Source organism: Coptis chinensis, chromosome 3 (assembly GCF_015680905.1).
Source record: "Coptis chinensis isolate HL-2020 chromosome 3, ASM1568090v1, whole genome shotgun sequence".
Taxonomy (NCBI): Eukaryota; Viridiplantae; Streptophyta; class Magnoliopsida; order Ranunculales; family Ranunculaceae; genus Coptis; species Coptis chinensis.
Window position 1 is genome coordinate 82,833,775 of NC_141458.1, and position 72,089 is coordinate 82,905,863.

The following is a 72,089-nucleotide window of genomic DNA, read 5'->3' on the forward strand; positions in this document are numbered from 1 at the left end:
CTTTTTTGTCTTTGGGAAGGTTCTCTTTTGGTCGGGATAAAAAGGCGGGGTTTTCGGGATGTTTAGTTTGTTCGTATGGAATGAATTTTGAAGAAGGAACTAAAGGCTGTTACGGTACATCAAGCCGGATGGGAAATGGTGTGGCCCTTAGTTAGTGGGTATGGGCTGGTCTCTTGAGTTGCACATGGTCCGGTCTTCAGCACCTCCTTTAGTCATGCAATTTTAGATTTTAGATATTGGCCCATAGCTCACAAGCTTGTACTATTACTAAGGCCCAACTAAGGGTGGCCCATCCTTCTACTGCTGCAACACATGTATTCAGTGAACAATTTACGCTTTTACCACACTTTCATACATTATTTCGATTTCCTGCAAAATCACCAAAAATGCACTAATTTAATCAAACAAATAAAATAAATGGACTAACTAATATAAAATTGGGCGTAAATATGTAACATTTACGTACTTATCAAATACCCCCAAACTTATATTTTGCTAGTCCTCGAGCAAAACTAAAACTAAACTAATAACAAAAATTTAAAAAAAAAATCCTAACTCATTTTCGTAGGAATCACGATTACACTTAGCATGTGCAACAAGCCTTTTAAACCCCTAGGTTTACCCTAGTGGACGAGTCTAGTCTCGTGAGAGTTTTCAGAGAAGTTACTCACAAACTTCATCTACACTATAACGACTATGAAATAACAGTAATGTTTCCTTAATTTAATCTCAGGTATTCATGCATCTCACTAGTAAGGAATAAAGAATACTCATTTTAAAACCTAAGTTAATACATGCATAATAATCATTTTTTTGCTAAAGGTAATTGATTAATAAAGAATAAGGATTACAAAAGTGTCATATACATATTAAGAACTGCTTACAGAAGGCTACATCATAGATGTATCATTCCTAAAAACATCGATTGCTCTAGTGGACAAAGTGGAAATAAGTGGTGTAGTGATTCTCTAGATTCTTCATGAAGAGTGGTCTACTATCCCACCATTTCCTTTCACCTTGAACCAAGTTAGCCCCATGTTTAGAACAGCTATCGGCTCCAAGGTTGGTCTCTCTCCAAGTATCGTGACATTGATCCATTTGGCTGTTCCTTCATAGATTTCCACCTTTCCGGACTCTCCAATTTAATTTATTCTCCTGAAAAGCTTGGACTACCGATTTGAATCACTCTCCACCCATATATACTTCCATCCCATTTCCAAATGCCTTTGTGTACAAATTTTCCACAATAGCCATTGTTTCCGCCATGTAATTAGTGTTGACCCCCAGTCCTCCTGCCGCTGCACCTAAGAATTCACCCTTATAGTTTCTCATAACTATTCCCCAACCTGATCTCCCAGGATTCCCTCTCGAGCACCCATCAGTATTTACCTTTATTATTCCAGGTGGAGGACGAGTCCAGAAGCATTCAATGATTTTTGGTGCTCTTCTCAGCTTGTGATGAAGATTGAAGACTCTAAGAATCTTTAAATCATGAACCGAGTTCTCCATATGCCCTGTAGATCTGTGGTGAGCTCGAATGATTGCTCGTCTAGCTAAAAAACAAATATGAGATAAGCTTGAGTCTTTATTGTCGTAAAGCACTCTGTTCCGGTTCTTCCAAAGACTCACCATCATAGTGATAGAGCAAGCTTTCCACATATCAAGAATGAGGGAGCTATAATGCTTACCTTGCTGCTGCACATCTCGAAATGATTCCGGGTTCTTGGAAGTGCTGAAAATGTCTCGAGCATAGTTCCAAACTGTTTTGGCCAGCTTGCATTGAAAGAGTATATGCTCTAGAGTTTCTTGCTGAGTGCGGCAAATGCAACATCTAGAGGCCAGCTGTGTTTTCCTCCTTTGGAGCTGATCGTCTGTTCTTGTTGCACCATGCGCCAACTTCCATGCAATACCTTGAGTTTTTGGTAGAACCTTTGAGCTCCATATGAATTTACACCATGCTGGTTTGGCTGATTTCTTTCGGATGGCATCATGCGCTTCCGAAACTGTGAATTTCCCATTAGTATTGCCTAACCATACCCTTGTATCCTCTCTTGCACTGTTAGGCTGCTGTAGAGTGCCCAGTTCTATGCCCATTTGCTGCAGCAGTTGAGTCATGTTTGCCGGAAAGTTCCAAGTATCTCCCCGAATACACTCACTGAGCTTTGACTGAAATTTGGCAATCTCTTTGCTCTCTTCCTGAAAGAAATCGCAGAGCAGTTTATTCAACAACCAATTCTCTCTCCACAGATTGATAGAGTTTCCATTGCCCACCATCCAGCCATGCAAATCCTTCATCTCACTAAGTGCCCATTTGATACCTTTCCAAACAGTGGAGGTTTTGTAGTTTGACCATCCCCCTGTTCGATTGGTATATTTACCTTTCATGTATGACGCCCAATCACTATCCTCTGTTAGAAGACTCCACGCTTGTTTCATAAGCATTGAGAGATTGATATCGTAATAATCCTTAACCCCAGTCCCCTTCCTCTCAGAGGGCTTGCAAGCTTTCTCCCATGATACCGTGATAGCTTTCCGTTCTGTTGGGTTTCCGCTCCAAATGAAATTTTGGATAATAGCTTCACATTCCTTTATCACTGATCTCGGCCACTTGTAGATAGCCATATTATGCACTGGGATGCTGTTTAGAACGTGTCGTGCAAGAACTACCCGTCCTTGGAAAGATAGTAACTTCCCGGCCCATCCCGAAGCTTTGCTTCTGATCTTATCCACCAAAGGAGCAAGTGCTACTTTCGTTAATCTCCCCTTGACTAGAGGTACCCCAAGGTACTTTTCAGGCAAGGTACCTTCCTTGATTTTCAGAGTCTCCTGTATAATCTGCTTCCGTCTGGTTGTCATTGGGCTGAGAAAATTTTTGCATTTGTCTTTGTTAATGATTTGTCCCGACGAGTCTTGATATCTGTTAAGAATCTTGACAATCTGTCTGATGCATCTCATGTTAGCATTACTGAACAAGAAAATATCATCTGCAAACATTAGGTGTGATGGACTGCAGTATTTACCATTAACCACCATTTGCCGAATCTTCTTCTCGTGGACAAGCTTGCTGATGTTTCTGCTTAGACAGTCCTCTGCTAATGCGAAACATCGGAATGTAGTGAACATATATGCAATGAATAAAACTATGAAATGCAGTGACAGGTCCGTTTATGAAACTTCGGAATAGCGTCCCTAAGTAGGTCCTCACAAATATGTCAAGACAAAAATACTCTGATTTTTCCGCTCAGGTTTCGCTCACTCCAGCGTGCGGTGAGCACACTTTTCCTCTCAATCTCAATGACATCCAAAGGAGCCGAGGTCGATCAAACACATCTGCCACTTACTATCACACCAACCTATTCCTAATTGAGCTAAAGGTCTTTATTAGGTGTTATGTATGGCTTAGGTGATAGTTTAAAAATAACTGGAATGGATAAACAAAATAGACAAGTCTGAGAAAATAAGGTCTTCAAATTCTGTAACTAGAGAAAGTCTTATTCTTACTTTGCTTCTACACTTTGTTTCCATCCTTAGCCCTTTTGTTTTGGCTTTTTGACTCCTTTGATTCTATTTTTGGAGTTCTAACTTTTTTTTTTTTTTTTTTTTATTTCTATTCATTTTTCTTTTCTTTGGATGGAAACTTTCTTTTCTTTATTCTTCTTTTGAAGCAACTAACAAATTCTTGATTTTCCACAGGTCTTTCTCATTTCTTTTCTTCATTTCATCCTATTTCTCAAACTTATCAAATGGGTAGACTATTTTTATTTATTTGTTTTTTTTTTATAGGGTAAAGAATTTGTGGTTTATGAAAAAGCTAATGAAAGGCTCGATTAGAGCTTACTAAGCGGAAAAAATATTCTTTAGGTTTCAATTTAAGCTATATCGATCCAAAGATGGCCTAAATTCTCTTTTAGGATATGGTATGGTGATCAAGCAAGTGGGCGTGTGTTTTCTCTACTTTCGGATTAACTTCTCCCTTGTGTCATCACTCAGATATCAACTCATATGAGGCTTTTAGGCTAGATTCTCACTGGATATATAAAATTAAGCACTCTAACCTAGGTCTCAGAAAAGTACTGCCAAGTACAAATATAACGTTCATGCAAGACATTTATGAAAAGATGCAGAGACTATTACCTATATCTTAACCTAAGTTTCTTAATAACTACTCTTAATTCTAATGCTAACTGAGATTTCTAGACTATAATCATCATAGAAAAGGAAACAATACCACTACCCCTAAGTGCATAGTATACCTAAGTTTTATTTTTCGCTAAACAAAACATTTTGTTCCCACCCCCAAACTTAGTTTAGACATTGTCCTCAATGTTGACAAATATGCTTAATTCCAAAAATTAATAACATGGACAAGTAAAAGAATAAGGAAAGAAGTTACCAATAGCTCCATGAACGAAAGATAAAACTCGAGTCACCTGTAGAAATTAGTACCTCACTGTAGATATAATATCGATAAAATAGAAAAGGAACCAATTTACTATGACGACTAACCTGTGGCACATATCTCATTCCATAGAGTTACACGTCTCCAAAAACACGGAGAAAAGGTGCTAAAGTGGAATGCATGAGATTTGCGAAAGGTACACATGACTCAAAAATAAAAACATGGGTTGCCTCCCACAAGCGCTACAGTTAACGTCTCTAGCAGACGAATGTTTCACACAACTGGTGGGCTTAGTGTCGCAACCATCCACAAATAAAAACATGCATATAGAATAAGCAAATGCGAACAATAAAATGGAAAATAAATTCCCAACTATTATGGTCATATTCATTGCTCCATCCTATTCACCGAACTCTTTTTGGTTGTCTTCGCTTAGTTCAGTGGGGTTCGACCCGGACCGGTCCCTCGAAAAACTGGAAAAGTTCGTGGTCCACCAGGTCGGAGGTCGGTAGCGGGTGCGCTCCACCTGGGGCGCGAGTGCGCTCAGAGTTTTTGGATTTACAGTGTTTTGGGCTCGAGTCGCACTTCAACTTGAAGCGAAGTCGCTTCAACTTGGATTCTCGACAATAAGTTTAGGGCTGAAGTCGCTCACCCATGGGCGTGGTGCGCCCAGAGTTGATGATTTGTGAAAATGGTTAAGACAAACGGGAAACGTGGGAGTGAAAGGTGAGCGGTGGAAGTTAGGTGTAGTGTAGGTTGTGAGTGTAGAATGAATGAAGTTTTTAGAGGTTTTAAGTTGCTAAAACGAATCGGAAAGTTGCCAAAAATCTTTTACGGCAATTTCCGGAAATCTAAAAACATGGGTTGCCTCCCACAAGCGCTACAGTTAACGTCTCTAGCAGACGAATGCTTCACATAACTGATCAGTGCTATGTGGGCTTATCAACAAGCCGGATACGCAATCAGTCATGATAAATAGGATCAAGCAGACTTACCTCTTCCACATCCTGCCCGGCCAAACCATCAAGGTATGGTTTCAAACGTTGACCATTTACCTTAAACACACGACCATCCGTAGGATCTTCTATCTCAACAGCACCATGAGGAAAAACAGTTTTAACAATGAAAGGACCAGTCCACCTAGAACGTAACTTACCAAGAAAAAGACGCAAACGAGAATTATATAGCAAGACTTTTTTCTTAGGTTCAAAAGACTTTTGAAGAATAGATTTATCATGAAAAATCTTAGTCCGCTCTTTGTAAATCTTGGCATTCTCATATGCCTCATTCCTTAACTCAGCTAACTCATTCAATGAAGTTTACGTTGTGAACCAAATTTTTTACGATATCGAAGTTAAACGTTTTAATGGCCCAAAAAGCATGATGTTCCAATTCTATAGGCAAATGACATGCCTTTCCAAACACAAGCCTATAAGGGGACATACCAATAGGAGTCTTATAAGCAGTTCTATAAGCCCAAAGAGAATCATTAAGACGTTGAGACCAATCCTTATGGTCGGTCGCATGCAGTCTTTTCTAAAATCCGGCTTTTAATCTCCCTATTAGATACTTCTACTTGGCCACTAGTTTGAGGATGATATGGGGTAGCAAGCTTATGAGTAATAGAGTACTTTTTCATTAAAGATCCAAATGCTCGGTGTGTAAAATGAGTACCATTATCACTTATAATTGCACAAGGCGCACTGCCAAAATGAGAAAATATATTATATTTTAAAAAGTTAACTACGACTTTTATGATCATTCGTTTTACATGGCACCGCCAACCCACTTAGAAACATAGTCTACGGCAACAAGGATATAAAGATAACCAAAGGAAGGAGGAAAAGGACCCATGAAGTCTATACCCCATACATCAAAAAGCTCCACAACTAAAATAGGGGAAAGAGGCATCATGTTCCTATGGGAAATATTACTCAGACACCGCATCTATCACAATTCAAACAAAACTCATGTGCATCCCTAAATAGAGTAGGCCAATAAAAACCACACACCGCAAAACCTTCGCAGCCATCTTTTTAGGACCAAAGTGACCACCACATGCATGGTCATGGCAAAAGAGAGAATACTATGAGACTCACTCTCGTGAGACACATCTCTAACAATCTGGTCGGGCATGACTTAAACAAGTATGGATCATCCCAGAAAAAATTCCTAACCTCAGCAAGAAACTTATATTTATCCTGTTGTCTCCAATGAGCGGGAAACTATTTCGTTACAAGATAATTAACAATATCCGCATACCAAGGCGATTGTGATATAACAAAAAGTTGCTCATCAGGAAAAGATTCATTTACAGGCAAAATATCAGTAGAAGATTCTACTATAAGTCTAGACAAGTGGTCAGCGACCACGTTCTCCGTACCCTTCTTATCCCTAATCTCTATCAACCTCTTTGCAACAAGAGTACCCAAATAATCAAACAAACTTTTAAGCGTCCTTCTTAGTAAGGAGATATTTCAAAGCCGAATGATCAGTAAACACGACAACCTTAGACCCTATGAGGTAAGACCTAAATTTGTCTAAAGCAAACACAACAGCTAACAACTCTTTCTCAGTTGTAGTGTAGTTCATCTCAGGCATCATTAAAGGGTCCGACTAGCATAATAAATAACATGGGGCAACTTGTCAAACCGTTGACCTAAAACAGCCCCAACCGCATAGTCGGATGCATCACACATTAACTCAAAAGGCTCACTCCAATCGAGGTCAGATGATAGGAGCGGTAGTCAATAAATGCTTAAGCTTCTCAAAAGCTTTCAAACAATCATCATCAAAGACAAAAGCGGCGCCCTTACCAAGTAAATTGCATAAGGGGACGAGAAATCTTGCTAAAGTCTTTAATGAAATGCCTATAAAACCAAAGATGACCTAAGAATGACCTAATATCTTTCACAGTCTTAGGTGATGGAAGACCAGAAATGACATCAACCTTGGCCTTATCGACCTCAATTCCTTTACTAGAAACAATATGACCAAGAACAATACCCTGTTGGACCATAAAATGACACTTCTCCCAATTCAACACAAGATTCTTCTCCTTGCACCTAATTAACACTAATTCTAAAAGGTGCAAACCTTAATCAAAAGAATCCCCAAACACTGAGAAGTCATCCATAAACATCTCAAGAAACCTTTCTACCATATCAGAAAAAATACTAAGCATGCATCGCTGGAAGGTACCAGGTGCATTACATAATCCAAAAGGCATACGACGATAGGCAAAAGTTCCAAAAGGACAAGTAAAAGTAGTCTTTTCTTGATCCTCAGGGATAATACATATTTGGTAATACCCGGAATAACCATCAAGAAAACAATAGTATTTATGACCGGCTAACCTCTCGAGCATCTGGTCAATAAACGGAAGAGGAAAGTGATCTTTCCTAGTAGCCAAGTTCAACTTACGATAGTCAATGCAAAAACGCCATCCGGTAGTCATACGGGTGGGCACTAACTCGCCCTTTGAATTCTCAACAACTGTAAGCCCAGACTTTTTAGGGACAACCTGAACAGGACTCACCCATTTACTATCGGAAATGGGATAAATGATACCCGCATCTAACAACTTGAGAACCTCGGCTCTCACTACCTCTTTCATGTTAGGATTAAGCCGTCTCTGAAACTCACGGGTTGGTTTAGCATCCTTCTCAAGATGAATATGATGCATACAATCAGTTGGGCTTATACCATTAATATCAGCAATATTCCACCCTAAAGCTGCTCTATGCTCTTTAAGAACCCTAATCAATTTACCTTCTTGTTCATTATCTAGATTAGAAGCAATAATAACCGACAAAGAATCATCAGGTCCCATAAAAACATACTTAAGAGTATCAGGTAATGGTTTCAACTCTAGCTTAGGAGGACTCTCTATAGAAGAGACTGGGGTAGACTCAGATGGAGTCAGATGCTCTATTGTGGCTCTCCACTTATCGGTTTCTAAAATTGGGGTTGCATCCAAAGAACGATTAACTTCACAAATTACATCATCTACATCACAACCACTACCATAATTAGTTAAACAAGACTCAAGAGGGTCATCAGAATAACTCTCCAAGAAAGTCTCGTGAACTATACTATCAATAAGATTAACATCCCAAAAATCATCGTGTTCGGAGGTTCTTGACCCACATTAAATATATTAAGTTCTGTAGTCATATTACCAAAAGAAAGTTTTAACACTCCATTACTTACAGCTTAATGATAGCATTAGAAGTGGCTAAAAAGGGACGACCTAAAATGACCGGAATATGGTGTTTAGGATCTTGAACAGGTTGTGTATCCAGAACAACAAAGTCAACAGGGAAATAAAATTTATCAACCTGAATCAAAACATCCTCAACAACACCACGTGGAATCCTAATAGACCTATCCGCCAATTAAAGAGTAATTGATGTAGGTTTCAACTTACCAAGACCAAGCAGTAAATAAACCTGAATAAGGCAACAAATTAACGCTTAGCTCCTAAATCAAGTAATGCTTTCTCAATCATATGATCACCAATAACACAAGAAATAGTAGGGCATCCCGGATCTCTAAACTTAGGTGGAGTTTGGTTTTGGATAATAGAACTCACTTGCTTTCGGTTAGGAAAGCTTTCTTGTGCACATTCAACTTACGTTTTTGTGTACACAAATCTTTAAGAAACTTGGCATAGGAAGGAACTTGTTTTATAGCATCAAGTAACGGAATATTTATTTGAACCTGTTTAAACATTTCCATTATTTCATTAAGATTAGAACCTTTCTTAGCTGGAATCAAACGTTGGGGAAAAGGAGCTTTAGGTATATAAGATGGCATAGGGTTAGTCTCCACAGCAGTAAGAGGTTCTACACCCTTCCTAGAACTATTATGACTATTAGATTCACTCACCTCACCTTCCTCCTTCTCACACTCTATAGGATCAGATCTGACCTCAGCGTCCTTAGACAACTCAACCCTATTATCAACACGTTTTCCACTCCTAAGAACAGTGATAGCCTTGGCTTGCTCCTGGTGAGCCTGGTTTAAGTTAGAACTTATTTCCAACTGACTCCTCGGATTAGCTACTGGTTTACTAGGAAACCTGCCCTTGTCCCTCTCATTCAAAGTATTAGCAATTTGACCTATGGTGATTTCAATCATCCTAATGGCTTGAGCATTATCCCGAGTAGCCGTTTGACCTGGCTTGCATAAACCGTTGCGTTGCGTTGTGTTTGGAATTTCATGGTGTTTTATGTTAATTGAGCAATGGCCTCTTCTATATGTGAAAGTTTAGGTGGTTGAGGTGCATACCGTGGGTAATTGGGTTTGAGTTAACCACGGGCCTCCCCGATGTATACCTTTAGACCAAGACAAATTGGGATGGTTACGCCGCCATCCGGGTTATACGTGTTAGAAAAGGATTATTGCCCCGGCTTTTGGTATGAATTAAAAGCATTGACTTGTGCATTTACACCGGGGCAATTATCTATAACGTGATCAAGACTCTCACACAAATGCACACCCGGGACTTCAACATTGGCTCGGAGCTAGAGACTTTGTCTCTTTTTCTAGCCTCGAGCTTCAACTCTCCTAATTAAAGCGGCCATCCTAGCGTTAGGTTCGCCGAATTCCTTGTCAACACTTTAACAAACCCTTCGTAGTAGTAGTACTACTAGCCACCTTCTTAGGCTCACGACTAGTTTCCCATTCTTTGGACCTTCTCGGAGACTTCTTCTAAAAAGGTCCACGCTTCTTCTGATCTTATCACAGAAAATCCCGGTACTCATGGTCTCAATCATAGCATTAGAATTAAAATCGAGACCCTCATAGAGAATCTGCACTAGCCTACCGTTCTCTAGGCGTGGTTAGGACAATCGCAAGAGCATGTCCTTAAACCTCTCCATACACTTCCATAATGACTCTCCATCGGTTTGGCAAAAAAAGATGACAAGTCTTTTCTAAAACCAATCGCCTATGATTAGGGAAAAAGTTTTTAAAAACATAATGCATAACTTTTCCCATCCCGTTATGGAATTCGATGGGAGAGTGTGAAACCAACTCTTGGCTTTTTCTTTAAAAGAAAATGGGAACAATTTTAATTTTATAGCTTCGTCACTAAATTGTTGAAGCTTAATAGTCCCACAAATATCCTCAAATTCCCTCACATGAAGATATGGGTCTTCCTCTTCCGTTCCCCTAAACTTAGGAAGGAGCCCCAGCAGATTGGGCTTCAACTCAAAGTGATTAGCATTGGTTGCAGGGGGAACGATGCAAGATGGTCGGGTTGTCCTAGTAGGATATATATATTCCTTAATAGATCTAGGTACTTGGGCAACCACGTTATTGTTATTACCCTCCATGTCAGCAAAAATTGGTGTATTGCCAACAAAAGTTTCGGGTACCTCTAATTCGGGATGCCTACTTCTCCTAAGGAGAGTGCATTCAATCTCAGGATCAAACGGTGCAACAGGTGTGTTATCAGACCGAGTTACTACCATAAACTACTTCTAAAACCTAAGACTCTAATAAAAGATGTAGACAATTCACACAAACAATACCAAACAAAAATTACAACCCAGATTGAATTTTAAAACTTGTTTAATATATATTTGCTCCTAAACCCAAATCACACGATTCCCAGTTCTTGTGCAAAAAGCACCGTCACTCGATCCACGCCAGCGTAAAAGGTTTTCCTAGTGAGCGGGCTAAAACCTGTCCTAATGCAAGATGCCTAAGGCTGGTCAATGTGATTTAACCTTCCTAAATGCAAGAAACAATAAAACAAGCACAACCCACGAAACAAACAAAATTCAACCCCACAAAGGAAAAAGACGTACCTCCGGTGAGCCTTTCGAGGGCTACTTATGACGGGTGACGACGACAAGCACTTCACAACGCCCACAACAAAGTCACGACTATCCCTTTAAAGAAGAAATCTATGCTTAATTATCTGCAAAAATAACTAAAATTAGACACGTAAACTATGAAATAATATAACTACGACTAAACTTAAACTACTTAATCACGATAAATAAAACTTTAAAACTCAATTGTACTACTACTACAATCCAATCCCCGTAAAAAAAAACTTGATAGGAAATTAACCAAACCTAAATAAACAAAGCTAATTAATTCTTATTTTACTTATACTAATACTACATGTTTATTTACGAGGTCTATCGTAATAGGTGTGCAAGAATCGAGGTCGATCCCACATTGGGATTGCTTTTTAGGACAATTGAATACTAAAATATTACTTATCCTAATTCGACAATGTTGTTTTATAGAAATTTGAAATTAATTACTACTAAATCTATTTTATTTAACTACGATCTAAGAAATGAATAAACTAAATGTTAGGGGTCTGCTAAGTGGAGAGAATTCTAGGACTATCGAATCCACCTTAAAACTTTATAGACACTATCAACTTAACCTTTGGTATTCCGGTTATATATTTCTGAGAAGCAATCGATGATAATCAATTGCTTTCTCGATGATATTATCGTTACAATTCTTGTTGTATTTTCTTCGCAAAATTATCTTCTTACTCAGCTAAAGATCAAACCCAAAGCATTATTTGTCTTCTTACAGCACAAACAATCAAACGATTTAATACTAACAATTATTCCAAGCTTGATTAATAATCTCTTATTCAAACTACCGAAAATGCATCACAGAAACAATGAAAGAAATAATAGTAATATTAATCACGAGTTCAAAGAAGAATTAAATCATTAAAAACAATTCAGGAATACCAAATATCAAATATCAAACATCCATATCGATCTAAGGTTTCATCTACGCCCTAGAAATAATTTAGTTACACATGGGAAATAATGCAACGTGAAAGCGATATATCAAAGAAAAAATAAAGCCATTAACAAAACCGATCATCATTGTGAAGTCCGGGTTCGGTGTTCGGCTTTTTCTGATTTTTCCTTTATGTTCCGGATTCTCCAAAATTCCGCCCAGGTCTTTGTCTCCCCCACTTTCAGCCAAGAGACGACGCTTATTCTCTCGCTTCCCTTGCATTCCGGCCACCACCAAGAGCCTCTCTTCATCACTGTGTTCTCAGTTTTTTTCACCAACCGACAACCTCCCTTTGTTTCCCTCGTTTCGCCACGCTTCCAAAGAAAGAGACGCCCTCTTCATTCACTGCTGTCGCCCCCACTTTATACGCGAGAATCCCGCTTTAAAAGGAAACTCCTTTTTTTTTCGGTATGGGATCGGCAGTTCCCTTTTTTGTCTTTGGGAAGGTTCTCTTTTGGTCGGGATAAAAAGGCGGGGTTTTCGGGATGTTTAGTTTGTTCGTATGGAATGAATTTTGAAGAAGGAACTAAAGGCTGTTACGGTACATCAAGCCGGATGGGAAATGGTGTGGCCCTTAGTTAGTGGGTATGGGCTGGTCTCTTGAGTTGCACATGGTCCGGTCTTCAGCACCTCCTTTAGTCATGCGATTTTAGATTTTAGATATTGGCCCATAGCTCACAAGCTTGTACTATTACTAAGGCCCGACTAAGGGTGGCCCATCCTTCTACTGCTGCAACACATGTATTCAGTGAACAATTTACGCTTTTACCACACTTTCATACATTATTTCGATTCCCTGCAAAATCACCGAAAATGCACTAAGTTAATCAAACAAATAAAATAAATGGACTAACTAATATAAAATTGGGCATAAATATGTAACATTTACGTACTTATCAGGACCAATATTACTACTACCTCATTACCAGAGACAATAATTCTCCAACTGTCTTTTTCGAGGGGAAGTAGAGTGATGAGGGTTGGGCTGATCACCACCTTCGAGTGTTAGGTGATGCGTGAGACGTTCATCCTCCAGATGCTGATGGTAAGCCAATAGGGATTCCTATTCCCATAAAACACACTCATGCTCCGACCAGTAAGTCTATTTTCTCATGAATTTTACAATCATCATAAGAGTCTTTTGACAGAGTTTCTTTGCTATTATTCCTTAGATGACTCTTCCCCCTGGAACCAATTAACTGCAACTGATGCTGCTACGGTGGACTTAATCAAGAAGATCCCCAAGGATCAAAGGATGCCCTGGGTGATAGTTCCTGACCCCACCCGTCTTTTTGAATATTTCAATATGTCTGCTGAAGAACTGCTGACATTTGCCCTCGGATTTTCCCCTTTTGGGATAAATATTGTGAATTATAGGCATACAGTACTTCCTCCTCCTATGGTTAGGATGTTGGTCTTCTTCCTCTTCCAATTCAGGATGAATCCTCTTTGAGCACTAGCAGAAGAGGAAGCCACAAAGAGAAGAGTTCTGTGGCAACCACCAGTGATGCTGCGACTTTGGGTTTAGTTCAGGAGCCTGATGTCAGTGATGATTGTGTGATCACTGGCGGAAGGGCCCTGAACTGCCTCATGAACTTCTGGCAATTTTAAGAGGGAAGTATGTACGTCCAATCATTCAAAGTTGAAAAGAGTTGATCCTACTCTTGCTTCTGATGTTGCCCTACCAGGTAAGAGAACAAAATTTTGCCCTCTATCTGTGGATGAAGAAACACTTTTCAAGGTTCATGTGACTATTCCCCACTCTGGTAAGTCTTTTGAGAAAGTAGTTGTACCCCTACCAATTCCAGACCCTCATATAGTTTCTGAACAGGCTGGTGACTATGTACCTTTGACTATTGATCTTTCCCTCCCCGATGACCGAAAGGGGAAGGGCGTCGATGAGACAACTGCTATAATTGTTGCTCTCCCTCCTCCTCGATTTGGAGATAAGAGGAGGGTGAGTAACGACATTCCCTTTTCGCCACAATCTCCAGATTCTCCTGAAAGGGAGATGATCGTGGAAATGGGCGTTGGGGCCAAACTGATGAGTTTTCCATTACCAACAAACACTCAGTTAATGATGTTGATATCACGCTTGGAGTTCTGGAAGCTGCACGACTTCTTGTTGATAAAGCTGAAGCCAATATGGCTGGTAGTCTGGATCTGTCATTTCACAGATCTACCATTTATCTTGCCAAGGTAAGACTTCTTCTATGTACAATATTTTGTCTCTCTCATTGTGTTACTTACACACCCTGTATTCTTTTTTAGTTAGTGAATAACTTCTTGGCCATGAAAGAATCAATATTTGCGACCTCAACCAGTACAACTGCTGATGACATGACCACTGGCGAGCTAAACTGGGCAAGAGAGGTTGCTGAGAAAAGGGTTGCGGAACTGCAAACCTAGGTAGACCAACTTTCGGCCAGAGAGAAGAAGTCAGATGCTGGTTTCAGGAACATGAGAGAGAGATGATTGCCAACCTCCATAACTCTCTAGACAAAGCCCAAAAGGGAACTGCCGAGGCTGCTTCTTGGAAAGTAAAATTCTTGGAACTACGTTCCCGATTTACCACTCTATAAGCAAAGCATGACCAAGTCCAGGGGAAGCTTCACCATAGGAATACCGAGATGAGAACCCTTGGCCAAGCCATTACTCATGCAAATGAAGTCATGGCAGGCTATGAGAAGGCTCTCAAAGACAAGCACCTACATTTTGAAAAGCAGGTTGGTGATCTCTTGGCGGAGACCTCTGAGTTCTATTCCAAGGTGGTGTAGGAGGTAAAGAAGAGGTCAGCTGAGAATGTTATTTGTTTTGAATTGCTCTGAGAGTACTTGATGTTTCTGAAGACTCCTTCAATGTAGCTAGACAAGTTAAGTTTGAGGAAGCAATTAAGGCTACTGGGTATGTATCTCAGGTGGATGATCAAGGGCGGGTGACCAACCCTTTCATCTTATTTCCTTACCTGAATACCAGTATCTCAGTGATTCATAATGAACTTATGCCCGATGCCTCCTCATCTTCTAAAGAAGACACCAATGATGACATGCCTCCCGTTCAGCTTCCTTTTTTGCCTGTGCCACTTTCAGGTGAATGTTCTGTTCAACCTTCAACCGTCCTAACCAGTCTAACCACACAGTCAGTTCTTGAGAGTGGTCCAGGAGTTCTTGATGCTGGTGCAACAACAAGTACTGATGTTGAACTAAAGTTCATTTCTACCCCTGCTCAATAGGCGAAGTAAATACTTAGCTATTTAGTTCATAATTTAGAAAACATTATTTTGAAACAATTTTTCTATGGGTCTGTAATATTGAGCTATGTTGCTCACATACGATTTACTTACTGAGCTCTGCAGCTCTTCAAGTTTATGCATGAAATTAAAACATTATATGTTATATATCATATAATGACATGAACTACTATTCATATTCTACCTCTGATGCCCCCAAAGTTCATTTGGAACAACAATAGGTGACCCTAATAGGCTAAACATGTTCAAATGAGGCATAACCAGAATCTTATCAGGATATTATGGGAGCCGTCCAAATTTAATAGTAACTAAAAGTTCGATCGTAATTGAGAAACAGCGTCACAGAGGAGCCATGTGTCTATGCGAAGGTAACTGGGTGCCTTGAGCATAACATTGTGTTTAATAACGATAGGTCCTGTCTATTTAAAAAATAAATAGGTTATTGCCAGAACAACAGTGCGGGGGTCTTCCTCAGCGCAATCATGCCGATATAATTCTAGGCTAAAGATTACGTGCTAGGATCTGGATCCAACCCAGATCTTCCCAGTAATCCCCATTAGTGATGTTATGAGAGCACAAGGAACTGGCATACAGTTTGAGCTCTCAAAAACACTATCTACGGTTCCAAGTCAAGCATGCATACATTTTACTGAACAGTTAGTGTGGTTAGATTCCCTAAAGGCTTAACCCATCGAGGATAATCTTAGTCTGAAAGAACTGGCGTACAGTTCAAGCTGCATGGGAATGAGAAAGGAACTGGCATACAGTTCGGCTTCCTCAAACTCAATATCACTGGTTCCAAAGCAAATTGGCATATAATATTCTTGAATAGATAGTTAGAAGATAATTCCCTAAAGGCTTAGTCCATTGTGGATAATAAATAAATAGCTAGCGCAAGGAATAAATTTGATTGCAAGCTGAGGAACTTTATTGAGAACTGGAGAGAATAAACAATGCATAAAGAAGCATGAAATAACAATTTACTGATAGTACTTGCAAAGGTGCTCTGCGTTCCATAGTTTGACAAGAACGTCCCCTTCAACAATACGTAAGTAGTAAAAACCAGTTCGGCCGACCTTGTCGATGTTGTATGGTCCTTTCTAGTTAGGCCCAAGCTTGTCGTTATGCTCTAGGATCTCACGCAGAACCAGATTGCCAGATTTGAAAACTCGAATTCGGACTCTCTTGTCATATGATCTTTTCATAATCTGCTGATTGGCAGCTAAGCATAATGTGGCGCCTTCCCGCTTTTCATCCAGAAGATCCATTTCTCTGTATAACAATTCCTCATTGTCCAAGGTGTGCACAACGTCCGGCTTCTAAGTGGGAGCTATCAGTTCGGGAGGTATGACAGCTTCAGTTCTGTAGGTCAGTGAAAATGGGGACTCACCAATTGATCGTCTGGGTGTAGTTTGGTAGGCCCATAGGACTTTAGGTAGCTCCTCAACCCATAAACCCTTTGCGTTATCTAATTTGCGCTTTATGTTATCCAAAATAACCCTATTAGAGGCCTCAACCTGGCCATTGCCCTGTGGATACCTTAAAGTTGAGAAAAGATGGGTGATGTGTAACTCTTCACAGAGTTCAGTGACCAATCCACCAGCGAACTATTTCCCATTATTTGAGATGATGACTTTGTTGTTCCAAATGAACTTTCTGACGTCCTGTTCTCGAAAAAAGACAAGGGGAACTGCTTCTATCCACTTGGTGAAGTAATCCGTCATGACCAGTAAGAATCTGACATTACCGGGAGCAGGTGGCAAGGGTCCCACAATGTCAGTTTCCGACTATGCAAATGGCCATGCAGCTCTGTCGCTGGAGCATGGATAAGCGGAACATGTCCCTGACACTTTTCACATTTGCTGGCAAAAACTTATGCATCCTTTTACATGTAAGGCCAAAAGTACCCTTGCCTTAGGATCTTGAGAGCGACTGTTCTACCCCCAGCGTGGTTGCGACAAATTCCTTCGTGAATCTCTCGCATGACCTGTTTAGCGAGGTCTGGGGAGACACATCGGAGATGAGGTCCCAAGAAGAACTTCTTGTAAAGATCATCTCTAATGAGAGTGAATCTTGGTACCTTTGTAAGCAGACGCCTTGCTGTGTTCTTATCATCTGGGAGTGTCCCGTCTTTGAGGTAAGACTTGTATAGATCCATCCAGTTTGGTGTGGTGCCTGGAATAACACAAACTATTATAACAGTGGGTGCTTGGATGCTAGGTTTGTCTTGGAACTCTATAGGGATGGAGCAAGACTCGCTGTTGCCCAATATTGAGGAAACATATGCCAAAGCATCTACGTGTCAATTTTCTGATCGAGGCAGTTGATAAAACTAAATATTCTCAAACTTGCTCTGAAGACCCCTTACCAGTTCCAGGTATTTAGCCATTCATTCATCCCTAGCCTTGTAACCTCCATCAACTTGAAACACAACCAACTGTGAGTCACTAAAAACTGTGAGGTGTGTTAAGCCCAGGTCGAGAGCCATTGTGAGGCCAGCAAGTGTCGCTTCATACTCTGCTTCTTTGTTAAAGGCATTCCAACCTAACCGGATGGATTTCTCCAGTCGCATGTTATTAGGAGTAACTAACACAGCTCCAACTCCTGTACCTCTGTCATTTGAAGATCCATCCACAAACAGTCGCCATCCGGAGTGCGGCTCCCAAGGGTCTAGATGGGTATTTGGGGATTCAGGTAGGATGTTATCATCTGAACTGGGGATTGTTGAGTCATACCCAGTGTAGGTCATTGGGAAATCTCCCAAGAATTCTGCTAGTGCCTGCCCCTTCTCTGAAATTCATGGGACGTAGATAATATCATACTCTAACAGTTACACAGACTATTTAGCTAACCTTCCTGACCTGGTCGCCTTTTCCAGAACTGATTGAAACTGGTATTCTGTGATTACTCTGATAGTGTGGGACTAAAAGTATGGTCGTAATTTCTCTGCTGCAAAAACAAAAGCTAAAGCGACTTTTTCGAGTTTAGGGTACCTTGTTTCTGCCGGTAGGAGCGTTCGACTCAAGAAATAGATAGGTTTTTCAACCTTTTTTTCATCCACACGTATCAGTACAGAACTGATACTGTAGTCAGATGAAGAGAGATAAAGACCCAAAATTTCTCCCTTAACTGGTTTGGAAAGGATTGGTGGTGCCTCCAGGTACATTTTGAGTTGATCGAATGCTCTTTGGCATTATTCCATCCATGCAAATGAGGTATTTTTTTGCAGTAATTGAAACAGAGGTTTGCACTTATCTGAACTCTTGAGATGAACCTGTTCAGAGCTGCTAACCTGCCTATAACGTTTTAAACATTTTTCATGTTTTTAGGTGAAGACATTTCTATGAGTGCCCAAATCTGATCTGGGTTTGCCTCGATTCCTGGCTCAGCAACTAGATACCTTAAAAACTTCCCTGATGAGACAGCGAAAGCAGATTTTGCCGGGTTGAGTTTCATGCGATACTCTCGGAGAATGTCAAATGCACGTTTCAGGTGGGAGAGATGATTTCCACGTCTTAGGCTTTTGATCAAGAGATCATCTACATACACTTCCACAATGTCACCTATCAATCCCTCAAATATTTTGTTTACCAAATGTTGGTACGTGGCTCCTATATTTTTCAATCTGAACGGCATGACTTGATAACAGTACAGGCCATCCTCAGTTGTGAAACTAGCATACTTGTGGTCTTCCTCATGCAATGGGATCTCGTTGTAGCCAGATGACATCTGTGAAAGATAACAATTCATGTCCAGCCGTCACATCCACCAATTTGTCAATCCATGGCAAAGGGTAACTGTCTTTTGGACATGCGCAGTTCAGATCTGTGAAGTCGATACAGATTCTCCATGACCTATTCTTCTTACGTACTAGGACAATATTAGAAATTTAGGTGGGGAAATTGATTTCCCTGACAAAATTAGTTGCCTTTAGCTCTTCAACTTTGGTTTTTACTGCTTTGGATCTGTCAGCACCTATTTTTCTCAGTTTCAGTTTGACTACTACTGCATCACTGCGGACATTAAGCCAATGGCATGCCACATGGGGGTTAATTCCTTGCATTTCCTCGAATAACCAAGCAAACACATGTTTGTGTTCTCAGAGGAAGTGTATTAAAGTTTGGCGCTCTTCAGAACTCAATAAGGTACCGATGAAAGTGGTTTTGGGTGAGCTTCCTCCCACAATTTTCACTTCCTCTAACGACTCCAGTGAAAGGGGATCCTCCCTCTCTCTTGGGACCAAGTCCAGGAGAGGGGGATCCAACTGTAATTGCTATTTGGTGGGTTTCCCCCACCTCTATTAGTTTAAAAGGGAGTGGGAACTGCTTTTTTCGCCAGAGCGTTCTCCTCTAATTGTCTCAATTTTCCCATTATGTGGGAATTTTAGACATTGGTGATATATGCTGGGAATAGGGAGTCTGTGAAGCCAGGTCCTACCCGAGATCATATGATAAGGTGTGTTAGGATTTACCACAACAAAATTTATGATGAGGGTTACTGGACCAGTGGCTACGGGTTGCTGGACCTCCCTAACTATAAGAGCTTTGTCTCCGCTGAATCCATACAGGTTGGAGTTGGTGGCAACCATCTCAGAGTTAGGAATCTATAGTTTTTTGAATGCGTCATAGTGTAACATATCTATTGAACTTTCTGGATCAACCAATATGCGATTCAAATCGTAATCTCTAAAAGGAAGTGTAAGAACCAGTGCATCCTCATGTAGACTCTGGATACTAAGACAGTCAGCCTTAGTGAAAAGGATGAGTATATCTTTGTGGGGTAATGTGTCAACTTGAGCACATTCCGTAGTCAATTCACTGTTCATGATCCTTATTTGCTTGGCAACTTGCACTTGGTATCGTGCACCCTTTTCTATGGCCTGCCCACTTCGCTTGCTTGCCTTTCCTGAAATCATGTTTATCTGGACCCGGCCATTGAGTGGCCCAGTACCTAGGGGATCCTAAACTGACATGCTGATCTCCTCAAGTTGTACTGCGTTCACCTGCTCGTGTGCTACGAACTACTTCAAATACCCTATTTCAATCAGGTCCTGTAGTTCATTCTTCAAGGTCCCACAGGCTCTAGTACTGTGACCCTTACTCTTGTGGAACTTGCAGTAGTTCCTCTAGTCTCTGTTACCCGAGGAGCCTAGCTTGAGTAGAGCTAGCCATTTGAGGTAGCTCTGGTTTTTTATTGAGTACAGGACCTCGTTTAGCATTTTGTTTAGAGAGGCGAAGTTTTTGTCCATCGAGGGAAGAGCTTCTTCAACTCCTTCCATCCGTGGCTTCTTTTGTGGTTTTCCATCTCCATTGCTGGCTACATTTTGGTACTACCCTCTGGGCATTCATCCCTTTGATGGGGATTCAGCCCTAAGGCGACCATGATGACGGTCTCTCTTTAGCTTTCGAGGTGAAGAGTTTTTGTTCCCCTCTCTAGGGACCACAGGGGCTATCTGATTAGTCTTATTTGCTTCTTTACGTCTGTTCAGGACATCCTCCTCCCACCCTGCATGAGTTTCAACCCTGTCTAGGAGTTTCTCCAAATCACTGGGTGGTTTCCTGGAGAGGGACCCAAATAAGGCGTTGTTTTCATCCAACTCTTGTTTGGAAGCTATTATAGCAGTCTGTTCATCACAAGACTCTATCTAGATTGAAATTTCCATAAATCGTTGCATGTAGGATCTCAATGCCTTTCCGTCCTTTTTCTTGATGTTAAACAGTGCATCGATCCATTTTGGTTGGTGCTTGTTGCACGAGTACCTGCCTATGAAAGTCCTAAACAGTTCTTCTAAGGACCTGATCTGCCACTCAGGTAACCTGTGGTACCACTGGAGCGTGAATCCAGACAAGAAAGCTTTGAACTCTTGACACATGACATGGTCATACCTTTCATATTGTCCCATGGTGGTACGATATCTGAATACGTGATCCACCGGATCTGACTTGCCAATGAAGATACTGAACTTCGGTTGTCTATAACCGCAAGGATAGGGCTTTCTCATTACTCATGATGCGAAAGGAGATCTGCCGGCCCCCATTATAGCGGATTGATGAACAAGGGAGTCTTGTATTTTTCTTCCTTTGCCGGTCATCCTATGCATTTGACTGATCAGGTCGTTTTTCTCAGTCTCCCATGTGCTTTCTTTGGTAGTAAGTCTCTTACTCTGGATTCTTTTTCGGTGTCAAGGGTTGACATCACGATCCTGCTTAGTTGACTCTGATTCTAATGCCATATCCGAGTTCTCATCCAATTCATCAGACTCGATTCTCGATGGTTCGCAAATAAACCGATCCCCACGCCTTAGGTTCCTAGCACGACCGCCCACTGGAAGGTCGTCTTCATCGAGATTGGTACAAATGCCTAAGCAGATGTAACTCTCGCTCAAGGTTGCTTCTTTGCTGTTCCAAAGCCTGTACCGCCTAGCTCGCCTGAACAATCTCTTGGTTGGAAAGAACAACATTCTCACCATTTTGACGTTCTTCTTAAGCGTTATTTCTAGGGCCTGCACCGGGAGCAACTGGTCTATCGGTGCTGGTCACCGGTCTTTGAAGGGGATTATTCGAATCATGATGACCGACATTCTCCCCCCCCCCCTTTAAGCATCTCGTGCTCTTCTTCTCTGACAGCGACGCTGCGGATGGTAGCACCACCTTTTGTTTTCTTAGTTCCTGCCATCACAATGGTAAGAGTTTTTAAACTAAATCATTCGTCAAAATGAATGTTTACCTACTTTCGTCCCCACAAATGGCGCCGAAAGATGTAAGGGATTTTCAGAGTATCCCCTGATCCTCCTCTGTGCCTTGTGATTCAGAATATTTTTCTTGATAGAGAAAGGATGAGATGATTTAGTGTTCAGGGTTGAACCACCTGGTGGCTGCCTACGTATCTCCTTGTTTATTTAGAAGAATCAAACCCTATTTTGCCTAGTTCCTAAGAGCGAATTCCTATGGTTTATATAGGAAGAGTCTTAAGGGTCCTAGGGTTAGGGTTAACCTCACCGCTTGTGAGTTTCCTTCCATCTTTGGACTCTGCCTTCCTATTAGAAATCCTCTCCTTATGGAAGTCTGAATATGGACCATATCTTATTAGAGGTAGGTTTCCTTGTTGGTCATAATATCTCATCGCATATGGGAAGATTATATCTAAAAGGCAACTCTTAAAGATATGTCATTCTGATTCCTTCTATATCATCAAAGATTGCCCTCTTTAGTTTCCTTTTGTTCAGGAACTGCTTTTATTAGTTCCTAACGACTTGGAGAGCTGGCATATTCAGAGGCGGGTCGTCATGTGACTAGCATATGCTTACGATACACTCGTGATAAACACGAGATAACTTGTTCCCAGAACTAATCCGATAGTTCTCGTCTTATTCCAGGTATCCATAGTCCTAGGTCATTTCCCATAAACGTGTCATCTAATCAATGACGGAAAATCCCCTTTACAGTTACAAACAAAGCTCTACACAAAACTACTAAGAGAGAACGACTATAAAGCAAGAAAAATGAAAATGGCAGAGAAACTAACCTGAGTACTCTAAAACCTTTTGCAAGTTCTGAAAAATGAGGAAACGGTGCCTATTCAGTTCTCCATAAGCATTTTGTGCAAAAACCCCTTCAATTCCCAATGCACATCATGATTACACTAAAACCCTTGACCGACACGTACCCTTATGTAGCATCTTTTCGAATTCCACAAAACGAGGTGGTTGCTATTTCTGTTCACAACTGCTCGCATCCTCACATGTGCTACACACGTGTTATTGTTCTCTCTCAGCAGATAGCTCTGCTATACAAAGCGACCTACTGAGATGGGGCTGTGTGAGGGAGTAATATTCACATCGAATGAATATCAAGTACATGTCCAACGTAAACAGAAGTTCCAACCAACCTCAGGTCCTCGTCGTCCTCAGGGCTCGTTTCACAGTGACTCGACTCAGGCAAGCGATCTGTTCAACCAAATGCCCTCCAACCAATCTCGAGTATTCGTCCTACAAGCTCGCTTCAAAGTGACTCGAGTTGGATACACGATCTCGCCCAAAAGCGACCTCCATGACGCCAACTCATCTCGTTCCATAACTCATTGATTCAGGCACGCACCTCATTGATTCTTCATAACTCGCCATCATGACTCACCAATGATGTGGAGACCTAAACCTAACCTGACGCGGGAGAGCAGGAGGCGCGAGCATCTTGTCTATATAGAAAAGATGAGGAACTACATCTGACCCAATTCAAGTTCCTGATGCGTAGGCAGTTCGCACATAGGAACTCGGTCAAATCCAATCCACACACACCCTTTCTCCTCGAATCAACCTACATTCGTAAGGTTAGCACAAATATAACCTTTACACCAACGTTGTGATAAGTTATTTTTACAATAATTTGTAGGGGCAATAGTACCATACACCGTTAAGTATGGAATGGACGGTATGGACCTATGCCAAATTCAAACACCTCTTTAGTGGCACGACGCATTCCTTTAAGGGATATTTAATTTTACAGACCAAATCAAAAGCAAGTAGAGCACCCTGCTCCATTATCGTGACAAAACTATGATATTATATAATCACGTAAACATTATTGACAAACTCGTGTTTTTTATTTCTATAGCCAATCACAGACTATATGGCAGTAGTAGTACATACAAGCAACAGTAGTATTTTGGCAGTTCTAGGCAATGTCCATCCAGAATTTAGCTTGAAGATTATCAACCACATTCTTGTCGAGCTGGAACGCCTTAGCAAGAACATCATCGGAGATAGGCGGATTGGATCCAAAGACGCTGTTGGCAATAGTAATCACACCAGGGTTCTGGCTGCTTAGACCAGAAAACGCAATGGCTTGAGTGTTACCAGTGTTGAACTAGAAGTGAATAAGGCCTACGGGGATCACAAACACATCACCCTGATAAAGTACTTTGGTGATGAAGCGATTATCTGGATTGGATGTGACAAATCCGACATAAAGTGTACCCTCCAAGACTACTAAGATCTCAGTTGCTCGAGGGTGCGTATGTGGCGAGGTTGAGACCATAGGGTGCAAAGTCAACACGAGCCAAAGAGATGCCTAGAGTGTTAAGTCCAGGTATTTGAGCCACATTTGTTGGAGTGACTGCTGAACTAAGTTGGTTCGATGTGTTCCCCAACATATGAAGCCCGCTGAAAAAGAAATCATTGGCTGTAGCAAGCTTTGGGTCCTTGCAAAATTTCCCATTCACGAAAACTGCAAAACGTTAAGCGTTTATAAATCAGCATGAAAGTACTAAGAACTAAAAGAAGTATAACAACTATATATATATATAAAAAAACATTAAGCGTTTATAAATCAGCATGAAAGTACTAAGAACTAAAAGAAATATATATATATATATATGATACGACTGACCACCATCCGTGAGTTTATCGTAAAACCAATGTAATATATATATATATATCGTAAAACCTAAAAGATTAGACCTTATTATATATACCTCCATCTGTTGTTTCATTAATAGCAACACAGAAATCCTGAAGTGGACTAGGATCAGAGGCAAGAACAAAAGAAGCGAAGGCAAGTAAGGTGAAAGCTACAAAGATTGCATAGCCCATTGTGTTAATACTTTGTTTAGTTTGAGTGGTGACTCTAATAAGCATGTCTTACATGGGTATTTATAGAAATAGCTAGAGACCAATTTTAGAACTGGTCTCATATGCATCATTTTCCCCGTGGAAGGTAGCAAGACGTTCTCAAAAAACTACTTTTGTTTTATTGTATGCAATTCTAGACAATGAATCGTTCTTCTACCCAATTAAATATAATAAATTTGTAGTAATTAACTGCTAATTCTCCAACAACTTCACCAGGTTGTTTCATTTTAATCTTACTCTTCTACGTAATCAATAGTCGACCCAGTCCTTCCACTATCTCTAGAGCCAAAAAAGGAAAAAAGAAAATCCCCAATTAGAGTTTTTGCTGCATTTATTTCTAATTTTGTTCGGTATAACGGGCCCATCGAAGTGGTGTGTATGCTGACATGGGCATTTCTAATATTTTCTCAATGTTGAAACCACGTCAGCATACACCTCGAATCCAAGTCTAACCGGAGCTCTCAACTCGAATTGTACTCAGGTCTCTCTCTCTCTCTCTCTTGCGTTCTGCTTGTGCACTAAAATTACTATTCACTTTAGAGCTTAAAATTTACCGTCCAATTTTAGGTACTAGTTCTGTGTAATAATCTTGATTACTTATTGGTCACTATTTTGTTTACTAAGGAATGGATTGGGAAACTAAAGCTGGCCCACCCGACATTGATTCTGTCACACATGCATTACCAAAAGTTGGAATGGTTTTTCAATCAGAAGAACATGCTTATGATTTCTATAATCAGTATGCCAAAACAGTGGGTTTTAGTGTACGTAGAGATTCATCATCTGTGAATAGATCAGATGGGACAGTTATAAGAAGAGTGTTGTGTTGTTCTAAACAAGGTTTTCATACAAAGATTGGTTTGTCTGCAAGGACTGGGTGTGAAGCCCGAATTATTATTAAAAGACGTGGAGGAAATTTTCTGTTGACAGTAGTTAATGAAACGCATAACCATGAACTTGTTGCTCCATCTGAAGTTCATCGTTTGAGGTCACAACGGAAGTTTGAAGATTCCCAAGCTAGAAACATGTATCATTCCGGGATTGGACCCGTGGACGACATTTCTACACATTGGTGCAAGATTGATGATTGTACATATCCAATGGTTATTGATGGTCAACCATCCTCAAGAAGTGGTGATAGTGTTGGAACTTCAATGGTGGTAGATTGCCACCCGTCAACCCCACAACGCAATGATTTGGCTCATTTGGCACTAACTATAGTTGCAAAGGGTAATAGCAGTGCAAAGTCAGTCATATATACTAGAAAGTTATTGGCTCGAGTGCATGAAGAATTGGATAATTTTTTGAAGTCTGACTGTGATAAAACAAAGCTCCTTGATGATACTGGAAATGTGAGTCAGGCAAAAGCTGGTGAGGGTAATATGGGTGGAAACCTAAACATTGGAGATCCATCACGAAAAAAATCAAATGGAAAAGTGAGTCGTAATATGAAGGGAACATCAGAAAAGGGAAAAGGAAAGAAAAGATTTCAAAAGAAGCCAACAGGTTAGTAAAGAAAAATAATAAAACACATGATCGAAAACTCTATGCTATTCTCCTGTCATTATATTAATTTGGCCAAATTCGTCATGGTTGAAGGATCCTATAGTCAAGTATCAGATGGAGTCATAGGAACAACATTGCTCATGTTACAACAATCCTCAGTGCTGCCCACGCAACACAACAATCAGGTTCGATAACCTGCACCACAATGTTTACTGTTATTTGTTTCTTTGTCATTACTGTCCATATATTAAGCTATTCAAAAATCATTGACCAAATATTAAACTATTTAATAATTAAAAGTAACTTTTTTGATATCGTCAAGCTGCATGTGAACTTTAAGGTACTCAATGACATGTAGATTACAGTCTGTCAATCCACATACAAGTACGGGAGGTCTAAATGCTCAATGTGATTTCACTTCTACATATTAGAATATTGGCAAGTTCGAGTTGAGAAACTCAAATATATTACTAATCATGAATCATTTGGATTACTGGAACAATTGGCAACAATATTACCCACTCTGACAATGTAAGGTTTTGATTGATGATAATCTGATGGATTAGATACATTTTCTTGAATAGCCGAATGCTACTAGAATAACTGCATAGGAGTGGGCATGAGTGTAGCAAGGGGAGGAGATGAGAGAAGGAAGGAGATGAAGAGAGAAGGCAGAAGAAGAGAAACAAAAAGAAAGGGGAGGGGTTACAGACAGATAAAAACCAAATGACAATTTGTTCCCCTTTTGTGAAGTCAGCTCAAAAGTTCGCATACGCTCACAGATAATCTTCTGTATTTGTTTCTTAAAACCTGCATCAACCAACAACTTCTTTGCACAGACAGTTTGAAACATTACTAAGTTTGAACTTTTGAAACTTGCAGGTATCTCCCAAACAAAAGGTTAAGAAAGAACTTGTTTCTTACGATGCTCAGGTAAAGATCTATTTATGAATTGATTTTCACTGTCCCAAAAAAAAGTCATCTTCTTTGGTGATAAAGTTTGCTTATGAATGAAAATTACATTTTTTCTAGTTTAAAAGTTTTGTACATAGCCATACTAGTTGCCCAGGTATGGTTCTTCCGAATGGTATTAAGATTAAGGGCATCTCCGATGGTGATATCAAACTTGGTATCAACACCAAATTATCCTAAATTTGATGAAAACCATCTTTAATGCTTCACCAAGCATGCACCAACATGGCAACTTCAAAGTTTCAGCAACCTTAGCCCACTATTTGCTGCCAAGGTTGGTGTTTCACCAAATGGACGACGCGGTTAACGGTGTGGCATGCAAAATATGGAGCACTATATCACAATTCAATCTCCACTTTGTTTGTCGTGTGATAATATTATGTTAGTTAGGAATCACCTCTGTAGGAATTAAGGCCTCGCGGTTAACAGTGTGGAGCGTGGGCCTGGCCAGCTGTCAGCAATGTGGAGCTCCATTTTTTTGCTGAGTAAGTGATGCAACCACTGAAGTTGCACCTTTCACCAAACCTTTGATGACTCTTTTGATGCCAAATTTTGCTGAAATTCAAATGTCACCATTGGAGATGCTCTAAAAACCAGTGTTCTAAAAAGCAGCCTAGGCTCCCCCTTAGATGGTCACTAGGCACTAGTTGGTGCCCAACCGACTCGCCTAGGCCTAAATCGTTTCAAAAGCAGTGGACCGATTAGGCGGGTCTAGGCGGACTAATCGATCTCTAGGGGGTTCATTTTTTTATTTTTATTTTCAAAAAATAATTAAATGTTGAAAATAAGAGGTCCATAAAGGCTTAAGATTTTAATGAGTCTAAAAGACTAAACCCCAATGTCCCTATTAAAAGAAAATGTATTTTCATATGAAATCTCTCTTTGGTCTCCCTATTCAACTCGAACAAATCACATGCCATCTTCTTTTACTGTTACACCTTTTTGTATTTTGTGCTTTTGTTTATGTTTATTTTTGAATTATGATAAATGTTTGATTTCTTCATTTCTTGTAGTATGGGTGTGTACAACTGTATGTTAAAATGCATATTATATATTCGGAAAAAAAAAACCCCACCTAGCTAGGTATTCTCCCACCACCCGACTACCGCCTACCGTTTTTTTAGAACACTGCTAAAAACCTTTAATTAGACCGAGCCCTTAGGTGTCAAGTGGCCTACTACTTGTCAAGGCTTGGGAGGTTGGTCTCAGGGTCTTGGGTTCCACTCCCAGCTTCACAAGGGATTAGGGAATAAAACTTCAAACTATCAAAAAAACACTTTAGACAGGGCCCTTAAAAATACATGAACTGTTTTTTCCCTCTTTTCTCTGGCTTTGCAACTTCTTTGAATTAAGAATTCAGTCCAGTCTGACTTGTTTAGTCCGAATTCCACGGAGTAAAATAGGATGTTATCTTTTAGCTAAAGAATTGATGACGTCAGAATGCATCGCAAGCATCACGGAAAACACTGTGTAGCCTAATAATTTGCATTTGATCTCAATTCGGTGCTCTTCAGCTATTAGCTTTGGTACCGAAGATTTGATCTCATTTATCCCTTTACCTGAGCTACATAACTCGTCTAATTCTGGTCATTGATCATGTTAAACATTAATGAATAACTAAGTCATTTTTTTTTGGAGTCATTCTTTTCCCCTTTCCTGGTCTGTTAATAGCAAAACGGATTCTTTCGGTGTATAAATAATGAAAATTCCAATGTCTTTTATTAAACTTAGAAAAGTAAGTAGAGTACACCTACGAACGAGTAGTCGCGTCCTTGTAAATCTCTTCATGGATCGTAAATATGATGTTGTCTATCTTACAAAAGTTAAAACATGTTTTATTACAAAGTTGAAAAGAATTTTGTTATGCATCCTGTCTAGAAGTTTTGTGTATTGAGTAAAATATATTGTTGTTGATGGAGAAGTGTTGTGTATTGAGTAAAATTATTGTTTGGGGATAAAAGAGAGGAAAAGAGGATACGGATTTAGTTTGTTTCGTCCCTGTCAATATAGATAAAAAAATAACTGGGTTTTACATTATAAAACTACCTGAAAAAAATTGGGTCGGGGGTTCCAAGTGCCATCATGCAGAGCAATCCTGTGTATTGTTATGGTCCGAAGCTGGTAATCTCAGGAGAAATGGTCTAAGGCTTTAGGGACTTCAATGTGATAGTTTTGGGTGCTTATCCTCGAAGTCTTGGAGTGGTAAATATTTTCTTAGCTGAGTCCTAGCTGTGGAGATTGCAGCTAAAAGAAATCTGAGAAACTATGGATTGAATCAGATAAGAAGGCAGCTTCACTGGCTTAGTAGTAACAAGGTTCCATTGAATTTTACAACAAGGTGGAGGAGATTCTGGGATGTAAGATTGAACAGTATTTCATAGTGGTTTTAATCCAATTTTGGTGCTGATGCTGCAGATAGATATGATGCTAGTCTGGATTACGGAGGTAGTTTTTTTTAGCAGTCGTGGCCTAGTTTTTAACTTTGTGTACTGCCTACAGGACTTTAGATTTGGCAGATCTTATTAGATCTTTTTGGGTTTTTCCATTATGGGTCTCTACTCTTCAAAAGTTTGCATTCTTGGTCAACTGTTTAGTTACATTTCCTTTATGCAGAAAGATAAAAAGGGGGTTATCTTCATAATTGGGGAATTCGGAATTCATAGGAAACTATCACTCTTCAGCTTTTAGGATATTTGTGTTCTGTGCATTATTTTCCAGTTGATATGACAAAGCTCCAGAGCCCCACTCTTGAAAATGATCCCTCAACTTCTCTTGTTTCTTATATTGTGAACCTGTCAATCTGATAATGATCTATTTCCGTTCTCCTTGTGAGTTCGCCAGGAGCTTTCTGACACCAGACAGTTGAAGTACTTTAGAATTCTGAAAAACTCATAAAAATAGGATATAGTTAGACTAATCACTTTATGTTTGATCATCAATTCTTAAGTAGATTCTCTGAGCAGTATAACCTGCTTAAGCAGTGGTGCTAAAGCAGGTTTTGATTTTTGCTTTGAAAACACTATCCCTGTTTCATGTGTCCATCTTTTTGAAAATTTTGTATTCTGATTTAAAGACTCCCAATCTTGCAGGCATCTGTACAACCCAATCTTACTTGAGGAGACTCGGTTAAGTAGTTCGAGTTGCTCTCAAAGATCTCCAGAGCTGGCTCAACTAGTAATGGTGTTGATAGTGAAGAAGATCAGAGAGAGTACATGCTTTAAACATTTGATGTGCTTTCTTCAGTAGAAGGTAGAGCAGAATCTGCTATTTGAATACCCAAACTTTAAGAAACCAGTCCGATGGGGACATCACTGTTTTGAGAGTTTCAACTAAAGGCTTGCCAATTTGTACAAATTCTAATTGTTAGAGGAACCGTGTTACTGTTGTAGTTGTTATTAGTCTGGGAACAGATGTGTATATTCAGGAGCATAGCTGTAGTTGTTTGAACTTTTGTGTATTAAGAGGAAAACCAAAAGAGAAGTCAATCTGAAACAGAAATCAAGTAGTTTAATTGATATGTGTTTTGTTGTTAGGGTTACCACCCATTATTAGTTGCAATTAGTGTTAAACCCCCCACCCCCCCTTGTAAGATCCAACGGCCATGTTTCTTCAAAAAAAAAAAAAAAAAAAAAAAAAAAAAAAAAAAAACTTCATCTTGCAACTTGTGGGGGTGGTGGTGTTGGTATCACTAATATTTTTGAAAATGGGGGGTAACCCTCCCAACATCAGTTTTATTCTGAAGAATAAGAATGCTATCTGCTTTTGATTACAAAGATGCCTGCTTAATACATTTTCTGACATAGCAAAGAACACTGGTACGTGCTTAATACATGGGCTGACAGACGTTGTGCTGCTCAGGCAGTTAGACCTCTCACAATACTGAAGTTGACAAACCAAAGAAATGCTTCTTGTCCAGTCCGTCCTACATTTAACAGAAGCATTCCACAAACTATACCCACAAACCGAAGGAAAAAATATGGTTAAGAACACGACCGATACTAAACTTTTACTTCGGTAGTCACCAAGGTGCCCACCAAACTCCTAGCGTACTAATGGCAACACATTACTATTAATTTTCTTTAGCAATCTCTCCAACCGCAGCTGTGCACCCTGGTTAGATAGTTTGCAGTCTCCATGTATTAACATAACATTAAGCTCTTTATTTACCCAGCTCCATGGCTCAAAATAAGTAAGAGCTTGCACCATTTCAGGACCAAGCAATTAGCTGCTCCTAGGACCTAAATCAACATTTGTATTAAAGTTTGACTCTCTTGAAAAAAGAAAACCAGAGTCCTCGAGCTAGTTAGTACTACCTGCAAATTATAGGCAGATGCCCACCATAGAGGCTTAGACAATGAGATGAAATTTGAAACCCCAACATGCTTGCAACAAGTTCAGATACAAAACAAAAAATATTACAATGCGCATGTGTCTTAGTTTTATACAAGAAAGCAAAAAAGTAAAACTGTTAGATTTATGCTTTAGCCTTTCTTTTTCCCACCAGAGGTTTACGTGCAATGCACAATCTAGACTTTCTTGGTTCTTGCACTTCTTCATCACTATCTTCACTGTCCAATACAATCACTGCTTCAGTGATTGTTGACTCCACTTCCTTGTTTTGCTTTATAATGCTATTCCCTGCTTTCTCCGCAGCATATATTTGATCTCCGTGTTTGCGAGTATGTGGCAACTGCATGGACTGGGATGGAACTCCTACACTTCGGGAATATGGAAGTGATAACTTTCCAGCTCCCAGCAAAGTACCTTTGTGATCAGCATCCTTCTTTTGAGTTAGGCATGAGGACTCCATAGGTGCCTTCTCACCCATGCCAAATGACTTCTTCTGACCAACAAGTTTTACTGCCTGAATATGTCCTTGATATGGTGGTTGTGCGTCGGAATATGATGATATCATGGCACGGCTTTCTAGTGTGGACTGACAATTGGGCGGCACATTCTCCTTATTGCCATAATCTTCACTTCTGAATGTGCTGAAAGTCTCCAGTGAGAGCTTCTTGCAGATGCCAGACTTCTTGATGCTCATATCAGTTGCGCCCTTCTTTACTTTATCATTATTAACTTGAAGAGGTTGTTTGTCAGAATTATCAGTCTCTGGAGTTAGAACTGACTTTGATGAAGACATGGAAGAAAGGCCTTCGGAGTTTGAGAGTGATAGCCTGGGACATGAGGAATTTAGTGACAGTTTCCCGCCAAACCCAGAGGGCTTTGTCTCACATTGGTTTACGCTTCCACTGTCAGCCTCCTTTTCATGGTCTTCTTTATGTTGGCGATCAACAAGGTTACCAGTCCCCGGTTGAAAGGGATTGAATGAAGCCATAGAGAAGGTTTTGGAGTTCATCTGCAAAGATGGATTCTGCAAGACATTTTCCTTGTCCTTACTGGCTGTTACCTGGGCTAGGATGGAAGACTTCAATGATAGCTTGTTTTTGCTGCCACACTTCTTGGAACTTGTATTTATGCTTCCTTTACCCACTTCATTTGTATTGTCTTCACACGGCAGTTGTTCGTCATGAATACCAACCTGCAGCATAGATAAACACGTTGATGACTTAACTGAGAGAGATGGATTCTTAGTATGTCCTTCATCCTCTTTGTCATCATCATCTCCTTTCTGGGATGGAACAGATGATTCAAGTGACAACTTCAGGCTGACCTTGCCGAGCTTTCTTCGGTTCAGATTGCAATTAGCATCATCATTTCTGCGCTCCCAATCCTCAGCTACCATCTGCAGATATAGGAGATGGTTATCTCAGATACACACAAGAGTCAATAGACGAGAAATAACTATAGTTGCAAAATACCGTGTTTTGGGTTGGATTAACTGGAGTGTTTCCACTGCTACTACTGCTGCCATTAATCCCTGACTTAGCATATCTCTCAGTAAAAGACCGTGCCTTTTGGTCAAACATCTGGCTATTATATTTGTATTCCCTGCTCTGCACAAATATACAAGCCTAAATAAATGCAAATTCTTTTATATCTATCACCAAGTTCAGTTTCATCCATGTACACTTACAGCTTCACACATTAGGCCATCATCAGGGTTGGGTTCACTCAATAACAGCCCAATGCTCATTAGTACTGTCGAAATATTCAGAGATGGTTGCCATGCGCCCTGCATAGAACTTTCAGCTTTATCATTTTATGTACCAAATTAGCACAGAAATAACAGCAGTTAACACATTAGTTAATGAAAATTGACACTACAAGCTTCCTTGTTCATAGAAAAGAAGCCATATCAAGGCCTTCCATGTTCCAACAGTGCTAAGCTCAATGCATATTCTCCAAGAGAACCTTGGAAAATTGACACAGTACAATAGTAGTACTACAGAAACCATATAGGATGAAAGCAATTGAAAAAGAGAAAAATCAGTTGTCCCTCAGTATTCAACTGCATTAGGTCTGTAAAACAATGCACATTGGTCATTATCGGAACGGTCTCTTAATGTTAAGTACTGCTGGCATTCTAGTATTAAGATTGCATTCCTCCAACCAAGACTTCAATCATGTAAAATAAAATAATCTGGCACACCCAAGGTTTTAAAGAACACATCTTAGCCTCAAGGCGCTCTGCCTCTGTGAGGCTTGAGGTGAGCCTAAGAGGCACTTGAGGCATAGGCCTCAATAAATACATACAGAAATAAATAAATAGAGATAATGAGGGAAAATGGGGGTTGATGATGGAAGTGTGTGATTTCGAATAGAATCATGTGCTTATATGCTCAAAACATAACCTAATAAGGAGTTTTTAGTCTTTAAAGAAGTTAGGAGGTATTAAATCTTCAAAAATATGGAATTTTCCACATGTGGCTTTGTCATTGGTGATGATGATCATGTCCTTACACCTGTCAAACCTACAAACTGGATATTGATACCTATCTTCCTAATGTATTTATATTGCTACACCTACATAGTAATTGAATAAAACTCGTTCTGCATCATAAGTGGTCAAAGTAGTAGTTTAATCAAAGATTTGATCCTTTGAGAGAATTGGATATCATTGGTTTCCAAAGATGATAAAACTGTCAATGAATCATGAAACATTTAAGACACATTGTGTTTAACTACTACTTCTGTGAGGAATCAAACTAACAAAGTTTGGATATTTAAGTGTGTCATTGTATGGTCTAAAACAAAAGCGGGTTTCATAGTCTGATCAAACATCTCTGGGGAAATTAACCATCTATTAAACAGGTGCCACACCATATGTTTGCATGGAATCCCAAGATATAGGCAACATTAAAACTACTAAAATCACTGAGCAATATATCATACATGTAAATGAATTGGAAAATTACCTTGGGAGGAAGCTTAAGTATATCCAAGCAAATCCGCCCACCGTTATCAATATTAGGATGATATATTGGCGTCGCAAACGTCACGTTCGGTGGTTGAAATGGATACCTATAAACAAGAAAATAATAAAATTATTAAAAATTACCACCATCACTACGAATTGTTAAACAAAATAAAATCACCTCTCGGGTATCTGAATCTTGATTTTAAAAACCCCATCAGCATAAACAGTTCCCTCTGGGCCTTTCATTTCTGCAAAAATGAAGACAAAAACGTGTAAACTTAAAAAGTATAAAGAATGTCGAAATTTAGAGTTAGTTACCGGCATTTATGTTGGATAAATCGGAAGGGTCGTTGGGGAGAGAGACACCGGGTGGTGGATCAGTGAGGAGGAGTTTAAGCTCCTTTTGCATTCGTAGGTTCTGCCTTGCTGCTTGTGCCATACTTTATTTTATTTTATGTTTTTTCTTTCCTTTTTCTTGTTCAAGGGGTTTTGCTGGATTTTTTTATTGTTTTGAATTTTAGGAAAGAGCGCCAAACGGCCTAATTGGGAAATTTTGAAAGAGCTCGGGAACAACATTTTGAACACAACCCTTTACTTCGACAAGAATTCAAAACAACTTTAGAGCCTTGTTATCAATTTGCGGAATTATTTGCAAATTGAATTTTTGAAGGGCAAAACCTATAAAATTTTTGAATGTTTGAAAGATTCACAATAATTTGTGATTTTTTGCCTTGAAAATACGGATTTTTGTTGAATTTTTCAAAAATTCAAATTCGGACCCAAAAATAAAATAATAATAAATAAAGAAAAATTCGGTTGCGTTTTTGTTATTTTTTATATACTTTATGTCTTCACTCTTACTTTAAGTCTCTCAATCTTACATTTTTAGTGATAAATTAATCCAAAAAGCTTTGTTTTTATACTTTTTGAAAAATATTTAAATTGTCATGTCATGGTGTGTGTATTTTGAAATTTGAACGGTAATTTCAATCCAAGAACAAATAAATGAAGGTACCTATGTGGATCATTCAATTAGTTTCAATGTTTTTGTAGCTAAATTATTTAGATATATTTGTTATGTTGTAAAGAATAACAACTATTATTAATATTTACTAACATAATATCACGAATTTTTTACTTCCGAATTTTTGCAACTAAATGTTTAAAACGCGTATTAATTAAATACCGTATAATTGCCGTATTAAGAAATTTTTGACCAAATATTTGACAGTACCGTTTTTTTGAATCACCGAATAATTCTCGAATTATTCCCGTACCGAATTTTTACCGTATCCCAAATTGCTAACAAGGCTCCCGAGGGTTTTTCCCCTTAAGATAGTGGCGCTCCTCATTTTGTAACAAAATAGATATGGAAATATTTGAGGTTGTTTAGGTATCTAATTAGGGTTGTAATATTTACACCACACATTTTACCAAGGGCTACCCAACGAACAACTAACTACATGACAACTAAACCCTCGTTAAAACTTACTAGTTACTTAAAAAACAAAAAAAAAATCAAAGTCTTTTAATTTTACCTAAACTTTAGTTTTTTTCTTCCTTAAAAACCCCACAAACTCTTATCATTCAAATTTAATGTGTTCTTAAAAACAAACAAACAAACAAACAAACAAACAAAAAACTAAACTTTTCAATTCTACCCAAACATGTTTAATTCTTCCTTTAAAACCCTACAAACTATTTTCATTCAATCCCTGTATAGTTTAAGCGTTAAGCGGTAGCTAATAAGCTCAAGAGTGCATAACGATTAGACCTAGTACGTAATCAGAATATATTGGGGATTAATTGGAAACTAATCGGATGATAATCCCAAATAAGATTTTCCCTTCCCATAGGTAACACATAACACATGCCACAAATAAGTAATAGCTAAATGCATATTGAAGTGAAAATGAAAAGGATAAACATATCCAACAATCACCAAAATGCAATCATAGCATCATTGCAATATAGTATAGTGTCAACATAAGTAAAATAAAAAAAAAACACAAAAAATATATCAAAAACATAAAAGCATGCATCCATGACTTTGCTAAAAATATATCGTGGGGAACTTAGTTTAAGTTGGGTTTTCTATGTTGTAGGTTTTTTGGTCTATAACTTTATGTCTAACAGGCAAAGGGTGGCAAAGAATTTTGAAATGAAAGACCATACATAATACGCCACCCCTAAACAAAATTTGAAATCTATTTTTAAGTTTGAAAATTTTTGTGGCCTATACTCCAGAAAGGTAGTATTGTACAAAAACTTGGGTTTTTTAAAGTCAGATTCCCTAGACTTACTAATATATGTTTATGTTTTTAATTTTTTAATTTTTATATATTTGATTTTTAGAAAAACAAAATTACGAGGAAGAAATAAAAAAGAAACTCACTCCATAGAGAAACACTACTCAAACAACAAGAAAAAGTGCAAGAAATGAATGCGTGAGTCACATGAAACGTGGACTAAAGATCTGGCACTTACAACCACTCACTCTAAAAGGAGGGTCTGATTACTTTAATGGTGCAATCCCATAATATAATATTGGAATAGAGCACACCGAAGAATAAGATGAGTCTTTTATAGTCAGATACTCGAGACTTTATCTAAAACATCTATTAACGTGCAGTTTACCATATATCAATAACCTAAAGAGTTGTGGGTCTTTCCATAAATAATTAACATGGAATGCACCCCCAAACAGAATCTGGCACCAAGATTTCCTATGATGCAATTTAGTGGAATGAGAGTGAAGTTTGATTGACCTAGAACCTACAGACAGATTTCCAAAGGAAAGAGTCATTGATCCATCCCGACAATTGATTTGGGCATTGGCGGTTGCCAAGAAAGGACGCCTAGAATGATATGAATAGAATCATGAGCAACTTCTGTGTTGAGAATAACAAAGTCGACTAGATAGTAAAAGTGTTGAACTTTAATGAGAATGTTTTCAACTACACCCTTGGGGTACTTAATAAAACGATCGGCTAACTGTAAAGTCATTTTGGTTGGTTTAAGTTCATGGAGACCTAGCTAGCTGTTTATATAAATAAAAAAGGAGTAAGTTAACACTTGCCCCGAGGTATAATAGAGCAGTTGTTATGAAAGTATCGCCTAAGGTGCATTGTACAATAGAACGATCAGGGTCTTTGTACTTAATAATTCCGTTATGTTCAGATAAATAGGGATATTGTTAAGTTAAAAAGGTTTCGTTGGGTGTGTTGGTTTTTCTCTTCTTGGTGAACAACTCTTTTAGAAACATAGCTGTCCAGGTAGACTTTTTATAGCATGTAGAAAAGGTAGGTTGATAGTCAAATTCTTAAAAACTTCCCTAATCTCATCAAAATTCGCGTCCATTTTAGACACAACTAGTCTCTGGGGATATGGTGTTTTATCTCTATATTTAGCATAAGGGTCAACAGTATTATTAGGCTTTGCTTTATCTTTATCCACTTTCCATCTAGGTGTCCATATTGGAACCTTTACAAGTGTAGGATCATCAATTTATATGATGGGGGTCTTGTAAGGTTGTCCTTTTTGGTTGTGGTTTGACTGGAACATTTACAGGTGTAGGGTCTTCAGTTTCTATGACAATTTTTGGTATGCTTTCATTTTCAGCTTCTGTTTGTGGGCACTCTTCAGGCATAGTCACTTTGTTATCAACTACTCTACCTGAACGAAGGGTAGTGACTGCCTGTAGGTCCCTTTGGTTTATATTACCATTACACTGAATACTGTTTACTTAAAAGGCAGTGTTTGTTGACTTAGGATTATGCACTGCTTGATCTGGAAACACGCCTGCTTGGTTATTATTTTGGTTAGGAGACATGTCAATAACTTTTTGGCACAAAGACTACATCATTTGCATCATTTGTTGTAGTATGTTAGAGTTTTGATCATGCTGATCTTTCATCAAGTTGGAGTTTTGCTGCATAATTTGATTTTATTTTTCCAACAAGGTCACTACTACTTCATCTGTAGATGGTTTGACTAGTGAAGTGGTCATAGGAGGAGTGATTGGAACTAAGGCTTGTTAAGCGTTCATGTTTGGATGTTGATAGTTCTGGGTCATGGGCACTAAACCTCTGTTATGGTCACCTAAGTTTCCTTATCCTTGATACGGAATAAACTGGTTGAAGTTTATAGTGGGCCTAACATTTTGATTATTAAAACCTGGAGGTGTAGCTTGTTGTTGTGCATTATAATTAGTTCTTTGCCTCCATTGTGTGTTAGGGTTGTTACTAAAAGCGCAGATATTTTCTGGCTGTGCTGGTGGTTGTGCATAGACAAGAGGACAATAGAGGTCGAAATGCTCAAGACTAAAATAGACAGTACAACTAGTAGAGTTTATGTTCATGACTGAAATGGGTTGTTGTTGAACAGAGATGGCATCTACCTTTTTAGTAAGGGCATCGATAAGAGTTCTAAGTTCGGGATCAGGTTTAACCTCAAACTTACTGGCAGCCTTAACTATTGAAGAAGAAGGAGTGGAGTGGGAAGAGTCGTTATCTCCCCAATTGTTGTTTCTCTTAGATTGATCTTCTAAGAATTTATAAGTCTCTAAGACTCCTTTACTAAGAAAACTACCCCCATTCATGATATCTATAACCTACTTATGATGATGTGAAAGCCCCTTGAAGAAGGCATAAACAAGCGTGTCTTTCGCAAGATTATGATGCAGGCTACGCCCTTATGATGATGTGAAAGCTCCTTGAAGAAGGCACGAACAAGCGTGTCTTTCACAAGGTTATGATGTGGGCATTCAATGAGAAGATTAGTGAAATGATTCCAGGCTTCGGAAAAGGATTCATGAGGGTTCTGGTAGAAGAAATGAATCTTTTGAAGCATTCCATCTGTCTTCAGTAGTGGGTAAAACTATTTCATGAACAATTGATCAAATTTAGCCCATAAGTCCACGGAGTTTGGCGTTTGGGCAGTTAACCAAGACGCCGCCTTGTCGGCCAGGGTGAATGGAAACCCTAAGTTTAACTTGATCCGGACTTACGCTAGGATGATGGAATGTAGTGAGAACTTGTTCTATCCTACGCATATGTTGATAAGGTTTCTCGTGGTCTGAACTATGGAAAACCGGTAACAAGTTAAATATATTCAGGGGAATTCAAAAATCCCCCACTAGGTTTGCAAGAACAATGCAAGACTTAGGTCCATCGATCAGGGCTTTGTAGAAATCAAAGAGAAGAGTCTCTGGTTTTTCAGCCATTGTTGCATGTGTGGTGTGTGAATTTCTAGATAGGCGTGTGGTATTGCGTCAATGATAAACAAATAAAACAGGTTTATGCGTACCAGATCTTAATCTTATACAAATTGAAATCTAATATGCAAAAACTTATTTAAGCATGCAAAACAGTCTGATTATTACTAGAAATTAGTCCTCTTACAGTGGATGTAAGAGAAGGAGAACCTGAATGCCTCCTTGCTACCCTTATGAATAGCGTCTTCAATACGAATCTCAGTGTCCTGTAGAAGCTTGGAACACCGAACCAGCAAATATTTCAAACTAAGATATGACCTGTAACTAACCTGTAAAAGGGCAGAGTGATCGGGCTTACTTCAGAGGGTGTGCACGCTCAAATATAAGGTTACTATGGCACGTGCACGCTGTAAAAGAAAACTGAAGAAAACGCAAACTTAGGTTACTAGAGGTGCGGGCGCGCTCCAATATAGGTATAATAGGGCGCGTGCGCACTCCAAAAAATTTGAAATTTTTACAATAGTTTGCTAAGATGTCCAACAAGTAGCCTATAAATTTTTAGAACAATCGGAGTTAGGAAAGGTCTTCTACTGCCCTGCAAAGTTTGTGACACAATTTTTGGACACAATACAAACAAACGAATGGTTAACCAATCAAAAAAGAGCAAAAAATTGCCAAAATTTTATTGGAGACTCCTGAAAAATAATATGTGTTCATGCAAAAAGTTTAGAGGAGTTGGAATTCTACAAACCCTCATTATCGGCTGTTGTTCCAGAAATTAAGTGTTGCAAAACTGTAGAAACACACTGGAAACAATCCACTAGTTAGGTAGTCAAAACAAATAAAAAACTCTTCAAAATTTTACTACAAAATCCTGACTTATGATAGATACTCTTACACAAATATTAGAATTTTGGGAATTGCCTAAGTAACCCTACTAGTCTGTTTTTCTAGAAACTTACTGTTTGAAAGATGAAATGCAGCACTGTAAAGATGGTATTAGTTCACTAGGTAAACCAACTAGGATAAATCTGAAAAAATTCCAGTAAATCAATAACACCTTAAAAATTGTGTCTGAAAAATATCAGAATATATCAAAATTAAAAAATACCTTTACCGCAGTATTCTTCATTGTGATTATGTAGTTTCAAAGGGGCGCGGGCGCGTTCTGTGCAAGGCAAAAGGGAGGACGGGCGCGCTCTTAGTTTAAAATAGTAAATATCAAGTTTAAACAGTAATGAAAATGTGAGAAAGAAGAATGAAAAATTAAAGAGGTGGGTGGGTAAAGAATGGGGGATTGCCCCTTGGATTCAAGCAATTGAATTCTTGTCTTGAAAGAGTTTAAGGTGGCAGCGTCGCCATTTGATAACCGTAAAAACGGTACTAGATTTCTCTAATTTATTCTTACATTATCAATTATTTATTTCCTACTCTCACATATATATTCATGCAATATATAGAGTACGAGATCGTTCCACTCTTAACTCTCTAGACTTAAACGAATTCAACTAATCAAACACAAGGAAACCGTGGTGAGAGCAATATTTATGGATGTGAATTTATGCTACAAAACTAAATATATTAATTTAACTTATACTAATTTAATTAAAGCAATTGAATATGACTTGAATAAAATATGGAGAAGAATAGAAAGAGATTGAAATCCACTTTAATTAATACTTAACATGCTAGCATTGAGTTGTTGCAAAACCCTAATCTTTATGTTTAAACACAAGGTTCAAACATAAAGGTTATGCCTTTAATGGTCCCTAATCAATTATGGTATCTCTAGTCATAACTAATTAGCATTAGAGAAAGTTTGTCTTCCATTCTCATGGCAAAACTCACCATTCTCTAGTTTAGATTAAACTTTTTTTATTACTAAGTTAAGAAAAACCTAAACTTGAAGTTCTAACCAACAATTCTATACTAACAAATCAAGTCCTCATCAAAGCTTCAATCAATCCCCTCTAATGGAGGTTTAGTTTTGATTCATGGGACTATCATGAATAAAAGAATGAGAAGAAGACATAATAGAAAGAGAAGCAATTAAATTGAATAATAATAACTTGAAGTGTTTAATGGTGGCTAGGCTAATAACATAAACTCTAAAAACTATATTAAACCAATGGGAAGAGGTAGGAGAGAGATATATTAAACCATAATTAAACTAAACTAAGTGGGAGAGAAAGGAGAGAAGGTCTAATAAGAACCCTAATTAAACTAAACTAAGTAGGAGAGAGAGAGAGAGAGAATAGAGTTTTGCCTTAATCCTCTTTATATAGGAGATGGTTAGGTTTACAATTTCGTGCATGGGATTTGGAGCTGTGTTTTGGGCCACTAAATCAAGCCCAAAACCTAATTATTTAAGTCCAAAAAGGGTTACTCTATTGGAATTTACTACAATACCTATTTTGTCCACTTAAATTGCTCTAATTAGGTCAAGGCCTAAACTATTAGAAATATCTTCCCGAGCCGGTCGTTTTGACATATAATAAGACCAATTCTGATGTCTGAGTCCAAAGATACGGCTTGTTGAAATTATGTTGACTTTTATGTTCTTTTTCTGCCCGTGTTGACTTTGAATTTTCAGCTTTGACTAGGCTTTAAAAAAGCTTTTTCTCCTTAAAACTTGGGCTTTAATCATAGAACTTTTCTAGCAAGCAATTTGACTCCTTTCTCTTGCAAAAGTGACGTATTTCTTCACATAATTAATTTCAAGACCTAAAATATACAAAAGTACATAAACTGTAATAACTCTTATTTATTATAAACATAACTGGCCTAAATTTAATACTATTAAGGGGTTAAAACTACATGTTTGGGCTTTTATCAGGCTGCCTACTCTTCTGCGATATGTAGTAGAGTCATCCTAGTCTCGCGCCTAATTGTTCCTTTGAACAGGGCATGGTAAAATTATAGACCAAGCAAAGTTTTCAAAAACCCCATACTTGTAAAAATGAATTTCGATTTTTTGAGCATACTTTGCATCGTTTACGCATGCTAATATAGTTTTGTCGTCTTGCTAAAAGTGTATGATAATCGGTGATCACCACTACATGTATTAGAAAGAATAAAACTTACTCACATAGGTGAGCATGTTGTTCTAGACAATCTCCTATTTCTAGTCCTCTATCTACTAAGATGGCCGACAAAGTAGTGCAAGCTGAAGAGCCTCTCTCCAACTTCTACACACCGTTGCAAGATGGGCCTCCATCTTGTATACGAATCACACCTCTCACGAGCGATTTTGGCATTCCACTGAACGTGTTCAATTTTCTACCCATCTTTCACGAGTTTGAACACGAGTTATCATACAAGCATCTACGCCGGATACATGAAGTATGTAATACTTTCTACCATCCGGGCATCACCGACGATCAGGTTAAGCTACGAGTGTTTCCTTTCACTCTAGCTGGTAAGATACTAAGAGTCACACATGGCTTCTTTCTCAGAAGCCTAATTCCTTCGATACATGGGAAAAGGTTGTGTTCTCCTTCATGAAGAAGTACTTTCCACCGAAGAAAACAGAAGAGATAAGAAGTAAGATACAATTCTTTAGACAGAGTTTAAGTGAGACATTTTCCGAAGCATGGGATAGATTCTCTGACCTACCCCATTCATGTCCTCACCATAAACTAGAAAAATCTACTCTTGTCCAATGTTTCTTCAAAGGTCTTCTCCAAGAACACAAAGTAACACTCAACATCATGAGTAATGGTAATTTTTTGGATAGAGGTGCAACCGAAGCCTTAACCTTTCTTGAAAACCAAGCTGAAAAGAGTACTCATTGGGGCGACATAAACAATTCCGAACAGCCCAACCCAAGACATCTAAGGCTAGTGGTATTTTTTAGGTGAAATCTGATCCGGAGATCAAAACTTTAATTAAAGCCCTCACAAATAAGGTAGATGCCCTCACAACCAAACAAAAAGACCAAAACCCTAATCCTATCATGAACATAAATACCTCACCATGCAATTTTTGTCTAAGTTTAAATCATATAGATGCCACCTGTCCCTTGATCACAAACCTATCATCACTCCAGCCAGAAGAAGTGTGTGCTTTCAATGTACCAATCAAATACACCATGGAGACAACATCCAAACATCGCATGTACTAACATTCCACAAAACCAACCACCTCTAGGTTTCAACAAACCACCAAATGCATTCAAACAAGGACAAGGGCAAGGACAAGGTACCTATAATAATCAAAATAGAGCATTGGTTCCATCCCAGTTTAACCAGAACTACCAAAACCCACCTATCAACAACCAAAGAGACCTAGTTCCCATTACACCATCAACTAGTGTCCAAACAGATAAGCCTACCGAAATAATGCTATCTGTCATGCAACAACAAACTCAAATCCTAGCATCCATGTAACAATCTCTGAACTTGTTAGCCCAAGACAAAACCCAAAAAGGTGTGTTCCCAAGTCAAGCTATTCCTAACCCTAAACCAACAAACACAGCCTTTGAAACAACAAGTGACGTAAATGAAGCTGGAGTGCTAAAAACTCTTTCTTGATCATCCTATCTATGAGGATTAAATCCTCTTTTCCAATGTATTCCTTCTCCATTCCATTTCACCTTTTGCTTAAAGGGAATATGATAATCGCACTCTTGCACGTGTAAAGAACCAATTCTCACACACACTCGAATACAACCGTTCAAATACCTCGCTCACGTGCATGTTGTAATTTGTTTCGAGTAGGGGTTTCATTCCAAACCAAAAGGCTAGAACTCTAGTTAACAACCAAATGAAGATTTCTCTAGAAGGGAATTATGTGAGCAGGATTTTACTTTTGATTTTTTTTACCTACTTTTACTATGTTACTTAATATGCAAGTTACTCAACTTACCTTACACTAGTTTTAACTAAAGAAACTGATCAGGAGATAAAAATGAGAAATATATTCAAAGAAAATAAGATTCTACTAGTTTCCTTAGCATGCAATACTTAACTTAGAAATGATTTTAATTAATTAACTTAGAATAGAATTCATATTACAATCTTACCTAAGACTAACAATACATGGAAACTTTTAAACTCCAGAACAAAACTAAACTACGGAGTAAAAGTTGTGTCTTGCTACTTAAGACATCATTTTAAAGCAAATGAGAGTGCTCTTTTTCCTTTCCTTCACGTGAATACCAACAGTTCATTTAATTACCATGTACTCAAGACTTTTTATCATTTGATGACTTAATTGCCACCTAATGAAGACTTTGTGTGCAACTAAATTTGTATCCACCTGATAATGACTTGGCGCACTTAATTGGCATGACTTTTAATTGCCACCTAATCAAGACTTTATGCACCTAATGATTTGTGCCCACCAAATAAGACTTTGTGCCAAAGTTATGCACAAAAGTCTTTCATGCAAATTGATGTGTGTTGAAGCTTGACGTGTGAGCTTGGTCACCAATTTTTGTGGGTCCGCACAGTGGGTCTCTCATGCTTTGACTAGTGGCGGGTCCAAAAAATTGACTTTTTACAAAGTCCCGCTTATGTGTAGAGCTCGCCGCACTAATCTTTCTGATGGTTCATTTTCTGCCATTGGAGTCCAGGTTCAGCAAATACGGGCTTTAGAAATTTGATGCTTTTCCAGCGCTTTGATCTTGTTCTGACTTGGAACTATCATGTTTGATTCCCTGGGCTTTAGTCGGGCTTCATTGAGCTTCACGTGGGCTAAATCATAATATTTCATGTAGACACACTATTCCATGCTTAAATACTGACTTTTATCCTTATTTTCACGTTGATTGCTCAATCCTGTAAAAGCACAAAAATATCATTAATTTATTATTATTAAACATATAATTAACCAAAATGATATGTCTCTATGGGGTTTTATATTACAGTTTTGGGTGTTTATCACACCACCAACCCCCAAACAGCACTTTGCTTGTCCTCAAGCAAAGAAGAAACATTAAAACAGATAAGTGGCAAAATATGTGTAGTCCTAACTAATTCTCGTTTTGCAGAGTGCAATTGCATTGACCGTATGCAACAAGGCCTTAAACCACTAGGAATTCCCTAGTGGATGAGTTATAACATCGTGAGAGTTTTCCAGAGAAGATACTCACAAACTTCATCTATACTATAACGACTTAGCAACAAAGGCTTGTTCCCTTAATTAATCTCAGATATCTATATATCTCATTTATGGGGAACGAGGATTAATTCCTTTCAAACTCAAGTTAATATGCATACAATAATTAAAACATCTAAATATGATCATGCATACAGTGAATTTTACATTGAAATGTACAAGCAGGGTCGTTTCTGGATCCTTTGGAGAGCGTCCCTAAATAGGTTCTCACAGGTATGTGTCGAAACACAATTTTGCTCATAATTTTTCCACTTAGGTTCGCTAACTTTAGTGTGCAGTGGCACACTTTTCATCACATCTTAATGACAGTCAGAGGAGCCGAGGTCGATCAATCATATCTACTACTTATTATCACACTATCCTACTCCTAATTGAACTAGAGGTCTTAATTAGGTATTATGGGGCTTTGGTGGTGGTGTAGAAGAACATGAGAATGGAAAATAAAAAATGATAAGTATGAGAGAATAAGGTATTCTAGATATTTACACTAGAGAAATCCTTGTTTTCTTTTCCTACTTCTAACATAAGTTTCCATACTTTGCACTTTTAAGCTTTGGACTTTTGATTTGATTTTGGGGAGTTCTAACTTTGAATTTTTTTTTTCCTTTTGAATTTTGGGAAACATAATTCTATTTTTCTTTTTCCTTCTGAAACAAGTAACTGATTTTGATTTGGGACAAGTCTTTCTCTTTATTTTTCCACATTTCATCCTATTTCTCATACTTATTATTTAGGTGGGTTCATTTTAGTTGGTTTAATAGATGGGTAAGGAATTTTTGGTGAAAATGAAAAGTTTGATGAAAGGTTCAGTGGGGCGATTAATTGTAAAATTTATAATAGATATGAATTTTTGGCTATATCGATCCAAAGAAGACCTAAATTCTCGCCTAGGATTTGAATGGTGATCAAGTAAGTAGACGCATGATTTTCTCTACTCGGATAACTACTTGTCTGTGTCATTACTCATAATTCATACATATCGAGACTTTTTGGTTAGATTATCACAGGATTGTTAATTGAATTAGTCTAATCGTGGGTTCCAGAAACTTACTACTATGTACTGGCAATGATACTCAGTGCATGAATGCTCATGAAAAGATGTAAAAAATATTGCATACGTATTATCTTAAGTTTCTTAAGAACAAATCCTAATTCGAGTGCTAATGTGAGATTTCTAGACAATTTTCATCACAGAAAAAGAAATAAGACTTTGTCACAAAGTACATTTATTTAGAATAAAAACTATATACAATCTACAAATTGCCTAAATTTTTGCTACAAGTTCTTACCACCCCCAAACAAAAGGATGCTTTGTCCTCAAAGTATCAAGAGATGAAGAAATAAAATACCTGAGAAGCTTGATAAAAAATTCAGCTAACACTGCGACAAAAAGTGAGTCGAGCACAATATGCAACATGCGAAAAGAAAGTTGAAAATATCACACCAATCAAAGAAAACAAACAAATATATACAATCAAATATCACACAATAGGTAAGGGATAACATACCAAAGGAGACATGTGCTTTTGTCTGAACACTCTATGTGGTATGTATGTGAAAAGTTAATTTTTTCAAGATGGGCCTTTTAACGTCAGATTCCCTAGACGAAGATTGAAGCTTTATAATGAGGTAGAACATATGGAAGAAGGCTTCACAAGGTAGTTAGACCAACACATATATTCTGAATTGATGGCGCAAACCTCAATAGTGGAAACTGTTTGGAGCTTACAGAGTAGCGCGTGCGACTGTATTTGAGCAGAATAAGTTCAGTTTACTTTGCTTTTGTGAGTTTTTGATTTGTTTTATTTTTAATGTTTTATTTATTTATTTATTTATGATAAGGCAAAAATATAAGTAATACATACAAATATAAGCATAGTGAATTTCTTAAATTAATACGTAACACGTACAATTTGTGAGAATTTATTAAACACACCACACGTATTTTCAAAAAAAAACAACAAAGAGAAGGAAAGAACGGAAGTTACATAGATCTAGATATTTGTTATAACTAGATGCCACATCAATAGCATGACCATGATAAAAAGTGTCAACCAGAAGACCATAATTGCATTGTCAATGTCTTGCTTATACAACTTCTCTAGTTGATCCATGAAACCAAAGCACAATATGGATGTAGGATATGAAATGTCAAAGAAGAGGAGAAGATGAGGTGAAGGAAGGATGGTGGAAAATTCTAAATTTATAGGAATGGGAGAGAGCCGTTGGCATGACCGTTGGGCCTGTCTGTTGGGCAGAGCAGTTGGATATGTCCGTTGGGACTAACCGTTAGGATGACCGTTAGCATAACGTTAGGATATGATCGTTAACTGACAAGAGAGATACATTAGATGTGAAAAAAATAGTTCTAACATGCTAAAATCATTCTAATCAATCAATAATAATACTCTCTAAAATAGTTGTTATTTGGGAGTAGTCGTGTTTGAACCACTCTTGTTTGCACGTATTTGTAACGAATTTAGACTAATTAACTAATCACTAATGAGAGAGCAATTTATAATATGAAAAAAGTAAATATAAGATTGAAAATAGTAGATTTAAAGGTGAGAAGGATAATTAGAAAAGACTTAATCCACCATGCAATTCGATTGACTATTAGTTAGTTATCGAATTGCCTTTCTTGATTCCTAGCAAACAACCTATAGCTCTATAGTCATTGCGTGACTAGTAAGAGAGATTAACACCCCCACAAATCTCTTTGATGAGGTTTCTAATCTCTAGCCCCTTGTTATGAATTCTATCTCTAGAAACTCACAACAAAAGACTTGAAATTCTAATGCGAAAACAATAACAACTAATAACTAATCATCCTCACATGACTTCATAAGCCCCCTCTAATGGAGGTTTAGCCTTGTTTCATTAGATTCATTAATCTAAAATAGTGAATTAAAGACATAAATAATAAAACAAGAATTGAATATGATGAACAAAAGCTTTATTTAATAAGGTTTTAATGGAGGCTACAATGCTAACCTAATTTTAACCTAAACTAAACTACAACTACACTAAACTAATTATTAACTAAGGAGGTGTAGACACCCCATTTTTGCACCCCAGGCATAATTCATTCATGATTTTGCCTTGAATTAAATTTGATTATATAAGGTGATTTGCTTTCTAGAGTCTTCTTTTCTACATCAAACTTCTTTCTTTTTATCTTCTCTTAGCCTCTTTAGGCTCTCCCCATCATGTTCTAGCTATGGCTGAAGTTTTGTTGCTTTCTGAGTTTTGAGTTGAAAATGACCAAAATGCCCCTGTAACCCTTTGGATCCCAAATATCGTTTTTTCCACTCTTTCTTTGGATGAGATTATTTCATATTTGAATTCCCCTTGAAAAATCCTTCGAAATGAGTACAAGCTTGCCTAGGTTTCTCTTTGGATTTCGAAAACCCTAATCTTGCCCTATCCCGTTTTAGCCCGTTGTGCGCACTGTTGAGTGCAACGATTTTTTGGAGTACGATTTCGACCCAAGGGTATTTTTAAGAGTTCATGGACCTTCCTAATGGATTAATGAACAATTTTTGTGAAGAAGAGTTTGCCTAATTTTGACCCGGTCAAAGGGAATTTGCAGTGTTCATAAAATGGTCAAAATAGGTTTTTTTGTGGATTTTGGACCCGTGCTCGTGGGCTGTGGATCCAGCTCGTGTCAAATATTTTCATTAGGGTTTCTAGACCATTCTCAATCCTCCAAAAACCTAGAGAACCTTTCTTATTTGTTTGATTTGATTTGATCCCAAAAATCAAGAATATTCTAGAGAATATGCCATTTTGGAGCCAAGTTTGGAAACTCTGGATTGTGGGCTCATTGAGGACGTGTAGGGTTTTTTTTTCCCTAATCCATCTGGAAGATCCAAAAACCAAGGGCCAAGATCATACCCCTTTTCCCACCTCTTGAATCAAGGGCCAAATTTAGGAGGTGCAACCAAAAAGATATCAAGCCATTGGATTTTTTTTAATCAATACTCAACCATTGGATCAAACTCATTACCATATTGAAATCTATCCCAAAAAGCTATAAATATGGGTCTCATTCACCCACAAAAAAAATCTGGAGCTAGTATTTCAGAGTTTATAATCTGGAACTAGTTATTTAAAGCTAATAACTTAGTAGTTTTCTTTTCTTGGTTGTTCTTCTTCTTTTCTTTTCTAGTTTATCATTCTAGAGTAGAATTTCTTTAGTTTAATCTGGAGTTGAAGGTAAAATTTTGACTTTGAATTTTTTCTAATGAAGTTCTTCGTGTTCTTCGTGTTTAGTCTCCTTTTCCCTCTTTCGATCTTGAGTAGAAGCTTCTTTTCACCAAAAGTTGTTGTTTTTCTCAAATCACTTGTTTCAATCCAAAAATCACAGTTGTTAATTCCAGATCAAGTTTATCATCATCATTCATCAACAATCAATCAAGATCATGAATCAATCAATCAATCTAGTATGAGACAACATTCAAAACAAGGTGACATCTTTCTTTTCTTTTTTATTTCATTTAGAATTGCATATTAGGTTATTTTTTTTAGTTTTATTATAGCATATAGTTATTAGTTTTTAAATAATTTAGTGAAGATCATCCAACTTGGTAGATTAATTTTTCAAGCTTTCTTCATTTGCCTATCTCAAAACATTACACCTCAATAGAAGTAAGGCTGGTTTTTACCAGGCGAGTGTGGGTGCCTGATAAGTACCCAAAACTGTATTTTAAACCCTGTAGAGACATTAAATTTGGGTCAATTATGTGTTTAATAAATATAAATTAATTGTATTTTCATGTTTTCACAGGTTTCAACAGACAACAATAAAATACACATACGTAACACGGGTTTTAGCATGAAATACAACCAATAAAGCTTGGACTTGAAATCTTGATGTCGGCTCATTTAAAACTCCAATCTACCAAGAAAGCTCATGGACTCAGAGAACCATGAAACAAGTTGAAGAATCCAAACTTGAGTTCCTGAGCTATCCAAAAGAGTCATGTTTGGGTCAAGACTTGGTCAAACTGACTTGTAACAGTCCGAAAATCAGGAGAAAGTTCAAATGGTGACATCTTCCGTCTCCTAACTCCGATTGAAGCATATGACCTGTCAAAATGATCAGCGCAGAAAACTCTACATAACGGTATATTGCTTTTACAAAATGGACGTATAGTTTGAAATCAGAGATAAAGCCAAGCACATCACTATTCATCGAAGACGACGTAGATATTTTATATTTTTTATTATTTAACTTTTTGTAAAGTCAAAAGATGAATAGTTCTGAATAGTGTCAAATAATGTTGAATAGTGTCAAATAGTGATTAATATTCCTTAAAGTCAAAAAGTTGAATAGTGATAAAATCTCAGTCGTTGGATCAGATTTCTGAGATTCGATCACGACCGTCCATTCAACTATAAATAGAAGGTCTAGTTTTAGTTTTTCTCATGGAATGGTTAGCATTCCATCAGTAGGAGTAGAGTAGTTTACTGCTTTCCTAGTGTAATGAAGAATTTAATTTCCAGTTTTTAATTAAAATGTTTTTAATTCAGTTTTATTTTCTGTTAATTAGAATAAAACTTTAGTTATGTGATCTCAGAGTGGACTCTGCCCGAGAGTGAGAATTATATCCGTTTGGGGAGTTAATAAAACTCATGTGAGGGAAAATCTTCGTTGTTGGTTTGGTAAGTTGTTTAGGAAGAACAACTAGACCTACATCCTATCCCAAAATGATAGTTGGTGTAGTGTCTAGTTAGGGATTAAAGTGATGAGCTTAGAGATAAGTCATTGCTTTGGTTACACTTGCTGCCATGTATGAGCTTAGAGATGAGCCATACATGTTAGGGATCAAGTTTTCTTATATTAGACTTGTCTATGAGTTCTAGGAAGAATACAATGAACTTATCAAACAACAAAACTTATTAAAATCATTGAGATGAAATATTTTGCAATTTTATTGAAATGTGAACGAAATGACAAACCCGACCGTTGTTTTACAGCCAAATCAATGGCGTCGCTGCGTTTTCCTTGAATTTGCGAAATAAATTAATTTGGTCACAACACTCACGTAATCATTTCTATTCCCTCCACAATATTTCATTTTCCTCTATAAAAAAAAAAAAAAAAAAAACCACAAAATCAACCATTTTGTGGTTATGGGCCTGTTTTTGGGCCTTAAAAAAAACGCACCCATCTTCTTCTCTTTCTCTTCTTCTTCAACTCACTTTTCTGTCACCCCTCATTTTTTTTCCCACTCCTTCCTTCATCTTTCTCTTCTAATCATATGACTTCTTCACGATTTCCTCTTATTGTAGGGGGTGTTGCTGCTTACACTTGCAAGCCGAGGAGATGTTGCTGCCGATGAAGGACGGTGTTGTTGTTCGTGCTGATGGGTGTTGTTGATTTGGCTGATGGCGGAGTTCGGTGCTGATTGGGGTGATTCACGGCGGTATGATCTTGATGGTTGTTGGTGACGAAGAAGGTCTTTGCTTTAGTGGTTGTTGAAGTTGAAGTGTGAGAAGTCGACGGTGGTGGTCTTTGTTTTGGTGCCGAAAGTTGGAGGTGCTCAATGGTGACGTGGCTGTGTTGGTTCTAGTTGTTGGGATTCCGGGATTCAGTGATGGAAGGTGCTGGCGGTGTTCGCGATCGTGATGAAGGAGGCGATGGTTGTTGTTGCCGCCATTGGTTGTGATCGATCATGGTGTTGGTTGATGTCGAGATGGGTGCACCGTAAATGTGTAGTGGTGGTGATGTCCGCTAGCTGGTGGTGGTTGTATTGTGGGGTGGCGGTTTGTTTGCGAGTTGGGCGTGAAGATGGTTGGTAGTGCTGATTGGTAGCTGCTTGTTGTGGGTATGCTGATGCCTGAGGAAGGAGACGGTCAGTTGGTGCTGGAAGTTGGAGGTCACGTTGGTTGGAGGTGATGTTTGAGTATTGAGGTGATGGGTGTTGGATTCATGACTGGAGTAGAACATTGTTTGGTGGCGACGAAACACTTGACTGAAGGTGGCGATTGCTTACTATGATGATGAAACTAGTTGGGTTTTTTGAAGTTATAGTGACGGTGATAATATTGAGCAGGTGGCCGAAGCAATTACTAAAAGTCTACATGGGTAGTTGCGAGTGTTAACTTTAAAAGTCTACGTGGGTAGTTGCGAGTGTTAACTTTGTGGTTGCACCTATCCAAAGCAATTAAATAATAATAATAATAATAAAATGAATAATAAATAAATTAATAATAATAATAATAATAATAATAATAATAATAATAATAATAATAATAATACGTAAATAATAAATAAATCAATAATAATATTGTGTGTGTGTGCTTAGGACTTACGCTTAAAAACCAAAGGGACTTTGGACTAAATGACTTGGGGACTGCACCTAATGCCTAATCCCACATTTGATTGTACTGAACGCACAAGGACTGTGGACTCCGATTTTCATGTCCAAGCACCACACATTTAAAAAAAATAATAATAAAAATAATAAAATAATAATAATAAATTAGAATATAGAATTATTAGGTTTTTATTTTATTTTTTTACTTGTAATTTTGTTGTTTTTATTTTTTAAATATATTCGTGTAATCAAGCCCTCGAAGGCAAACTCTGTAACTTATTGGCCTTGTGCCATCATTTCGGCCTAGTTGTGGGCTTCTATATGTTTGTATATAATTTTCTAAAACAGGTGAGTGGTATTGACCCGACCGACAAAACAGTCAATGACCACTCAAGTCATCTTTTGACCCAAGTGTGTGTAAGCACAACTTGGGAAGGTACGTTTTCTTTTATCTTTCCCTTGAATCTCCTCAATAAAGGGTTATATGCCATTTCCACAGATGATTAGGCTACTTAAACGAATATCAATTTTAGCCTTCTGGAAATGATATGATAGCATGTTTAGAATTATGATTTAACGTTAATGCATGTTTATAACGTATGATTAGCAAACATGATTAGAATTCAAATTTTAGGAATGCTTAATAATTTTGCAAACCTGATCAACTTTAAACACATGCATGCGTTTATATTGGGTACCTGAAACATACTTTTAGGGAATCTGCTACATACAAAAAAAAAAAAATTCTACCATCACGGTAAATCAAAATATAGACCAACCTATGAGTAACAAACCTTTACCCTTGCATACAAGAGATAAATCAATTATTTCCGTTGTTGAGACCAATCTTTCGAATGAGTATCTAAAAAAAAGAAAAAAAAAATTATTGATCAGTCCTATTTTACATATCTAAGCCTCATGAAAGACAACTTCTGATTTTTTATCTCGACACAGGGGTGTAAATATACCATTTTTTAGGGGGGTACTCGCTAAACCCTCAAATCTTTCAACTATTACCTACTAGTTGATATAGAAATATGACACCCCAGTTTCATCCTGTTTGGGGGGTGTGCATAGTCTAGGGGAATCTGACGTAAAAAGACCCCACATACCTAGTCTCGGGAATCTGACTTAAAAATACCCAATATAAAGTCTTGAGAATCTGACTTTAAATGACTCATTTTCGTTGCATTCAAGTAATGCCATAATAAGGTACCCGTGCCTTCTATTTGGAGGGATAGTTGTCAGCGTCGGTTCTTTCGTCCAAATAAATCGTGTATTCCAATTTAGTACCTGATGGGTGGTAAGGTAATGTTTATCAACGACGCGAGTTTATTTGTTCAACATATTAGCGAATAATCTGTATTTGCTAAATCATTCCACCATCTGGGTGCGAATGCCAAGGGTTTTTACAAACCCTTATATTTGATAAAAGTCTTAGGAATCTGACTATAAACGACCTAAATTATTATGTCTATATATGTGTGTGTATTTTGGTTGTTTTTCTTGATTGGTGTGCTATTTTCAATTATCTTATTGCATGCATTATGTAATTTTTGTTATAGAGATTCAGCCGAATTTTTGCTCATGTTTCTCAGGTAATTTCTTTCCCTATCTCTTTTGATACTTTGAGGACAAAGCATCTTGATAAGAGCCCAAAACTGTAGTTTTAACCCCTTAGCAGTCATACTTTTAGATCAATTATGTGAGTAATAAGTAAGAGTTAATACTGATTACGTGTTTTTATGTATTTCAGGAGCAATGGTTGGTTACTAAGGAGTTCGGTGATTAAAGGCCAAGATTCAAGAAGACAAAGCCTTTGTAAAGCCTGGTCAAAAGATGAAAAGTCAAAGTCCACGCAGGCAGAAACAGTGTACAAAGACAGCAGAACTTCCGAAGACCATATCTTTGGATTCAGACCTTGGAATTGGGCCTACCTTATGTCAAAACGACCGGCTCGGAAAGAGCTTTCCAATGGACCAAGCCTTGACCCAATCAGAGGAGCAGAAGTGGACGAAACATATGTCGAAGCCAACTGCAGCTGAGGAGCCCATTTTGGACTAAAGAAATTGGGTTTTGGGCCCATTTTTCCGGCCCAAAACATGGCTCCAAGCCCATGCACGATTTTTGGATCCGAAGTATAAAACAAAAGCTTGACTCTTTCTTAATGGCAGTTAGGTTAGGAAGCTAATGTTAATGGAGTTTAGGGTTAGAAAAAGATAGATCTAGATTAGTTTTTAGATCTAGATCTAGTTTTGAATCTCCATTTTTATTAGTTTTCATTTCTCTTGTTTTAATTTAAAGTATTAAAATATTGTTATTGCTTCATTAGATAAATCAAGTAGTTTATTATTGATCAAATTCGATTTTGTCATTTATCTATTGCTTAGATCTAATTTCATTTCTTGGTTGTTAGTCATTTTGTAGTTATGGATGTTAGATTTTAATTATTGTTTGTTAAATTTCATAAAGTTAGAATCTTTAGATTTAGTTGTCTTAAATTTATAATTAGTTTTAGTTTAAACACCAAACACATCACTCTCACTGTTCCTTGTGTTTGAATAATTGAATTCTATTTAAGTCTTGAGGGTTTAAGAGTGGAACGAAATCCTTACTCGTTGTATTGCATGATTATGTTTTGAGAGTAAGAAGAATTGATTTAAACGTAAGAACGGTAGGATTACGTATTAGTGTTCTTGTAGCATTAATATTTAGGATTTTACTGTTTTTACGGGTTATCAAATGGCGCCGCTGCCATCTTAATCTCGTTCAAGACAAGAATTCAATTGCTTGAATCCAAGGGGCAATCCCCCATTCTCTACCTACCCACCCTTTTAATTTTTCATTCTTGTTTCTTGAATTTTCGGAACTGTTCACTGTTTCAGGCATAGGGGCTGCGGATTCACTGGGAAAAACACTGCGGTGAAGGTATTTCTAAATTTTCGAAAAATCTGAAAATTTTCATACATATTATATAATGTGTTGTTGATTTACTGGAATATTTTCAGATTTTTCAAAGTTGGTTTACCTTGTGAAAAAAATACGATCTTTACAGTGCTGCATTTCAGTTTTCACACCGTATGTTCTTGAAAAACAGACGAGTAAGGTTACTTAAATAGTTCTAAAAATTCTATAATTTTTACAGGAGTATCTATCCTAAGTCAGAAGTTTGTAGTAAAAAGTTGATGAGTTTTTGATTTGTTTTGACCTCCTAAATAGTAGAGTGTTTCCAGTGTGTTTCTGCAGTGTTGCAAACACTTAATATCTGGAACACCAGCCAATAAGGAGAGGTTATAGAACTCCAATTGCTCTAAATTTTGTACAGAAACAATTAGGATCTGTCAGGAGTCTCCAGTAAAATTTTGGAAATTTTTGGATTTGTTTTGATGGGTTAACCATTCGGTTGTTTGTATTGTGTCCGAAAACCGTTTCGCAAACTTTGAAGGGCTGTAGAGGGACTTTCACAGCTCCGATTGATCTGAAATTTTACAGGCTACTCGACATACGTCTTAGCAAATTACTGTAAAAATTTCACATTTTTTGGAGTACGATAAAAGGCCTAAAACTTGAAAACCCTGGAGCGCGACCCGCGCCCAAACCGAGCGCGACCGCGCCCAAAACACTGGACATCCGAAAACTGGTCTGCAAACTTTGCAGGGCAGTAGAGGGACTTTCATAGGTCCGATTGATCTGAAATTTTACAGGCTACTTGATAGACGTCTTAGAAAATTACTGTAAAAATTTCAGATTTTTTGGAGTACGATAAAAGGCCTAAAACTTGAAAACCCTGGAGCGCGACCAAACCGAATTTTGACCGCCCAAAACACCGGACATTCGACAAAAGCGAGGGGCACTTGCGCCCAACTCGCGCCCACTCGCGCCCTCAAGGGAAAATTCAGTGTGAACAGCCCAATTTTCACAGAAAAATGCAAATTTTATTCCTTAAAGTTATTTAGTGTTTCTAACTTGTTAAATACAATCGAAATCGCGCAGATACAAGACGCTATTCAAACGCTGCGTAGCAAGGAGGCATTCAGTACTCCTTCTTCCACTCCTCGCCTCTTACGTCGAGGAGTTTTAATTCTAGTATAATCAGGCTTGTTTTTGTAGAAATAAATATAACATGCCTATCTAGAATTTCACACATTACACCTGCATCAATGGCTAAAGAACAAGAGACTCCTCTCTCTGATTTTTATAAAGCCCTAAACGATGGCCCTAAGTCGCATCGTTCTTGCAGACCTAGTGGGGATTTTCGAATCCCCCTAATATATTTAACTTGTTACCGGTTTTTCATGGTTTAGACCACTAGAAGCCTTACCAGCACATGCGTAGGATAGACCAAGTTCTCACTACATTCCATCATCCTAGCGTAAGTCTAGATCAAGTTAAACTTAGGGTGTTTCCTTTCACCCTAGCCGACAAGGCGGCGTCTTGGTTAACTGCCCAAACGCCAAACTCTGTGGACTCATGGGCTCAACTTGTTCAATTGTTCATGGAACAATTTTACCCACCACTAAAGACGGATGAAATGCTTCACAAGATTCATTTCTTCACCCGAAATCCTCATGAATCCTTTTCGGAGGCACGGAATCGTTCAATCGATCTTCTCATTGAATGCCCGCATCATAATCTTGCGAAAGACACGCTTTGTTCGTTCTTTCTTCAAGGGCTTTCACATTATCATAAGGAGGTTCTAGATATCATGTCTGGGGTAGTTTTCTTAGTAAAGGAGCCTTGGAGGCTTATACATTCTTAGAAGATCAATCTAAGAGGAACAACAATTGGGGAGGTAACGATTCCTCCCGCTCCTCTCCTTCTTCTCTTGAGGTTAAACATGATCCCGAGCTTAAAACTCTTATCGATGCCCTCACTAAAAAGGTAGATGCCATCTCTGTTCAACAACAACCCACTCCAGTCATGAACATTAACTCTACTCGTTGTAATGTCTGTTGTAGTCTTGAGCATTCCGACTTCTATTGTCCTCTTGTCTATGCACAAACACCACCACAACCATCACACTTCAACCAGTTAACTCAACATCAAGGACAAGGGAACTTAGGTGACCAGAATAGAGGTTTAGTACCCATAACCCAGAACTATCAACATCAAGACATGAACGCTCAACAAGCTTTAATTCCAATACAACCATCTACAGACAAAGTAGTAGTGACCTTGTTGGAGAAACAAAATCAAATTATGCAACAAAACTCCAACTTGATGAAAGATCAGCATGATCAAAACTCTAATATGATGAAACAAACGATGCAAATGATGCAGTCTTTGTGCCAAAAGGTTATTGACATGTCTTCTAACCAAAATAATAACCAAACCGGCGTGTTTCCAAGTCAAGCAGTGCCTAATCCTAAGTCAACAAACACCGCCTTTGAAATAAACAATATTTACGGTAATGGTAATATAAACCAAGGGGACCTACAGGCAGTCACTACCCTTCGCTCGTATGCAGTAGTTGATAACCAAGTGACTATGCCTAAAAGATTACCCAAACTAAAAATGATACCATACCAAATACTATAATAGAAACCAAGACCCTACAACCGTAGAAGTACCGGTTAAACCACAACCAAAAAGGAAAACATTACAAGACCCAATAATAGAAAGTGAAGACCCTACACCTGTAGAGGTTCCAATATGGACACCTAGTTGGAAAACGGGCTAGAGATAAAGCAAAGACTAATAAAACTTTTATCCCTTACGCTAAAAAAAAGCGATAAAGCACCATATCCCCAAAGACTAGTTGTGTTTAAAATGACGAGAATTTTGATGAGATTAGGGAAGTGTTTAAAAATTTGACTATAAACCTACCTTTTCTAGAAGCTATAAAAAGTCTACCGACACGCTAAGTTTCTAAAAGAGTTGTGCACCAAGAAGAGGAAAACCAACATACCCCACGAAGCATTCTTAACCAACAATATCCCTCTTTATCCAACATAACGGAATTGTTAAGTACAAGGACCCTGGTCGTCCTACTGTACAATGCACCTTAGGTGATACCTTCATAACAACTGCTTTATTAGACCTGGGGGCGAGTGTTAACTTACTCCCTTTTTATTTATATAAACAACTGGGTCTAACAAAACTTCAACCAACCAAAATGACTTTGCAATTAGCCGATCGTTCTATTAAGTATCCCAAGGGTGTAGTTGAAAATATTCTCGTTAAAGTTCAGGATTTTTACTATCCAAATTTAACTTTGTTATTCTTGACACAAAAGTTGCTCATGATTCCATTCCCATCATCTTAGGATGTCCTTTCTTGGCAACCGCCAATGCCCAAATCAATTGTCGGGATGGCTCAATGACTCTTTCTTTTGGAAATCTTTCTGTAGAAGTTAACATGTTTAGACAAAAACAGGGACAACTAGGTTTGCCTATAGAAGGAGAAGTGAAGTCCATTGAGAGTTTTGTACCTCACATTAGTGCGGCTGACACTTTAGTCCCCACACTAGTAGATACCCCTCTTATGGAAGAAGACAAGGATCACAATTTCTACTCCCTAGACGTAGATAACATCAAGGAGGATTTCCTTCGACTCTTTTGCAACCCTTCTTTGCCGCCTCACGAGTTCTCTCCTATTGACATCCATTCATCTCTTGACGCCATGACGGAAGAAGAATTTTTCGCCCTCTATCCCAGTGATTCTTCTTACCCACCTATTGAGGAATGTCTTGCATATCTCAAAGCCTCTGATGATATAGACCTAAGAACACTAGTTGAACACCATTCACCCACCTCACATCCTCATATCACTCATTCACCTTCCATCACGAATGTTCCTCGCCCTCTACCTTTTCAAAGAACCATTGAGTTTGTACTTGACCTTGGTGTTTCTCCTATGCTTCATAACTATCTAAAACCAACTAGTGAAGAAGTAACACCCAAGGACAAGCCACCAACACTTTTTTTCATTTTTTCCATTTTTCCCTTCTCAAAATTATCCACATCCTACGTATCTTCCACAACCATCAATTTTCTCATGTTCATTTACTTGGCATTCCCTTCGTAGGAGGACAAAGAAGAAACTGTATGCTCGATTAGGTTTTAGATCTATAAGGCTTTACTCTCATTCCACTAAGCTACATCATAGGAAATCTTGGTGCTTAATTACGTTTTGATGGTGCATTCCATGTTAATTATTTGTGGAAAGACCCACAACTTTTAGATTATTGATATATGGGAAACTGCATGTAAATACATATATATCACTTTAAGTCTAGGGAATCTGACTTTAAAAGACCCACGTTTTAAAACAAATTTTTACAAACCTGTTTTCAAAAATTTGTTTGGGGGTGGGGTGTTTGGTTTTTCCATTCTTGATCACTCAAATTCCTATTCTTACCCCCACCTCACTCCCTTGAAGAGTAGTTAGATTTCTTCTTGTTTGTTGTTTTGATGTTGTTTTTTATTATTTTTAGTAGATAGGATGTTACGTTGTTAAATTCCGTAGTTAACTTTGAATTTGGTAGTTAAATGTTGTTTGAATTTCAATTTTAATATAATGTTGTTCTTTTCAAATTGTGCATGGTTTTTATTGTTAATCCCACCTTCCCAAATTGTTTGGGGGTGGTATTATTTATTCTATCATGATTTGTAGAAGATCCTCCATTTTAGAGTTTGTTTTGGAGTGAAGGTTGAGAATATTGTCATAATTGGCATACTTATGATTAGATGTGGTGGTATGATGAAATCTAAGAGAGTTTAGAAGTTACTAGTCTAAATCCAGTATAAAGATATTAGGGTTGTTATAGAATCAAGAATATGAGTTGTTTCCGTTTTCGGTTCGAAATTTTATTGTTTCCGGAAATTGCCTTAAAGCTTTTGGCAACTTACCGATTCGTTTTAACAATTCAAAACCTATAAAAAACTTCATTCATTCTACACTCACAACCCACACTACACCTAACTTCCATTTCTCACCTTTCACTCCCACGCTTCCCACGCTTTTAGCCGCATTTTTCACTTAATCAACACCTCGGGCCTTCTACACACTTTGTCGAATTTTGTTGTTGAGGCGCCACGCTTCAAGGTCAGCGACTTCGCTCCAAACATTGGAATTCCAAATACACAGCGATGACTTCACGCCTCTAGTTAATGGCTTCCAGCGTCGACTTCCGTCGACCGGAAAAATTCCAATTTTCCGCGGGTTGTTCCCGTTCATTCGCAATGTTCCAGAGCGTAGTTCGAGATGACATCTCCTATAATAATACTGGAACAGTCTTTCAAAGATTTGTTTCAAAGCACTACTTATGGTGCTTGGTTTCGCGAAGTGATCACACACGTAGGCTGGGAACCGCTTATGGTTCTTGCTAGCATTTGTTCTTGGACTTGCTATGCCCGCTGAAATACAAGACCCATGGTGCTATTGGGTAGATAATATGTATGTCTACACTTATGAGTTTTTGCATGAGTCGTATGGGGCAGGCATTTTCCGTATCGTCGACCAAGAGGAATATAACGTCGCCCTTGGTAGCCTGTCCATGAACATAGGAACTGTTATGTTTTGGATCATGCTAAACATTTTAGGGAATGACATTTTTTCTTCGTGAATGATGCCACTTGCAGCGTCTTCCTTGCTTTAGCCACGGGACGTATGTGCCATGACCTTCCCGAACTTTGATGTCTAGTTTAGCTCGAGCCCATAGCATGAGGCATAAGTACCTTCTTATGCCCCGTTCTAATTTCCGTATTATGCTATGTTTCTTTCCTATTTTTGTGCCCGTTTCACGGATTGGGTTGGGGTCGACATTGTGAGACCCACCAATTATATTATCGATCTTTCCGTGCAATGACTTGGCAAGGGTGGAGGATACAACCTCATCGGGTTGCACCTTACACCCCATCCGACCAAGTGGCTTAATAGGTTAGCAATCATAGATGATAAATGGCGTGAAGCATGGCAAATTATCATGGCATGGCAGGGCCGAAGGAACCTCACTTCTTTATAAAAAGGAGGATGATGAGTTAAATGCTTTGAAGTGGAGGTATGTTTTAGTTTCAGGTTAGTGTCCGCTTATCTCCCAAGCAATTTATTTCTTGTTAACCCCATAATGGATGGAACTCTTATAGAGTTAAGTCCGTTTTCTTTCTATATTAGTATGTTATAACCTTGTTTTGCGGATGTTCCGAATTTCACGCGTTTCCATGGTATTTTTCCTACCCTCTCTATTTAAATACTTTGAGGACAAAGCATGTTTCTTGTTTGGGGGTAGGCATAGAAACACGGTAATTAAAGCATCCGTGTTAGGATATAGATATGTATAATATGCACTTGTTTTCTAGTAAAAATTTTAAAAATTCAAAAATATAAATAAATAAGTTATGCTACACACTTAGGAATATTGGTATTGTTTTCTTTCTCTATGCTCTTAATAATCTAGAAGTCTCATATAGCTTTTGCATTAGAATAATTGTTAGAAACTTAGGTTAATATGTAGGTAATACTCTTTGCATCTATCTATAAATATATTACATGAGTATCTATGATTGTTAGCAGTAAGTTTATGAAATCTAGGCTAGAGTACTTATTCTACAAATCCTGTGAGAATATAGCCTAAAGTCTTATATGAGTGAAACATTTGAGAAATGACACAAGGGAGAAGTAAAATCCGGATAGAGAAATCACACGTCCACTTGCTTGATCACTATGCCATATCCTAAGCGAGAATTTAGGCCCTCTTTGGATCGATATAGCCAAAAATTCAAACCTATGAATTATTTTCCGCTAGTAAGCCCCTCGAGCCTTTCTTTAGCCTTCCATAAACCACAATTCCTTTACCCTGTTACAAAACAAAACAAAATAAAAAATTCAACTTACCCAATCTAGAATAAGTCTGAGAATAGAATGAGTGAAGAAAGAAGAAGAGAAAAACCGTGTAAACAAAAATTAGTTAGTTGCTTGAGGAAAAAGAAAAGAAGTTTCCATCCAAAGAAAAGAAAAGAAAAAAGAAATATAGAAATAAATAAAAACTCCAAAAATAGAATAAAAGGGAGTCAAAAGCCAAAGAAAAGAAAAAAGAAAATATGGCTAAGGATGGAAACAAAGTATAGAAGCAAAAGAAAATAACAAGGTTTTCTCTAAGTTACATAATATGAAGACTCTATTATCTCTCGGACTTGTCCTTTTGCATATCCATTTCCTTCCTTCCTTCAAACCATCTCCTAATCCCATGAACACCTAATAAAGACCTCTAGCTCAATTAGGAATAGGTTAGTGTGATAGTAAGTGGCGGATGTGTTTGATCGACTCGCTTCCCTGTTTGTCATTGAGATTGTAAGGTAAAGTGTGCCCACGCATTACACCGGAGTAGCTGAAACTTGAGTGGAAAAATCGAGTGGTTTTGTCTTGACATTTATGTGAGGACCTACTTAAGGGCGCTTATTCGAAGTTTTCAAAACGGACCTGCTATTACATTTCATAGTATTACTCATTGTTATATATGTTTATTTTAGATGATTGATTATTATGCATATATTAGCTTAGGGTTCCATCGGGTTATTCTTATGTATTTGCTAGTGAGATGTATAGATAGTTGAGACATGAATGAGAAAACAATAGTTTTATTTCTTAGTCGTTGTAGTATAGATGAAGTTTGTGAGTACCTTCATCTGGAAAACTCTCACGAGGCTATAACTCGTCCACTAGGGAATTCCTAGTGGTTTAAGGCCTTGTTGCATATGGTCAATGCAATCGCGACTCAAAGCAAACGAGAGTAGATAGAACTCCATTTTTGGTCACTTATTCTAATTTCTCATCTTTGCTTGAGGACAAGCAAAATGCTGTTTGGGGTGGTTGATAAGAGCCCAAAACTGTAGTTTTAACCCCTTAGCAGTCATACTTTTAGACCAATTATGTGAGTAATAAGTAAGAGTTAATCTTGATTACGTGTTTTATGTATTTCGGGCTTCAAAGTCAATTATGTGCGGAATGTGCCACTTTGATGAGATAAAGGAGCAATGGTTGGTTACTAAGGAGTTCGGTGATTAAAGGCCAAGATTCAAGAAGACAAAGCCTTTGTAAAGCCTGGTCAAAAGATGAAAAGTCAAAGTCCACGCAAAGCGAAAACAATTGCACAAAGACAAAGAGAACTTCCGACCATATCTTTGGACTCAGACCTTGAATTGGGCCTACCTTATGTCAAAACGACCGGCTCGGAAAGAGCTTTCCAATGGACCAAGCCTTGACCCAATCAGAGGAGCAGAAGTGGACGAAACATCTGTCGAAGCCAACTGCAGCTGAGGAGCCCATTTTGGACTAAAGAAATTGGGTTTTGGGCCCGATTTTCCGCCCAAAACATGGCTCCAAGCCCATGCACGATTTTTAGATCTGGAAGTATAAAACAAAAGCTTGACTCTTTGTTAATGGCAGTTAGGTTAGGAAGCTAATGTTAATGGAGTTTAGGGTTAGAAAAAGATAGATCTAGATTAGTTTTAGATCTAGATCTAGTTTTGAATCACCATTTTATTAGTTTTCATTTCCCTTGTTTTAATTTAAAGTATTAAAATATTGTTATTGCTTCATTAGATAAATCAAGTAGTTTATTATTGATCAAATTCGATTTTGTCATTTATCTATTGCTTAGATCTAATTTCATTTTTGGTTGTTAGTCATTTCAGTAGTTATGGATGTTAGATTTTAATTATTGTTTGTTAAATTTCATAAAGTTAGAATCTTTAGATTTAGTTGTCTTAAATTTATAATTAGTTTTAGTTTAAACACCAAACACATCACTCACTTGTTCCTTGTGTTTGAATAATTGAATTCTATTTAAGTCTTGAGGGTTTAAGAGTGGAACGAAATCCTTACTCGTTGTATTGCATGATTATGTTTTGAGAGTAAGAAGAATTGATTTAAACGTAAGAACGGTAGGATTACGTATTAGTGCTCTTGTAGCATTAATATTAGTGTTTTATTATTTTTACGGTTATCACATCTATCTGTTTAGGGGTGGGAGAGAAATATTTTGCAAAACATTAGGCACTTTTAGGTTGTTTATTTTTCTTTCTTTCTAAAAATAAAAAAATAAAAAAAAATAAAAATAAAAAATTAGTTAGTCGTACTTAGTAATAAAGGTCTTATTTCCTTATATGTGATGAAAATTGTCTAGAAATCTCACATTAGCATTAGAATTATGATTGGTTCTTAGAAACTTGTGTTAATATGTATGCAATAGTTTTTACATCTTTTTAAATTTTCATGCAATGAGTGTCAATGACTGTACATAGCAGTAAGTTTCTGGGATCCACGGTTAGAATACTTAAATTTCAAATCCAGTGAGAATCTAGCCAAAAAGCCTCAACATAAGTGTATCTGAGTAATAACCCAAGGATGAAGCAATTCCGAGTAGAAAGAAATCACACGTCCACTTGTTTGATCACTATACCATATCCTAGGCGAGAATTTAGGCATTCTTTGGACTGATATAGCCAAATAAAAATATACAAACCCAAAAAAAAATATATATATTTCCCCTAGTTTTCCCCGTTGAGCCTTTATATTAGCCATTTTATTTTTCATCCATTATTTCCTTTCCCATATCCATATCTGATGAGTTCGAGAAATATTGTAACGCCCGTATTTTTAAATACGTATTTTTCTATTTATTAATTAATTAAATTATTTATTTTCAAAATTCGTCGGATTGGACTCGGGATACGTGGGCCTGGTTTTTGGGCCCGAGTCGGTGTTGGGCTTGGGTTTCGGACCCAAGTATATAAACACATTGTTCTAGAAAATAGGGTTCAGAGATAATAAAAATAATAAAAATGGAGGCAGAGAGAGAAGTTTGTTTGTTTGGCGCGGAGCTGACGGCTCTGACTCGGAGAAATTAAGTAGTAGGAGCATTCATTATTGTGAGTAGTTTAGTTTTCATTTTTTCACCTCAGTGCAAAGAGATAGCTTTAACTTTATTTTAGTACAATGTTTACATTCAGTTTATATGCTTGACCTCTTCAGTAATTGTTTGTCTTGTTATTCTCGTTATTGCTTAAAACGGTGATACTGTGCTTTTATACTGTACGAACTGTTGAACTCTGAACTTAAACTGTCGAAAGCTCGATAGAGCGTTAATGGCGGCTTAAGTGAAATCAATAAATCGTTATGTTTTTATTGTTTTTTTGTGAACTGGACTAGTGGTGGTGATTTGGAACTATATTTGGTTGATTGAATGAGGTTAGGTGGCTGTGGTGGAGTGTTGGACCGATGAGGGTCGAGTGGGGGGCAGTGAAGCTCGTAGGCGAAATGGCGTCGCCTGTCACTTTGTTCTTTTGTAATTGTCAGCTTGAATGGTTTGTAGTGATGGGGTCGTGTAGGGTGTGTGAGGGCGATAGATGAGAGCTGTCGAAGCTCCATTAATGGCGGCCAGAAATCTCCAGTCTATGATTTTGGATCTAGATGTTGTATGTTGGGTTTTTTTGTTGTTTTTGACTGGGTGATTGAGGGTTTCGATGGGTGTTATGGGGTGCTGTTAAAGCTTGGGAAAAGCTTGTAACAAGCATTAATGGCGGTCACGATTTTGTGTTAGATCTAGATTGATGAAGAGTTGGATTTAAATGATTTTAGGATTTTGGCTTTTGTAAAAGTGGTTTGGGTTGTTATGGGGAGTCGAACCGACTTGAGGAGGAGATGAAGGTGGTTTGGCGGCGCGGCGAAATGCCGGGTGGTGGAGCTACCGGAGGAAGAAGATGCAACATCAGAAGATCAGTTGTTGTGGTTGGGCCTTAGGCCGAATCCACTTGCTATTTGGGCCATAACCTAGTTTTGTTCTTTGGGCCAATTTCTATTTGCTTTGCTTGGGCCCGATTTTGGTTTATTTGGGGACCAGTTTAGGTTAAGTTTTTGGGCCAGTTTGATTAGTGTGTTGGGCCAGTTTTGTTTTAAGTCTTTGGGCCAGAACTTAGATTGTTTTGTGGACCAGTTCAATTTAACGTTTTTGGACCGAACCACTTAATTGTTTTGGACCAGTTTAATTAGTTTTCTTTGGGCCGGTTTCTAATTTGTGTGGGCTGGTCCTTATGACCCCAATTGGGTCAGGTAGAATAAAATAATTGGTTTTAAACTTTCGGGTTCTAAGGTTTGGGCTTGGCTAGTTGGGTCCGAACCATGACCTTAGCCATGAGCCCATGAGCCATGCACATTGACCTTAGCCATGAACCATGGCTATGACCATGAACCTGTCGAATAGGGAAACGACAGTTTGACTTTGACCAGGACAGTTGGACTTTGACCATGATATGTTGACTTTGACTTTGACCAGGACATGTTGACTGTGACCATGACATGTTGAGTTTGACCTTGACCATGATGTGTTGACCTTTGACCGTTGACTTTGACTGTGGAATGTTGACTTTTATAGTTTTTCACATATTTGATTATATAAAATATTATCGATATTATATAACTTGGTTGGTCATTATCTAATTTAGATTTGACGTGAGTAGTGTGTAAAGCATATATATATTGGGCTTTGATTGTGGATTGTGGACTGTTTATTTGTGCTACGTTTTATGTGTATATTATATGGACACATATAGTAATAAAGTCTTTGTGGAAGTCGGTATAATTTGGTGGTCATTATCTAAGAAAGATTTGACCTTGATGTTGTGTATTTTTGACACGTGGCGATATTGAGATATTAGGAGATATTATATTCCTAATAATGCTTATAATAAAATGTATGTGATACGTTGAAGCATTATGACATGAGATAATATCTTTGGGATATTTATATTAATGCAATATCTTGGAGAAATGTTTATACACTCTATTATTTTATATGTGAGATGCTAATATAGTATTGGTGAATATTTGCCCACGGAGTGTGGTGTAGTGCAATAATATATTGGCACGTGAAAGAATGAAAGTGACTATGAGATATAATTGAGATGTTTCTAGATATTATGGCTTAGTGCAATAAGGTAATTGACCCGCGTGATATAGTAGAAATGTTTATGAGTCATTAATGTATGACACCAATAAATTACGAACGAAAAATCCTAGAACCCCGACTACCACAACTCATGTGTTTGGCCCTCCTGGCATTTCAGTTAATCTGAATGGCCTTCGGCGCCCTCCGGCGTTTCGCTTCAAAAAATGGCCCCTCCCCGGCGAGCCGAATAGTGGCTTGATTATTCCGTTCGCAAAATAGAACGATGATGCGCAATATTTTATGCCGAATAGTGGCATTACTTATATAATTGCTTCCGTGTGAGGATTTACCTGGTGTGCGGCATCCCGCTCAGGGTGGTTACGCACGGAGTGGTTCATTATATAAGGGGAGGCATGTGGATGTACATGTTCGGGCGTTGGGTAGCAATTGTGGTAGCCAGGAAACTAGGTAAGACATAGATACGACGCGGATTTTAGGGACACACAAAGAAAGTCTAAACTAATATAATTATGGTAATATGTTGGTAAATAATATATCTCTAGATAGATGATTGTATATGTTTGGTCTGGTTAGTAGTTTAGTTATAACCTAAAACCTCGTGGAGGAACTAAATGCCTTATTTATGATCGCATTATAGTTTGTTGTGTGGTTAGTGGGAAGTTAAGGCTCGATTGGAGGAACTACCCGCCTAGATTATTGTACTTAAGGATGTTGTATTAGTCGCTGAAAGTTAAGGCCTCGGTGGAGGAACTAAGCTGCCATTATGGATTATGGATATATTTGTATAAGTATATGTTGTTTTAGAGCTACTCACACCAGCATTTTTATAATGTTGACCCGATTTGCATGTTTGCTTATCGGTGTGTTCATTCAATGAACATAGTTGATAAGTTTTGACAGTTTAGTGATGAAGAAGATTGGTTGTTTGCTTTGTGGTTTTCGCGTTAGCATTGCATCTCGTGATAAGTTTTGTTTTCCTTGAGGTGATATAGATTTTCAGTTGAGATAAGGTTATTTGCATTTTCATTTGTAAATTGTTTTTGGTAATGAAGATGACTGTTGTTTAAGTTAAAATTTTTATTGGTTTTAATTATCCGCATATTTTAAAAACCGTTTATGGGTTTTGGATTTGGAGAGTCGTCACACACCTCGAAATCAAGAGTCGGGACAAATAATGTTTTTCCGAATTCAATAAATTCGGGTGTGACAGGTTTTGCATCGAGCATTTGGTTAGCTTAGACTAGGGTGAGTCTAGGTGATTCTCGGATCGTGGTTTATGGGTAGTGTTTAAGAAGTTTTATTTTCAAAACTATTTCCGCTAGTTGTTTTATTTGTTTTACAAAGAAAATGAAAGAGATATAGAAATAAAGAGAGTCAATATTTTTTTCTTGATTTGATGGTATGTGTAATGTGTATATTTATATTAGTTACTTTTGTGGAGTGCATATGAAATGACTTTTATTTTTCCTTATCATATGAGGAGTGGTTATATGTGTAATATTTTAATTATTAACGGATTTGATCAACATGATGTGTACTGCTATAATGTTGTTTTATTGTTTGTGTTCATTTTCACATGGATTATGGATTAAGTGCAATAACATGTTTGTAACTTTGTATTTGAGTATTATGTTATTATTTAAGAAATAATAAGATATTTAATCTATATTGAATGAGCTGCATTAAGTGATGGCTTTGTGACGTACTAAGTAAGGAACTAATTGCCTCGGTGTTGGAGGAACTATCTCGCCTGACTCGTACGCATTAATGGATGAATAGTATTTTTTTTAGTATAAGAGATTAATCTGTTAGAGGTGATTAGTTATAAATAAAAAAAAAATAATAATAATAAAATATACGTGTATTCTTTTTGAGATGTGTATACCTGTGTATACACGCAGTATTCTTTTGAGAAGTGTACTTTATGATACACGCGTGTATTCTTCTTGAGATGTGTATACTTAGCATACACGCTTTTATATTATTGTATATAGGTGAACTATTACCGTATGATATGATTGATTAATATCGTTAAATTAGTTTCACATGATTTTTGCATATTCGAAAAGTATTTATTCTTAATTGTTTTGTTTCAATCTATATGATTTTGATAGAGGAACATGAAAAATTATTTTTGAATAATGCTATATTTGATCCAGTTGCAAGCATGAATTAGGATTCAAGGGTTGTTTTAAATTTAATATTTCTGAGAGCATGACTAAAGTAATATAAAGTTTATTGTAGTATCAATGACATGAGTGACTTTTGTTTTAAGTGTGCTAGGACACTAATTTTTCTTTTATGCATGATAATAAAAGACTCCATAATGTTGTATGCATGGATGAACTTATCCCATATGATTTATTAGTTTAAGTAGAATATTAATTTTTCGTAGAGTTTGCTACGTGTCGAGAAACTACATGCTAATGAGAAATGATATGTTTATCTTGCGTTTAAGTGACAGTAATAATGTGTTTTAATATAGACAGTTAAACTATAATAGGTTTTGTAATGGCATGAGGACGTGTATTTTGGAATTATTTAAAGATAATTAATACCAACGTTATCTTGCTTAAGTTTAATCAACGTGCATTCTCGTATAGGTTCTAAGTTAATAACCAACGTTTTTGTTCGTATAGCTTTACTTCCGAATCCCGGGACGAGATTCTTTTGAGATGTGTATAGCTGTAACGTCCGTATTTTTAAATACGTATTTTTCTATTTATTAATTAATTAAATTATTTATTTTCAAAATTCGTCGGATTGGACTCGGGATACGTGGGCCTGGTTTTTGGGCCCGAGTCGGTGTTGGGCTTGGGTTCCGGACCCAAGTATATAAACACATTGTTCTAGAAAATAGGGTTCAGAGATAATAAAAATAATAAAAATGGAGGCAGAGAGAGAAGTTTGTTTGCTGGAGCGTGGAGCGCGACGGCTCGGACTCGGAGAAATTCGTAGGAGCTGTTCATTATTGTGAGTAGTTTAGTTTTCATTTTTTCACCTCAGTGCAAAGAGATAGCTTTAACTTTATTTTAGTACAATGTTTACATTCAGTTTATATGCTTGACCTCTTCAGTAATTGTTTGTCTTGTTATTCTCGTTATTGCTTAAAACGGTGATCTTGGCTTTTATCTTTGCATTTAATCGTTGAACTCTGAACTTAAACTGTCGAAAGCTCGACAGAGCGTTAATGGCGGCTTAAGTGAAATCAATAAATCGTTATGTTTTTATTGTTTTTTTGTGAACTGGACTAGTGGTGGTGATTTGGAACTGTATTTGGTTGATTGAATGAGGTTAGGTGGCTGTGGTGGAGTGTTGGACCGATGAGGGTCGAGTGGGGGGGCAGTGAAGCTTGTAGGCGAAATGGCGTCGCCTGTCACTTTGTTCTTTTGTAATTGTCAGCTTGAATGGTTTGTAGTGATGGGGTCGTGTAGGGTGTGTGAGGGCGATAGATGAGAGCTGTCGAAGCTCCATTAATGGCGGCCAGAAATCTCCAGTCTATGATTTTGGATCTAGATGTTGTATGTTGGGTTTTTTTTTTTGTTTTGACTGGGTGATTGAGGGTTTCGATGGGTGTTATGGGGTGCTGTTAAAGCTTGGGAAAAGCTTGTAACAAGCATTAATGGCGGTCACGATTTTGTGTTAGATCTAGATTGATGA

General features: G+C 37.8%; 3 protein-coding genes, 1 non-coding gene and 1 pseudogene across 6 annotated transcripts; 1 reads left to right on the forward strand and 4 right to left on the reverse strand.

The window, feature by feature from the left end:
- Positions 1-7,496: 7,496 nt before the first annotated feature.
- LOC147511146 (uncharacterized) lies at positions 7,497-9,541 on the reverse strand. Its single transcript, XM_086598373.1, has 3 exons — positions 9,160-9,541; positions 8,829-8,850; positions 7,497-8,493 (listed from the first exon to the last, which is right to left on the reverse strand). Exons 1-3 carry the CDS (start codon positions 9,539-9,541, stop codon positions 7,497-7,499), a joined length of 1,401 nt encoding a protein of 466 aa, XP_086454499.1.
- Positions 9,542-23,981: 14,440 nt separating this feature from the next.
- LOC147511147 (germin-like protein subfamily 1 member 13) lies at positions 23,982-25,044 on the reverse strand (annotated as a pseudogene). Its single transcript, XR_015219214.1, has 2 exons — positions 24,909-25,044; positions 23,982-24,661 (listed from the first exon to the last, which is right to left on the reverse strand). The product of XR_015219214.1 is annotated as a germin-like protein subfamily 1 member 13 (transcript).
- A 157-nt stretch (positions 25,045-25,201) lies between these two features.
- LOC147511148 (uncharacterized) lies at positions 25,202-31,058 on the forward strand. Its single transcript, XM_086602920.1, has 5 exons — positions 25,202-25,546; positions 25,690-26,571; positions 26,665-26,756; positions 27,454-27,504; positions 30,633-31,058. The coding sequence occupies exons 2-5, from the start codon at positions 25,692-25,694 to the stop codon at positions 30,657-30,659; spliced, it is 1,050 nt and encodes a 349-aa protein (XP_086459046.1). The 5' UTR covers positions 25,202-25,546; positions 25,690-25,691; the 3' UTR covers positions 30,660-31,058.
- An 865-nt stretch (positions 31,059-31,923) lies between these two features.
- On the reverse strand, positions 31,924-35,588 carry LOC147511149 (uncharacterized). 2 transcript variants are annotated; one of them, XM_086602919.1, is made up of 7 exons: positions 35,183-35,465; positions 35,043-35,112; positions 34,863-34,968; positions 33,581-33,679; positions 33,366-33,500; positions 33,218-33,289; positions 31,924-33,085 (listed from the first exon to the last, which is right to left on the reverse strand). In XM_086602919.1, exons 1-7 carry the CDS (start codon positions 35,301-35,303, stop codon positions 32,018-32,020), a joined length of 1,671 nt encoding a protein of 556 aa, XP_086459045.1. In that variant the 5' UTR covers positions 35,304-35,465; the 3' UTR covers positions 31,924-32,017. The 2 variants fall into 2 exon arrangements, with proteins under 2 accessions (XP_086459045.1, XP_086459044.1); XM_086602918.1 differs by having other exon boundaries at positions 31,924-33,289; positions 35,183-35,588.
- An 8,025-nt stretch (positions 35,589-43,613) lies between these two features.
- LOC147511150 (small nucleolar RNA R71) lies at positions 43,614-43,719 on the reverse strand. The gene has a single exon (XR_015219641.1). It is a non-coding gene; the product is annotated as a small nucleolar RNA R71 (small nucleolar RNA).
- Positions 43,720-72,089: the final 28,370 nt, after the last annotated feature.

Excerpts from the sequence above, each read along its gene's own strand:
- LOC147511146 (XM_086598373.1), bottom strand. The coding sequence starts at position 9,541 with ATGATTGAAATCACCATAGGTCAAATTGCTAATACTTTGAATGAGAGG. Across the intron at positions 8,851-9,159 it reads TTTGATTCCAGCTAAGAAAG|GTTTATTTACTGCTTGGTCT; the intron begins GTTCTAATCTTA and ends TGCCTTATTCAG. Across the intron at positions 8,494-8,828 it reads TTATTTACTGCTTGGTCTTG|TATAGTTCACGAGACTTTCT; the intron begins GTAAGTTGAAAC and ends TCTTATTGATAG.
- LOC147511148 (XM_086602920.1), top strand. The coding sequence starts at position 25,692 with ATGGATTGGGAAACTAAAGCTGGCCCACCCGACATTGATTCTGTCACA. Across the intron at positions 26,757-27,453 it reads CCACGCAACACAACAATCAG|GTATCTCCCAAACAAAAGGT; the intron begins GTTCGATAACCT and ends TGAAACTTGCAG. Across the intron at positions 27,505-30,632 it reads TTGTTTCTTACGATGCTCAG|GCATCTGTACAACCCAATCT; the intron begins GTAAAGATCTAT and ends CCAATCTTGCAG.
- LOC147511149 (XM_086602918.1), bottom strand. The coding sequence starts at position 35,303 with ATGGCACAAGCAGCAAGGCAGAACCTACGAATGCAAAAGGAGCTTAAA. Across the intron at positions 35,113-35,182 it reads TTTATCCAACATAAATGCCG|AAATGAAAGGCCCAGAGGGA; the intron begins GTAACTAACTCT and ends TCATTTTTGCAG. Across the intron at positions 33,290-33,365 it reads TTAATCCAACCCAAAACACG|ATGGTAGCTGAGGATTGGGA; the intron begins GTATTTTGCAAC and ends CTATATCTGCAG.